This window comes from Mandrillus leucophaeus, unplaced genomic scaffold (genome assembly GCF_000951045.1).
Source record: "Mandrillus leucophaeus isolate KB7577 unplaced genomic scaffold, Mleu.le_1.0 Scaffold818, whole genome shotgun sequence".
Taxonomy (NCBI): Eukaryota; Metazoa; Chordata; class Mammalia; order Primates; family Cercopithecidae; genus Mandrillus; species Mandrillus leucophaeus.
Window position 1 is genome coordinate 1307048 of NW_012108897.1, and position 72089 is coordinate 1379136.

The following is a 72089-nucleotide window of genomic DNA, read 5'->3' on the forward strand; positions in this document are numbered from 1 at the left end:
GTGACTAAAGAAACATTTTACATTAAAAATATTTTGTAGTCCTTGCTTCCAAATGAATCTGTTAGGTGAGTGGGAAAGTAATTGCTGTTTTTACGTTGTTGGAATTTGCCGTTTGATATTGGAATACATTGTTAAATAAATGTGATTATCTTATACATAATTTTAATGGGCATTTCTCAGTTTTTGTTTGTTTTGCTGATTACTGATTATTTGCTGTTTATTTTAGACTATGGAAATGATGTTAGACAAAAAGCAAATTCGAGAAATTTTCTTATTTGAGTTCAAAATGGGTCATAAAGTAGCAGAGACATCTTGCAACATCAACAATGCATTTGGCCCAGAAACTGCTAATGAACTTACAGTACAATGGTGGTTCAAGAAGTTTCGCAAAGGAGACAAGGGTCTTGAAAATGAGGAGCACAGTGGCCGGCCATTGGAAGTTGACAATGACCCATTGAAAGCAATCATGGAAGCTGATCCTCTTACAACTACGCCAGAAGTTGCCAAAGAACTTAACATCAGCCACTGTATGGTCATGTGCCTTTTGAAGTGAATTGGAAAGGTGAAAAAGCTCAAAGAGTGGGGTGCTTCATGAGCTGAGTGAAAATCCAAAGAATCATCGTTTTGAAGTGTCTTCTTCTCTTATTCTATGCAACAAGGATGAATCATTTCTTGACCTGATTGTGACGTGCAGTGATTTTAATGGATTTTATACAACAACCAGCAATGACCAGCTCAGTGGCTGAACTGAAAAGAAGCTCTAAAGCACTTCCCAAAGCCAAACTTGCACCCCCAAAAAGCCATGGTTACTGTTTGGTGGTCTGCTGCCAGTCTGATCCACTGCAGCTTTCTGAATCCTGGTGAAACCATTACATCTGAGATGTATGCTCAGCAAATCAATGAGCTTCACCAACAACTGCAACACCTGCAGCTGGCATTGGTCAACAAAAAGGGCCCAGTTCTTCTTAATGACAACACCCAACCACAAGTCACACAACCAACCCTTCAAAAGTGGAAGGAATTGAGCTATGAGGTTTTGACATACATGCCCAACCTCTCACCAACCGACTACCACTTCTCAAACACCTAGACAACTTTTTGCAGGGAAAATGCTTCCACAACCAGCAGGGTACAGAAAATGCTTTCCAAGAGTTTGTCGAATCCCAAAGCATGGATTTTTATGCTACAGGAATAAACAAACTTATTTCTCATTGGCAAAAATCTGTTGATTGTAATGGTTCCTATTTTGATTAATAAATATGTGTTTGAGCCTAGTTATAATAATGATTTCAGATTCACAGCCCGAAAACACAATTACTTTTGCACTAACCTAATATGTGAAATATGAAGTAGGGTAGACTTTCATAATTAGAAACACAAGGGTGGAATGGAAGAGTGTGGAAGTATTTGCATCACTACAAGAAATAATGGATTACAGTGTTAATATAAAATTGAATTGTTCAACTTAAAACCAAATAATTCCCAGGTACCAAGTAATGGCGACACCAGCAATTGGCAATTTGGATTTCTTCATAGTACTCTTAAGATATCAGTGGATCACATATCAGTGGATCAGGTGTCAGATGTAGTGATAAAAATTATGAAAAACTTGTGGTGAAAACTGTATGTCATTTGTTTTTCTGGTCCCTGTTCCAGAGCAAAACCTCAAACTTGAATTCTTAAGACCTTCAAGACCTGTGAGTCCATATATGTTCCTCATCAAAATAGAAAACTGAAATAGAAAAAGAATAACATTTTTACTGTAATATTTTCATTTTTTCAAAATAGTGTTTAATGGACCTATCTTATCTAACTTTGCAAATTCTCTGAAAGGCTCAAAGTTTTCACTTTTTCTAATTAGTCAGCCATCTTGGGACACACTACATTAGATTGCAGTCATTTTCATAGATCTACTGGTCTTGGGATTTGGGAGTATTCACATTGTGCCTGTCATGAACTCAAGTAGGAGACTTAGCCCTCAATTTGATGAAGACCTTCACTCTGAATGCTGGCAGATATTTTTGCCTAGAACCATGCCAATGAAATCTACAAGGATTTTAGTATTTTAAAGTTTTATCAGTAGTACAAATTTGGAATAAGATAGAATCATGACAGATTTTTGATAAATTATTTTGAACATCTATTCAATCAAAATAATCTCTATGGTAAGTGATATGTATACTATAAATAGTATCACCAGCCATCATTTTGTCACCTATTATTGTCTCACTGATTGATTTGACAAACCTAGTAGGAAAAAGTAGGTCAGGTACAGCTCCATTTAAAACTCTACTCCTATTAATATTGGCTTTGTTTTTGTATCTATAATAAATCTATCAAAGTAAGACATTATCATTTAACTGGTGGTATATTTGTAAGTGATCTAAAAGAAGAAAGTGACACATTATATAAATATTTCTTTCCTCTTTTTAAAACATAACTCCAAGTGAAATTTGAGACAGCAAATTAACAATGCTTTACAAAGTCTTCATGTCTAAAGAATTCTCTATGCACCTTTGTAGGTTTCCAGAAAGTAAATTAAAGAAAACAAGCTGAATTTAGCATAGTGTCATCATTCTGAAGACCTATTATTCTAAAGCATGTACTGTAAAGGTGAAAACTTGTTTTGCCTTTTTAAAAAAGTCTCCATATCAATTAGCTGTGTTATGGTAACATTGAGGATGGAATAAAAACAACTGTATTTCGTTTGTTTAATTCACTGCTAGCACTGTGTATTAACAGTACTAAAATGCAAGTTGCACTTTAAACATTTTTTTCCTGCAAGAGTTTACAACTGCCATAGGAAATAACGATGTGAAAATCTCAAAATATTGTTAGCTCAAGAATGGCTTATATAGACAGCTCAAAGTCAGCAAACGTTTTCCAGAAACCTCTCTCAGAGTTCTGCTTATAGTTTATTGGGCAAAACTTTGTCCTATGGCCATGGTTAGCAACTAGGGGGCTGAAAATGTAACTATTTTATTTCTGCAGGCCTTATGGAAGATATTCTCCAGAGAGATTGACAAGTTATTGGATTGGTCACACAACAGTATGTATACTTAAATTATATGCACTATGATGAGCTAGTCTTAATTTCTTCCTTCTTAGATATAAAACAGATTACTTGATTGTTTATTATAATGATAATAACATAAAGTATTAAGTGTTTCTGTGTACTAGGTTACATTTCAAGCACTTTCTAAATATTAATTCTCCATCAATTTTATGAGGCAGATATCATTATGTCCGTTTTACAAATGAGGAAACTGAGGCACAAAGAAGCAAAGTTACTTATTCCAAAATTACTTAACTCAAACATAATCTTGAGTGGTAAAACAGGGATACACTGAACCCTAAGCCTTGATAGTTTATATTATCCCTTAATTGCAAGTTAACGATTATGCCATTTTACTTCTTAAATGTCATTCTTTTTCCTTTAATATTACATCAATTGTATTTTAAATAAAATAAATTATTTCTGTTTTGCATTAAAACATCTTGAGCCACTCATTCTATGCTGCAAGTGTGGATCTGATGATTTTCTGAAGCTTAATTTACTGAAGCTTAATTTAGACACACAAAATGGCCATATTGTCTATCAAAGGTACAAGTTGCCCAAGAATGCCTCATTTTCCTTATTTGTACTATTCCACGTGTCCTCTAGCAGCCCTTTCACACCTAACACCATGCAATCTTTGAATTAAAAAAAAAAACTAGATTTTTGAGGATTTAGCAGAATATGTATATATAATAATTTCATTCCATTATTTTGTGATGAACAAAATTTTCAGGGATTGATTGAGGGAGTCTTCACTAATACTTTTGTATAAAAATCACAAGGAAATTGCTTTCAGCGGAAGGCCAAGTGACAAGAAGCTGGAATGCATCAGCAATAAAAGAGTAAGGAATATTCCTTTGCATGAGAGTGAAAAAATGCAGAGTTGCTAGCTGGAAGTATATTTGATTTATAGGTGTATTTGGCTGATGTCAAAATAATTGTAATAAATTACTCTGAGAATAATCTAAAACTTCAAGAAAGCATACATTTTCCTATTGGTACAGGATCCTTCATTAGTAAAGAGTGAAATAATGCAGCCTCTGACAGTTCTTCCTCCCATATTGGAAAACAGACCCTGCACACAGTGTTGATGACTTGAAAGAATGCAAACTTGGACCATATTTGTAATGTCACTAGCACTCAAATACAGGTAGATGTGAAACAATCCCAGAGCTCTGATTTGACCCAACCAGGCCTTGGGTTACATAAAAATAATCCACAATGATAGGTGAGAATATTTGAGTTTTTGTGTTTAATGGGAATTCTCTACTAAATATTTGAACAATGATAACAGTGATTACATAGAAATAGCATAAGATTGATACAGCAGTTCAAGCTGAGAAATAGAAACTGTACCCTGCTTGCATTCCTTGGCTCTGGCCTCTTCTTCTACCCTCATAGCCAGCAATATATCATTTTGCATGTCTTCACTTCTCTCTTCCATTCTCTCTCACTTTTTTACTCTGACTCTCCTACTTCTCTCTCATAGGGCCCATCCAGATAATCCAGCGTCATCTTTCTATCTCAAGATCCTTAACTCAATCACATCTGCAATGTCCCTTTTGCCACTTAACAGGTTCAAGAGTTTAGGAAATGGACATATTTGGGGTGAGAGTGGAGACTGTTATTCTTCCAATCAGAGAAACGTACTAAACAGATGAACTCTCAGAGGCAGGTTTCACACCTTCTTCATCTTCCTAACACCAGGACCTAGCACAGTTATTGCCTGGCACCTAAAAGGCACTCAGGAAATGTGTAATAATTGCTTTAGTCAAAGAAGATTTACTTGGTATCTACTATGTGACAGATACTTTTCTGGGTTCCGAGGGATATGGCGGTGAACAAAATAAAGTTATTCCTCTCACAGACCTTTCATTCTAGTGTGGGGAGGCAGAAAGTGCACCCCAAAACGTTAGGTGCTGATAAGGGTTAGGAAGAAAAATAAGCCAGGGTAAGGACGATAAACAGTGCCGGGAGACTCTGGGAGAAGTCCTCTCAGACAAGCGGCCACTTGATTGGAGACCACAAAGAACTAGGGAATCAAGACTTACGTGTATTTAGGGGAATATTTCAGAAAGAAGAAACGAGAAATGCAAAGATTCTGAGACAGGAAAATGCTTGGATTTTGAGATTTGTAAGAACTAACAAGGATGCAAATGAGGCTTCACAATGAGAGAGGAGGGGAGTTGTACTAGATGAGGTCAGGCAGAAGGATGGCAGATTGCACGGGGTTTTGTAGTCCACAATAAAGATTTGGACTAGACTCTGAAGAGGATAGAAATTCATTACAGGGTTGAATAGGGGCTGGTAAAATCTGACTTGTGTCTTAGAAGATTACTCTGCTGTGCTGAACACTGACGGTAGGAAGGTGGGGATGGGAGGAAGGAAACAAGGCTATTGCAGTAGTTTCAGGGAGAAGCGATGGTGCTTGAATTAGAGTGATAGCAGTGGTGATGATGATGAGAATCTGTAGCATTCTGGATATATTTCTAACATGTAACTCATACGATATGGATGTTGTATAACGGAAAGAGAATAGTTAAGAATGACCTCAAGGTTTTGAACTGAGCAATTGATGAGTGGAAGCACCATTTACTACACTGGGAAGGATTTCAAAATGAGCAAAATTTCCATTTTGGATATGTTCGGATTGAGATGCTTATCAGACACCAAATAGAGATGCTGCAGGGGTAGATGGACATGGGAGACTGGAGTGTAGAGGAGAGATTGGGGCTGGACACATACATTTAGAAATCTCAGCACATATATGACATTCAAAACTACGAAACTGAATAGATTCTCCAGGGGAGCAATTTTGGAAGAGAATTGAGCCCAAGTACACTCTTGCCTTTGGAGGTCAGAAAAAATGAAGAGAAACCAGCAGTGGAGTCTGCAAACATGCAGGCGTTGGGGGATGGGGGAAAGTCTTGTCCTGGAAGAAAATGAAGACATTCTTTCAAAAAGGAGTGATCAAATATGTCAACTATTGTGAGATCAGTAAGATGAGGAGCTTGAAATAACCATTTATTTTGTTTTCTTTTATTTGATCTATATTTATTTTTATTAGAAATAGGGTCTTGCTTTGTTGCTCAGGGTGGACTCAGACTCCTGGGCTCAAGCAGTCCTTCTATCTCAGCTTCCTGAGTAGCTGAGACAACAGGCATGTGCCACTATGCTAGGCTTAATAATCATTTGTTGGTTGGGCAGGATGGCTCATGCCTGTAATCCCAGCAGTTTGGGAGGCAGAGGTGGAAGGATCACTTGAGTCCAAGAGTTTGAGACCAGCCTCAGCAATGTAGTGAAACTCCATCTTTACAAAAAATGAAAAATTAGCCAGATATGCTGGTGCATACTTGTGGTCCCAGCTACTCTAGAGGCTAACTTGGGAGGATTGCTTGAATCCGGGAGTTGGAGGCTGTAGTGAGCCATGATGGTGCCACTGTATTCTTCCTGGGTCACACAGTGATACCTTGTCTCAACAAAACAAAATTTAAAAAAAAGTTTATTTTGTCCTCGTGGAGGTGATTGTGTTTTTATGAAGTTGGGGGAACAAATGCCTGAATGCAATTATATGTGGGGCTCCAAGTACCTTTATAGTCCACCCACAGTAAATAATATTTTTTGCATTTCCAAACATTGATGAATACTTAAAACTTTATACTATGTACTTTGGGGCTGACTGGTAGTATAAACATTGTTTCCTTGAAATTTAGTTAAGACTCCTAGGGGTCTTCCAGAGTTCCTTTATTTGCAAAACTCCAAAAATGTACTAGTTTTAGCTTGTCTAAATTCCTTACATCTAATTATTTTCCATCTATTAAAAGACTAACAAGTCCATAAAAATTGAGAGATTAATGTAACTGAGGAAAATTCCATCTTCTCTGGGAAAACACAACTCAGTGTAGGCAGAATAGTTTGAAAGATACTACAACTTTTTACTCCTTTTCCTTCTGGTGCTGACAGAGGTCAAATATCAAATGGTCCAGGTCAGAGATTAGTTACGGGGATTATTCAGTTAAAAGTGAGGCACTCCTGTGTACTCACTCTCTTGAGACCAATGAATATGTTAATAGTTAGTGTTGCTTAATTGTTTATTGCCTTCCTTTTGGTAGAATCAATTATTGAAAAATTGTTGGCTTCCATGTGGTTCCATGTAAGCCAGTTCAGAGATTAGTTATGGTGATTCTTCAGTTAAAAATGAAGCACTCCTATGCGCTCACTCTCTTGAGACCAATGAATATGTTAATAGTGTTGCTTAATTGTTTATTGACTTCCTTTTAGTAAAATCAATTATTAAAAAACTTGTTGGCTTACATGTGATTCCATATTTTTAAATGGTGGAATCTATATTTGCTGTCTTGCAAAAAATATTGGAATTAATATAAAGCATATAAAATATTGAAACTTATAAAACCAAAAACGTTCTCAAGTGTTCTGCCAATGTTCATTATAGGTTTCTTAAAATACAATATATAAATGAAACCTATTCCAGACACTTCTTCCACATTATGCTCTTGTGCTTTTTGCATTTCCTTTCTCCAGAGGGAAAATTTATAGAGGGCATAGGGTGGACATATAGCAGGGGAAGCGGGTTGCATGAGAAGAGTGTAACAGAAATTTACCAGATTGTATTCACGATCTGAGAACAGAAATAGCCTTTCATGTGCATGGCTTGTTCAAGGCAAAAGGTGGGTTTTAAAGAAGTTAGAATTTACCCTTGATGGCTCATACTCTTGCTGCCTGCCACTTCTCTGTAGTTGAGGATATTCTCCTTGCAAGGCTATAGACATATGGTTACATATTTCATTATCTTCTGTTTGAAATTGGTTGGTTACATTTTTAATTTTTGTTATAGACTTACATTTGCTTTCTCATTCCGATTTTGTTATTTAACATCAATAATTACCAAAGAGGTTATTGAGTTTTACTGTTAGGAATAAGACAGATGCAAGTTAAATCCTAGCTTTGACACTTACCGGGAGACTTGTCTCAGTAGCCTGCCTTCTATTTGCCTCGATTTCCTCAAACATAGGATGGTAACAGTCCTCACATTATGAGACTGTTGTGATGAGGATTATATCAAGCAATTTATGGGAAAAGATCAGTGCAAAATATAAGCCCTGATATATGTTAATTGAAATTGAATAATATATGCCTTGGAAACAAACAATAAATTTGACATGTGTAGTAAGCATATAATAATAAAGGAAATTTGGGTGAAATATTTTTCGGGTATGGACATTTCTCACTTATAAGAAGGAAGACTTTTTGATTTGTATTGTAGAGAGTTTAGTCCAGAAACATTTATCATTACAAAGAACAGCATGAAATCTTAGATTCCTTCACTAGGAGTTATCAAGATAAAAGAAATGCAGAGGATTAATAACATTATATCAAAACTAAATGTCCACTCTCTATGTGAGTTACAATATTCTATTTCAGAAAACTAAGAGATTATTTATACTAGGATGAACAAATATCATACTGGACTTCTTAAATGAATAACAATTCTGCTTCCCTACTATTGGGATATTTATCTGTCTTTCTATCCATCTGCTTGTATGCATCTAAGTATTTGTACATCCTATCAGAATTGCAAAATGCATACAAGTAAGTGCCAACAAAATCTCAAAATACAATTAAATTTAGGACATTTTTGCCTTGAATGGGCTCCATACTTAATCTCAATTATTCTTTGACATTTGGAAGAATAATATGTATTATAACACAAATAAACATATGATTTGAGTTAGAATCACTGATGACAAAATGTTAATCGAAAGTACCAACACAAGGGTGAGTTGGTTGAACAGACTGTGTATAGTTGGGGACTTCCAAATGATTGTCATGTGGGCGTGTGTGACTAACAGTATTGTTGATTATACACTAGAATGTTGTGGCCTAGAAATAATGCTTAATTTTGTTCCAAGCATTTTGTTCAACCTGATATGCAAACAGTAATATATCTCGATGTCTCCTGGAAGATGAAACCTTAAATCATTTAAGAACACAAGCAACAAAATTAACTGTTATCAGACTTCAGTTTATTGTAAAATTTAGCAAAGTTTTTCTTGTAATCCCTGACCCGTTGCTCTGAAAACAAAAGCAAAAACATAATTATTGCTTATACTTTTCCCCCTACTTTGTTTGTGCTACTGTAAAAGAAGGGAGAAAATCATTGTAATAAATAAAAAATAGAGATATAACAGAGGAAAATAAATCAGTTCAGATGAGAAGTATTAGGAGCAACAGAAATACCATTAAGCAGTTTCAAAATCAGCTTCTTTTAAAAAGGTCATCTTATTAAAATAAAAATCACACCAAAAATATAGCAGCGGAGAAGAAGGATAAATACAAGTTAATTGCACACCAGTCCCATGCAAAAAACTGTGTCACTAGCCAAAGCAGTAGTAGTCTGAATCCAATTTAGGACGCTTGTGTAGTGCCTGTGGGTCCTCTATTAGGGAGCTGTCACTGAATTGGTCCAAGTCTGAAGGGGTCTGATGGCCTGGGACATCATCTGCCAATGTGTCCAGATAACTTCCCACGGAAATGCCATCCAGCCCATCACTGCCATCGTGTAGGCTGTTGTAGCTGCCACGTAAGGAGGTGCTCTGACTCTCCAACAAACTGCACAGGCTACCACTGAGGCTGCTGCCTCTGCTGGTAATGGTGGCTTTCTCTTCAATCATCCACTTGATGGACTCGATGCTCTCATTGATTACAAGCAACTGGCGCATGAGCCTGACGTCTGTGGCTCTGAGGTTAATCTATGGAGAAGGAGAGAAAAAAGACATTCCAGTTATTTTACATTCTTGAAAGACTTCAAATTCATTTGGGGACTTTCTGCTGCATTTCAGAATTTTAAATTCACAGAAAAAAATGTAAGTGGACTGGATCTCAGGAACTTTTGAAAATTGCTGACTGATGGTAGGAGTTGTAATAAAAAAAACTCACTTCCTGCCAGATTCATCAGGCTCCAAAAGGTACAACAAAACCCCTGCTGCATCCCTGACCCTAACCAAGTGACCTGAACATATCATATTGAATGGCAAGTTCTCTACTACAAAATTTATTTTCTCTTTGGCCAGATTAAGTTCATTAATGTTTACATTGTAGTATATATGTGAGTCCTGAGGGGTGGGGAGAAAATGAAGGTGAAGAAATTAAGGAGTCATCCTCAGCTCATGGAAGACTCTAAAAGCCTCTGATTATAGAGTGATAATGTGCCAAGTGTCATCATAAAAGTACAGCATTAATTAGCAAAATATAATAACACTATATGACAGGTATTATTATTTTTGTCTTCATTTTACAGATGAAGAAGATAAATCTATAGAAAAGAGTTAAGAGTACAAGAAAAAGGCCTGTATTCTTAATGACTATATTAACATAGACAGTGCTGAATAATGCTTTTGCTTTTAAGAAACAAATTGTTCTAATATTCCCTGAATCCAAAGGATGGTGATACACTAGGCTGATCCAATTTATGAGATGAAGCGAACAAATATTTCTGTAGATCTGACTATTTGTTTCAGATATATCAAGGGCACCGCAATCAAAAGTGGGATATCAGATGTTGGGAAGGTCTGAGATCTCCCTTATGTGCCTTCTAGGTGTGTGGTTCTTCTGATAGATCTAAGTTACTTCCGGGATATCTATCTCCAAAGCCACAAAGCAGAGTCTCTTCGCAGGTCCCACAGTTTACTGTAAACATTTGGTAATATCAAGAGGTGGTGTTTGGGGAGGTGGTGCTGTAAGAACTCCCATGATTGTTCTGTTGAAACAGAAGAGATAGGGCTCTTGAGTCCAGAGCCTGGCAGGGCCATGTTTGGCCACTAGAGGTCCTAGTCACATTCTCTATGGTTGGTTGGTTTGTTTTTTTGAGACAGAGTCTGGCTCTATTGCCCAAGCTGGAGTGCAGTGGCGCAATCTTGGCTCACTGCAACCTCCGCCTCCTGGGTTCAAATGATTCTTCTGCCTCAGCCTCGCAAGTAGCTGGGAATACAGGCACACACCACCATGCCCAGCTAATTTTTAGTATTTTTAGTGGAGACAGGGTTTCACCATGCTGGCCTGGCTGGTCTCAAACTCCTGACCTCGTGATCTGCCCGCCTCAGCCTTCCAAAGTGCTGGGACTACAAGTGTGAGCCACCATACCTGGCCTTCTCTATGGTTTAAAAATTGATTTCTGTCCCTCCAGTTGGGTTATTGACCCAAAAGTCTCAGTCATACTAATTCTTTCGTAGGATCCAGAGCTAATTCAGATTTATATCAGTTTCTGGAATTATCTGAATTAACATTCATTCTTGGATGACTCAAACTGTAAGGAAGAAAAGAGCGAATTGTCCTCAAAAGTATTCATTTGTATTGTAAAAATATTTCCGTGTGAGGAGTTAATCCATAACTGAAGGATTGAGGGAACATGATGAACAAACATTAGGAGAGGTGGAAGTTGCATTAATAACTCCAAGAGATGCAAGATTGTGCAGGTTTCAAAAGAGTAAAAATATATCTATGAATACAAAAAGCATAAAGTACAATTTAAAATCCCTTAATTTTACTGGAATATTGAAGTGACTTGAGTGACTTCTTCATCTTCTCTGAACAAAGCACTAAAAATAAATTGCACAGGGAGTAACAAAGAAAATTACTTTTCACTGAGACGTTCATGAACAGAAGGATGTGAACTTAGCCTTGAGATGCCCCTCTATTTGTTGGGGTGTCTCAATAACCTTGCAATGACTTTATGTTGAGGAAGGAGGCTTTCTGACAGTCTTTATGTTTAAATTCATCCGCACACCCTATGAGCCAGGAAGACGATGGTCAAGTTACAAGTAATACAACAAATATTTATAAATCAACAACAATTTGCCTAGGTCCACTGAGCAGCCCAGAAAAATCAATATGAGTCAAACTTTTGCAAAATTATTCAGCAGTCATCTGTAGCAGATAAAACATGCTGGCCCCTTGGCACAATATCAATCTGACCATTTCCCAACAACTCCCCAAATGAATCACAGTTGCATTTATTCACATCTCCACCCTCTCCCATGAAAATGTTCCAGCCCATTCCCAGCTCTGGGCATGCTCCTCTGTCATTCCCCATTCTTGAAAAACTTTACTCTCTTCCTCTCCAAATACTCTCCATTCTCCAAGTCATACTTCTCTCATCAAGCACTACTTGAGGGCTCCAGCCTCCTCTGCTGGCCTGCTTCACCACTACAGTCCTATTAGCTTATCTCCCAACATAGCTTAACTTTGTACTGTCATATACTGCCATTGATTGTCTTTCAGCATTTTCAACTAGGCTGTGAGCTCCTAAAAGAAAGAAGCCATGTCTCACATTTCTTCTATATCTTAAGGTCTGTCCTAAGCATTGGTTGATTTTTGGGAATAGTCATAATTAGTTGATTTTTGGAAATAGCCATAATTTTAGGAACTGTGAAAGTTTAGCTCTTAAGACAGTAGTAATACATGTTCATAACAACTATGCCACCAGGGGTTAAAACATACTTAGAATACATTTTTTTTGTCAGCAATTTTTTTCTGACTTACACAGTGGCTACATCAAGTACAAGTTTTTCAGTTTTATTAAGCAATAAGAAGAAAAGAGGAGTGGACTATGAAGTAACAAAAGCTTCCTTTGACCATGAAATGCCTTATTTAAGTAGGAAAATCTTTTTTTTTTTTTTTTTTTTTTTTTAACTGAAAGGAAAACATTCACAGGCCATTGAACCACTGTTGGGAAAAAAAACGACGAAAGCAAGTCGGTTAGAACGTGTTGATCTGGTTGATAATGATTATAGATTTAACTGTGTCTAACCCTGTGTCCTCCCAGGAGAGAGTAAACAGCTTCCCACCGTGGGAGCGCTGGGCATGCAGGTTCACACGCTGGCAGGTCCATCACCAGGAGCTCCAGGCACAGAGAGCCCTGGGCCGGCCCAGCTGCTGCACTCTGCTTTCTCTAAGCACCAAGGTGCGGTTATGCTACCAATGACCCTTGAAAGTATGAGCAATGCACCAAAGAACTAAATCACAATGACTCTTCTGTCTCTGGTAACTGCTCCGCCTTTCCTCACTGTTATTCATTTCAGTCTTTATGAAGTCTAGCCATCAATTAAAAACAGAGTAGCCTTGCGCTGGCAGCATGAAACTGTGTGTTTCCTTCTGTTGGAGTCTTACAAGGTCCCGCAACTTGACTTTGAGGATACTGAGAGTTGAGATCTCCTAAGGGTCTGAGTTTAAATGTCACCTCCTAGGAGAACCTGATTCCTGATCAATCATAATATGCAATACCCATGCCTAGATTAATATTACATTTTCATGTCTGTTTCCTTCATAATATTTATGACTAGTTGAAATCATAATCTTTATCATGGATTTACCTATTATTTTCTGTTTCCCCCATGAGCATGGAAGCACCACAGAGTGCTTGGGTCTTGATCTGTCCTGGTCACCACTCTATGCCAAGACCTAGAAGAGTATCTTACACAAAGTAGGTGCTAAATTAGTACCTGTCCAACACCTGAATAACAAACATTGCTTCAGATTGGATTATCTGTTGGAATCTGAGGTTTTGCTGTGGGTCAGTAATATGTGACTTGAGAGGGGAAACAAAGTAGCCTCAGGAAAGAACATTTCAATATTGAGGCATTCCCAGCAGATAATCCCTTCTATTCCTTCTCCAGATTCAAACACTGAGTAACTGGTGTGAGGTTATTCCTAGCTTAAATTTACAGAGTATGAGATAGTATCTCTAAAAGGAAGTGGACTTCAAGGTGTGAGTCACACTCCAAACATTATTCTATTTGTTCAGGGGTGATAACCGGTACTAGCACAGTGTGGGTGTTCTGTAAACACTTGGCGAAATGAATTGAACAAAGGGAACAAACAACCAGGACATGTACCAAAAAACAACACAACAACAAAAAAATAAGGTTTGGACTGATTGATCCAAAGGTCCAAAGATATGTGGATGTCCTTTCTTCTTTTCCTCTTCATTTCCCCTCCTCCACACTTGTCCATACAGTTTATGTCATATGGTTCACCTTCCTACTTAGTCTCTCAGGCTTCAGGATTGTGATGTCACAGGTCTCTGTATTTTAGGGAGAATGCGGAGATTTCATGTCATTTTTTTTTTACAGGTGATGAACTGAGTCTATGGTAGAACTTGAAATGAGGAATCTTGAAGGAGAAAATATTCTTAACAGTAAACTTTCCCAGACACCTTTTTTTCTTCTAGGCTGCCATTTTAATACTGAAAGAATACAAATGTTATACATTGGCGCAATGGAATCTAAGAATGCAGTCGGATTTTTGGTTGCTAATCAAGTTGACTTCTTTGTGATGTTGTATGAGAACCATGGTACTGACTCCAATCTGCCACTGCCACTCTCTTCTTATTTGACCTCTGGAGAAGGCGGCTTGGCATACAGAACCTCAGTTTCCTTATACATGAAGAAAAATTAGGAGATTTCATTCTGAGCTGCAGTGAACCATGGGACTCAGTGAAGGTGGTAAAGTAGTTCTGTGAACAAAGACTAATCTTACCCAATAAGAAGACTGAATTCAACTGAGGCATCCACCTAACATACCTGGTTTTCATACTGAGATTTCCTTTCAGATGTTTAATAACGTCTTATAACATTTCAGGCATTTAATGTTTAATTTAGTAAGAAGATTCTACAGATCAGATAATCTCAGGATTTCCTTCCATTTTGACATATTCTCTGATATTTTGCATTCCTGTGATCATTTCATTACAAAATTGTCTCTACTATGGAGAAAATTATGCAGGCTATAGAGGAGACAGAACAGTCAATTCTGCTGCTCAGTAACTCCAGCACAAGATGTAGCTGGTAAAAACTCATGGCTAAGGCCAGAAGTTTGGGCTTGATGTTAATTTTAGTTAATTTTAGGTACTTTATCCAAAATTTTGTCATAATAATACTTTTTGCTCTCACTATTTGGGTTTGAATAAAAGTTATTTTTTGTATTCCACTCCAAGACAAACATGCATATCATCTTTAATATGTCTATACATTAACTGAAGTGTGCACATGAGCTGCTGAATGTATCTTCCAAATAGGGACATTTTTTGCCTTTCTCGCCATACTGGAGACTTGGATACCATCATATACTTATGTTTCTCATAAAGCACTCCTCCATTATTGTTACCCTTTTATTTATGAATGTCAACTAATCAGATAAAAGCAGGTCACCTGCTAGTTAGGCATTTCTACTGCAAAATCCACAATATTCAAGATGTAAATCCCAACCATTCTGCAAGCTGTAATATGAATTAGAAGGAAGAAGAACTTCTTTGCCAGTCCATAGTCACATACATTGAAGGAAGAAAGATTAGACTTGCTTTTTAATGTGATGTTCTAATCCTAGTTTCTCATTAGGAAAAACTAATCATCATTCTCTCTGACTTGTAGTTGGTGGAAGAGAGTTTAGTTCTGTCAAGGCCTCTTTTCTACCCACATTTATTTTAGAATATATTTTTAAAAGTCTATATGAACTGAAGAGCTGTTGTAAAAGCACTTGGAATGTTGTTTTTCCAGAAATTTATTCCAGTTTGTTTGCTTGTTCCTTTTGCATAACCTTCTTGTGTCCAAATTTATCCTCTCTCCAAACTCAGCACATCCTCAATTTGATGATCACAGAAGATTTTCTGCCTACCCATCTTTAAAATTTCCAGCAGTTTTTTCAATATCTATACTTATAAAGCACTCCTCTGGTTTCTCAGAAGATCCATAAAATATTATCATCTTTTTGCAGTCTGAGAAGACACTGTACAACATTTCCACTCACTGTTTTTGGTTTGGAATGGTTCAGGTGAAAAGCCTACAATTACACAAAAATCAGTGCTGTTCCTTCCGCCAAAGCTTTCCTTCACTTTCTCAGTCAGTTCAAAATTTACAACAAAATTTGTTTCTAATTGGGCAACAGAGAATTCCATTTTTATATCAGTCAGCTTTGTCTTCCTCCATTTTTGTTGTTTATATGTGGAACTGAACAATAACTAAAACAGTTCACTCTTTTCCCAGAACCTTATAGAAGAGTAATTTCCCCAAAGATTAAATTACATACATAAAAATACTGTCATCAGCACAGCGGACTGATTGATGTTGTTTTGATAAAGTAGAAAGCTGTATGTGGCGTATTTGAAAGGGGCATATGTGACTCCCGTGAATCATAAGCATAAATTCCGGCCACCAGGCCTGCTCGTGAGATCTGTACAGTTTCTTCTGGTGAGTCATCTGATTGCCAAAGCAAGACATGCAGCTTTTCAGTATGATTTCATCAGATTCTAGGTCCAATTGATACTTAGATGCTTGCGATGTCAATTCCTTTTCCATATTCTAATACAGTGAAAACTGTTCCCCTGAATATTTTCAACATGAATGTGCAAAGTGTAATTTAGGCTGATGCAATAGGCTATAAATCACCTGAGCCAAGATTCATTTAGAATGATCTAACAAAAACATGGACTCCCCATATTCACAGCAGAGAAGCTTATTCACATTGAACACAGACCAGAGAAGTGTTTCCACTGATTTATAGTAAGTATTGTGCATGCATGTCTTTTCAATTTTAGAACTTAAAATATTCTTCTTTTCACATGGAAGACCAGGGCATGTTAACGTGCTCCTCTGTGATCTGTAGTGGCCACAATTACATTGTAAGGGAAGGACACAGGGTAGTGTGCCAGTAAATGTTTAACAAGCAGCTTCCTGGGAAAAATAAACGTGCACACACACACACGCATGTGTATATACATACAATACAAATGTGCTGATATAGAAGATGTATAACACATTTTACAGATAATAATAAAATATACAGAACTTTCTATTGTCAATTCCATATGACCAACTGATTTCAGAGAATGCTTTTTTTAATTCTTGCTGGACTCTTGTATGTATAGCAAACTATGGATGCAGTTCAAACAAAATTTCACAAATACAGTTAATTGGTAATTAATTCCTCAATAATTGTTATCGTTACACCTGATATGTGATCCACTGTTAAATTCTTTGTCACTTAGTGAAAAATACATTAATTAAACTGAAACCTGTTTCAGCCTCAGCACTGGTTATGTTGGAATTTTACTGGGTCATCAATGATGTGAGCAACTTCTTCACTGAATTGAATAACAGTTTTCAAATACATGGAGAATATTTCCCTTTTTTGACACTATTGGACATGTAATAACTAGGGACATGCCACATTTTTCAAGTTGAATCTGCAGTATTAACATTTTCTCTATCGCTTTCTTAAGTCTAGACAATCAATAAAATAAAAATCAAGTTCTGCTTTATCGTGTTTTTAAATTTATGTAGCATAAATACTCCTATATAGCCAATTTTAAGCTATCAATAGGATGTCCTTAAACATAAACATGGGATTGATAAGAGATACTCAGTACTGCAGCATATATGGTATTTTCACCCTATAAATACAATAGATGTTTTAAATGACCTCAAAAAATAATGAAAGTAAAATAAGTAGGAGGTGATGAATTTTGAGTCTTTATTACATTTGTTTTAAGTTGCAGGTTTATATAAATACTTGTAAGTTTATATAAATACTTTAAATTTTAATAATGTCTGTAATTAGCAACTAGTTCACAAAACTCCTGAAAATTTAACAAAGAGCTCACACATATCAGAGGTATTGGCTTCAGTATACCATTGAGAAGGTGCAGAATGAAGGCTTTACTTAATTGATTGCATTTTGTGATAAGCAGATTAGAGACTTGCATTTTACCCCTTGGGGCTTTTATTTTTCTAGACATAATTAAAATCTGAATGTAATCTTATCTTTTACATTTAATAAAATTTGAGGTAGATGTAAAATATTTATACCAGAGTTTTTAGTGCCTTTTATGGAAAGATTTCAAATACTGAATATAAATGACTCGACATTGTTGAGACATGAAATATACTGAAAAAGGGAATAAGCCAGGTATCTGAACTCAGTTGAACATTTATGTTTTTGTATTATAATTTTTGATGGTTTTATTTCTAAAATAAGAGGCCACTGTTATAAACAGTAGGCTCTATAATGCACAGTTGTTCAGCAATGCATTTAAAGATTGTTGAGGAGATAGGACTATAATCCCTATTTTTACATGATTCCTGACATCTTTTCTATCCAAATGCTTTATCTTCTCTTTTAGTAATTTCTTGATACTATAATTTAATCTGTTTGCCATGTATCTTACGCCTCATATTTCTTCTTCATTCTCCCAATTCTATTTCCTATCTGCTATGTGCAGCCCAGAAGTGCTTTAGTGAACTTACTTTGTAAAGTTCTTTGTAGGAGAGAACTGAGTTGCAAACAAAAGTGATCTCTGTATTTCTTTATAAAGCAACAGACAGTGAGTAAAATTAAGTGAGGAAGCAATCTCTGCAACAGAATAAAATAGATGGGCCCTGCTCCTAGAGCAGACATCTGCAACCTTGAATGGACCTATGGATCAAATCTTGTTAAAATTTAAATTTTGCTCACTAGTTTTATGATTCTGTACTTCTAACAAGTTCCTAGTTGTTACCAATTGTGGTAGGCAGTCTCAAAGATATCTCCCAATAACCACCTCTTCTGGTATCTACATCCTCATGTAGTTTCCTGTCCTGGTGTTGGATGGGCCTCTTGACTTATTTCTAAATAATAGACTATGGCAAAAGTGATGGGATGTCATTTCTGAGAAAAGGTTACAAAAAGATTGTGGCTTCTGCCTTGTGCACACTCTCTCAAATGCTTGCTCTGAATGAAGCAATCTACCATGCTGTGAACGGCCCCTTGTGAGATGCATAAGGTAAGGAACTGAGATCTCTGGATAACAGCTAGCAAGGACATAGACCTGTCGACTGCTACTGGTCATGTGATTGAGCTGGGAAGTGGATCCTCCCTGGATCGAGCCTTGAGATGACTGCAGCCTCATCAAGGCACCTTGATGGCAGATTTGTGAGAGACACCGATCCAGGGGCCTTCACTTAATATGTGCCCAGACTCCTGAATATAGAACTGTGAGATAATACATGTTTGTTGTTTTAAGTTGTTAAGTTTTGGGATATTTGTTATGCAGCATGAATAACTAATACACCAATGCTGTTGGTATACAGATCACACTTTTTAGCAAGGTCCTAGAGATCTTTCCATTTGTGGATAATTTTGTTGATAGATGCTGAATCACCGTCTATGGAAGGCTACTTTATCAATATATTGCTTTGTAGTTTGAAAAAAAAGGAACAAATAGAGTAAGCAGTTAAATATTTGTTAACAAAAACAAGAAATGTTCAAGGAAACTGAAGGTCATTATTGGAAGAGCCATTCGCATCTACCGGAGGACAGCTTTTCTTTCCCCTAAGAGAAATTGATTTCTTACCCTGAAGGAGAAATGACAGATGATTTATGTTTGATAATTAATGACAAAAATGATGCTTTCAATATATTTCATTTATAAATTATATCCCCTATAATCTGAGGGTCATGAAAGTAGGGCATACATTGATAAGATAATAGACTAAACTTAGTAACATTCAGATATAATTTAAAGAGTTTAAAATACAGTGAGATTAACTAAACTGAAATTACTGAATTTTCAATATTGACAACTTTATTAAGTTGCAGTCTTGCTTTTCAGAATTCCTCATTTATTTGAAAATGTGCTTTGACTTGGCCCCAGTAGGAGAAAAAGAGGAGGTGATTAGGATGATAATAAAAGTTACTTATGTTTATTGAGTTTCCTTCTAGGAGTTAATTCTTTTTCATAGATTAACATTTTTTTTTGGAAAGACCTGTACAATGGCCCTTTGCATAGGAAATATAATGAAGGCTCAGATATTTTACTGCAAATATTTATTTTCACCTGCCATTGATAACTTGGTAATATTTGGAATACTTTATGATGCTTAAGATCAGTTTTGTTTTGTTTTTCATGTGGTGTCTAAACACTGACTAAATATTTTCATTTGGAAACTTTTGGGTGGGACTGTCCAGATGGGAGAGTTTCACTAGCTGTAAGTGGTGATCTGAAGAGCATCCAATAAGAGACACCTGACATATTCCAACATTCACTGATAATACATTAACTTTCCAGTCTAGTGATTTATTTATTTTCAGCTTTTTAACATGGCTTTGGGAATATTGATAATAGTATCTGCCATTTATCAAATGCTTCCTATGAACCGTGTACTTAGCTAGATGCCTTAAATATTAATTTATCTAATAAATGTAGTGCCATTCTTACAACAAATTGGTGAAGAAGCTGATTATTATTCTCATTATGGTTCCAGTCTGATATGTAACGGGCTCAAAAGTCATCACTCCCATCTTCATAACAAGAAAAAAAGCTGAACAACCTGGAAATCAACAACTATTCTTAGGTTCATCAGAAAATTGAAGTCATTGGGTAAATTGCAGCCCCAGAAGACAGATAGATGGATACAGAGAATCATAGCTTAACAGGAACAGAAAACTGGAAGCAGAAGGCAGAAAGCCTTAGCTTTCTGTAGGAACACTAAGTGTAATTGATGAATTGCTGGAAGGTTAGTGTGGACTAGCTTGTGAGTTAAAAAACCCAAGGGGTCCCAGTCTCAGGGGCACCCCACACTTTCATGAGTTTTACCTCCAGGAACACTACCAGGTTCTCAATATCCCCTGTGTTTCTGGCAGGGAGAGGAAAGTGCTGAAATATATCCAGACCTCTCTGATCTCCTTAAAAAAGCTTGTCCCTAAGGGAACCTATTTTACTAGAACCTAACAGACTGGAGTTTTACCAAAGCTGAATCAACAAAATATCCAACTCAGTCTCGCTAAAGGACTGAGACCTAATTATGGACAGTAGAACACTTCGTCTTCTCCCATACCTTGCCACATCAATAAGGCTACTGTATAACAACAGGGGATTACAGCAAAAAGAACTGCAGGCCTCTGACCGTATTTAAAGAGTGTCAAAGGAAACCCAAAGACAATAGAGTAGATGGAAGCAAGGATACTACAGGAAATTTTAGTCTCTAACACTGTAGCTACAGCAAATAGTAAGAAGAATCTAACTCCTAGTCACATAAATATAAAACCTTGCACTAAAGGCTGATCTATCACAGTTCCTTTTATATCATATCCAGCCTTCAACAAAGAATTACGAGCCACTCTAAAAGGCAAAAACAAAGTCTGAAGAGACAAAGCATCAGAACCAGACTCAGGTGAGGCACAGATTTGGGAACTATCAGACAAGGAATTTAAAACAACTATGATTAATATGCTAATGGTTCTAATGGAAAAAGTGGGCACATGCAAGAACAAGTGAGTAATAAAAGCAGAGAGATGAAAATGCAAAGAAAGAAAAGAAAATGCAAGGAATCAAAAACACTGTAACATAAATAATGCCTTTGATGGACACATAAGTGGATTGGACATAGCTGAGGAAGGAATCAGTGAGCTTGAAGATGTGTCCATAGAAACTCCCCAAACTGAAGTGAAAAAAGAAAAAAGAAATAAAAAGAACAGAATATCTAAGATTTGTGAGCTATTAGAAAAGTTACATGATACAGTTTAGATGTTCTGCCACCTCCAAATTTCATGTTGAAATATGATCCCCAATGCTAGAGGTAGGGCCTGGTGGGAGGTGTTTGGGTCACAGGGGCAGATCCATCAGGAATGGCTTAGTGCCCTACTCACGACAATGAATGAGTTATTATTCTACATTAATGTGAGATCTGGTTGTTTAAAAGAATGTTGCATCTTGTCACTTTCCCTCTCTCAGCATGTGACCTGCTAGCTTCATTTCCTTCTGCCATGATTGTAAGCTTCCTGAGGACCTAACCAGAAGCGGATGGTGGCACCACGCTTCCTGTACAGCCTGCAGGACCATGGGCCAAAATGAATCTGTTTTCTTTATACATTACCCAGCTCGCTCTTTTAGCGAGCCTGAGTCCTTTACAGCAATGCAAATGGGCTGACACAGAATAACACATGTATAATGGGAATACTGGATGGAGGAGAGAAAAAGGAACAGAAGCAACATTTAAAGCAACAATGACTAAGAATGTCCCCAAAATGAATGACAGACACAAAGCCACAGATCTGCAAAACTCAGAGAACATCTAGGAGGATAAATACCAAAAAACCTGTATCTAGGCATATTATATTCAAATTATAGAAAATCTTCTTTAAAAGCTAGAGGAAAAAGAACACCTTACCAACAGCGGCACAAGTATAAGATTTACATCAAACTTCTACTCAGAAACCATATAAGCAAGAAGATTGTGAAGTAAAATATTTAAAGTCTTAAAAAAAAAAAAAAAAGCCTACTAACCTAAAATTCTGTGTCCAACAAATTATCCTTCAGGTATGAAGGAGAAGTTTGGGAAAATAAAAAACTTCTGGAGATGAACGGTGGTGATAGTTGTACAACAATGTGAATGAACTTATATGCCCTTGAACTATACACTTAAAAGTGGTTAAAATAGTATATTTCGTGTTATATATATTTTGCCACAATTTTTTTTAAGTGAAGTAGTAAATACTAAAAACTTTCTGAGACCAACAAAAATGGAGGAAATTTGTCACCAGTAGACTTGCCTTGCAAGAAATGTTTTAAAAGTTCTTTAGAGAGAAGGAAAATATATAGGCAGAAACTCCAGATCTATATAAAAAAAAGAGCATTAGGAAAGAAAAAACTGAAGAGAAAATGAAGATGTTTCTTATTATTTATTGATCTAACAGAGAACAGTTTGTTCAAAATAACAATGACAATGTATTCAGTGATTATAGCTTATTTGTGAATAAAATGAATGATAGCCATTTTATAAGAGACAGAGAGAAGAATTGGGAATACTGTTTTATATAGTACTTGTACTATCATGATGTGGCATAATATTACTTTAAAGTGCACTTGGATTGGTTGTAAACATATTCTAAAAACTCTAGGGCAACCACTAAAAATCGTGTTTAAAAAAGAAGTATAATTAATATGCCAAGAGAAGAAAAAGTAGAATCATAAATTGCCTAATTAAAATCAGAGAAGTGGAAAACAAAAAAGGAAAGAAAAGAGAGAAAGAAAAAAGTAAGAATGAATGAGTAAACACAGGAAAGAAATAGAAAATATTTACAAATATGATCGCTATTAGTCCAACTATATCAATCACTTTAAATGTGAATAGTCTAACTACATCAATTAAAAGACAGAGTGTCAAAGTGGATAAACAAATAAGACGCAATTATATCTTGTCTGTCTATTAGAAACCCACCTTAAATATAAAGTCACAGATAGATTAATTCCATTATGCAGGTGAAGGAAAATGCGACTCAGAGAAGTAAGGCATCCTGTTCTTGCAGATTTTAAGTGGCAGAGCCAGAATCAGACTGAAGTTTACTTAACTACATAGTCTGTAGTCTCTCCTTCAAACTGTGCTGCCTGGAAAGGGTTTTTATATTCCATGCTATGAGAAACAGATGATATCTTCCAAAGCTTACTCATAATACATCAGATTACCCTAGCCAATTCTCTTTTTCAGTCTCATTTCATTTATTTATTTATTTATTTATTTATTTATTTTTTGAAATGGAGTCTCACTTCTGTCGCCCAGGCTGGAGTGCAGTGGCTCGACCTCAGCTCACTGCAAGCTCCACCTCCCAAGTTCACAACATTGTCCTGCTTCAGCCTCCTGGGTAGCTGGGATTACAGGCGCCCGCCACCAGGCCCGGCTAATATTTTTTTGTGTTTTTAGTAGAGACGGGATTTCACTGTGTTAGCCAAGATGGTTTAGTCTCATTTTTAAAAGACTTTAGTTGTTCAGAAGAGTAGAGTGATATAGTTGAATAGTGGCAAAAGAACTAATTGAGGGGCAAAAAGAGGCTATTAACACTTATGGAGAGACTGTATGTACATGACATTCTCCTAGACCCTGGTAGAGCATAGAGACAACACTGTCACCTCAACTGAAGAACACTAGAAATCTCAACACCTTATTTTTTTTCTAGACCTACTAGAAAAAATAGAAAAGTAAGTTAGTATAATCCACTTTTACCAAAAATTTTCAAAATTTTCAAAATTCCTTGAGAATATCTATAGACTTCTAAAAGGATAACATAAAATTGTTTTAGAAAATTATCCAACATTTGAAAATAAAGCAAAGTTTGAATGTCTCTTCTATGATAAAATGGAGCATAGCCCAAGAGGCGCATCAAAGCATTATTTAATTATCTATGTGGTTATAGTTTTGTGTGATCTACTATTTACTACTGAATTGGCCCAGCATTATGAAGCTGTAAATTGACTTGTAGATTCGTGTCTTGAAGAAATGCAAATTACTTCTATCCAGAAAAAAAAAGATAATCTCAAAGGTTATAGTTTTATTTTCCTACTGGATGTTTGATAATTTAATATGCATACTAGAAAACGAATTCATATGATTTTCCTGAGAAAATATACAACCTATTCCTCTAGTACTCTTGAACCAGCTGTACCATCTTGCTGGTTCTCTCATTAAATTAGCTAAATCAATCTTTGACAAATGTTCCCTCTATATTTGTGTGAGAGTCATGTTTTTCAACTTTTTAAAAAAATTGTATTTTGACAGATTTGAAGGTCACCCTAAGGATGCATAGTGTGCTCGCATGCTAGAGCTATTACGCAAACTTGCCTAAGAAACTCCTGGAGTGAATCACAAATAGCAATAGAACTTTCCCTTTTGGACTGTCAGATGTGTCTTCTGATTCTGTTTTTCTTTTCTTTTCTTTTTTACTGGTTTGTTTCATTGTTGCTCCTGATCTTGGCCAGGAAGTTTCACATTTGTTTAACTTATTGTCTAGGATTATGTCCATTTTCACAACTGATACTGGACCACAAGGTTGGGCTTAATTATGTAATCAAGAGAACCCTCATGTATAAAAGATGTGTATACAACAGCCAGTTCCAGAGACTAGTAGGTACTGAATAACTAGGTGAGTAGAGGTCACATAATCTATAAATTCTTCTCCCTTTGAGATGGCAATAATTAGCAATCTGGTTTTATGACGAGATCACTTGGTAACCTATATTAGGATGATGAGAATATATTTTTTGTTGAGTGGTAGAAGAAAGAATATGGTTAGTTGTTGTATATTTTTGTGTGTCTATTTGTCTGCTTAAATCCATAAAGAAAACATTCATTTTCCACTGAAAAGGAGAATAACCATTGACACTGTGTGTCTTTTGCTTGAGGTTGTGGAACTGAATTTCAAGTCCTGTAGGTGGTTGTGTATTTAACTGAGAAAAACCTTTTACCACTATTTAGCATATTTACTATTTATATGTGCATATAACTATTTATCATAATAAGAATATGAAGTATTTTCTTCTAGGATATACCAATAAATTAAATTACAATGTATCTTCAGTAAAAAGAGCTTTTTCTAATTTAAGAGGCTATTAAACACTTGTACAAATTTAATAGTCCCAGAATTCTCAGAAAATAAAGAAACTGAACTCTAATATACTGAATGTTCTAGTCTTTTAAGGAAAAATAAATTTCCTCATAAAAATGCTACCTCAGAAGCATCATTAGTATGTAAGAATCAAGATGAATCTTTAGGCATATATTGGTTTGCTAATTTTAGTTAATAAAATTTTCCTTGCTTGGTCATTATGAAAAACATCATTTAAATTAATTTTTATAGTTTATATTTATTTTCTAATGAAGACACTAGTTAATCTTAAATTTGGGCACAATTTTTGGCTTATATGGGTGGTCATGGTAAATGAATGAGCATGTTTGTGTTCCAATAAAAGTATTTACAAAAACAGGTGGGCTGGATTTAGGCAGTGAGTTGCCAGGGTCCCAACCTGACAAGTATTAAAAAAGAAAAAAAAGCACTTCCTGGTTAATTTAACTCGGAATACCTTTCCTAATGAATTATTTGACTTCTGTTTCTTCCTTTAACCATCTTTCCATCTTGATGATTTCCCTCATTGAGCCAAATAAATGTTAAGCATATGCTCATTTTATATTTGTATGTTTTTACTATTTAAAAAAAAAAAATTTGATAGAATCAAATTAGCAGAGGACCAGGCATGGTGGCTCACGCCTGTAATTCTAATGCTTGTGGAGGCTGAGGCAAGCGGATCACCTCAGGTCAGGAATTCGAGACCAGCCTGGCGAACATGGTGAAACCCCATTTCTACTAAAAATACAAAAATTAGCCAGGCGTGGTGGTGCATACCTGTAAACCCACCTACTCGGAAGGCTTAGGTAAGAGAATCACAAACCTGGGAGGCAGAGGTTGCAGTGAGCCGAGACCATGCCACTGCACTCCAGCCTGGGTGACAGAGCAAGTCTTTGTCTCAATAATAATAATAATAATAATAATAATAATAATAATAACAACAACCAGATAACAAAATAACAGAGCCACAGACAAAAATCTTATTAGAACTGATGCAAATGTAGATGGGGCCAATACGGTATAGACTATGCAGACAATACAAAAGAATTTAAAACTATGATTCTGCTGTGACAAAAGTTCCTATCAAATATCTGTCCCCAAACCTTCAACTCCTTTTTAGTCATTATTTAGCCACTTCTTGTCATTGATTTATTAGAATAAAAGACACCCTGTCGCACAGGAAAAATTCATACCCTGAACTTATTAAATACGTAATTTAATACAACTATGACTAAATATGCCTTGTCTTTTCAGTGTGAATCACAATGAATTCTATGAGGAAATAATAGATTTGCTCTTTATTTCTAATAGGTTTCTGTCTCAGATGACATGCGATTCAGCATATACCAAGTATTGAATATTGCGATGATGCAGTGCTAATAATTTCATGTAGCTGTTTACATGTTATTTTCCATAAATACCTTAATGATATCTCTGGCACCACAGGATATCAATGACTAAATTTTTATGCTTTATCTCTAGTCTTTAGAAATTCAAGTGTTTAAGTTGTCCTTTGGCATGCTACCGTTTTGAACAATTAAAGTATTTGAGTTAGTTTAAATGATGTTACATTTATTGAAAGAAACTTGCCTAAAATATCAATTTCCTTTTTTAATTTAGTATTCTCCTAGAATTTTAGTCTAATTAATGTAAACAATTTTACCTGGACATGTGAGAGTTTGCTCTCCTTTGAAGGTGATATAATTTATCATGTTTATATGTATACTGATCCATTTCCAGCAGAAATAACTTACAACGAAATTTAAAACAGAGATAACAGGTGTTTTGTATTTATTTACACCTATGATGCCCTATGACTCAACTACCCATTGGCAGTATCATTTAGTGGCAATAGCAAAGAAAGCTAAAACATTGGTTTTAGTCTTGGTTCCACCAGTAACTTAACCTGTAATATAACAAGTATCCAATCTTCCCATGTCTCCATTCTCCTGTCTGTTACATAAGAATATTGGGGATCATCTTCAAAATTCCTTTCAGCCTGAAAATGTCTTGCTTCTCTGATATAGCATGTTAGAAGTGATAGGAAATTTTTCAAGATATAGGAAAAACAAACACATTGGTGACAATGAAATATAAAGACAAGTGACAAAGAGGTGGTAAGCATGAACACTTCCAGTGCAGTGGTTGTATCCTACCCAATAAGCCCAGTTTCTAAAGTGGCACATGGAAAAGCGATAAACACGCTGAATGAAGAAATGGATGACAGAGGAAGAACAGGTACAGACAGCAGAGAGTAAGCATGGATTCATTTTTGTTAGGAAAAGAAGACATCTGTCAGTCATATGGGTGTGGGTGATCCATGCCAAGAAGGACATTTCAATTTGAATCTGGAATGAGAGAAATAAGCAAAGGCTCAGAGATGAAAATGTTCATTTTGTGCTAATAAAGTGACAAGACAACCAGGGGAACAGGTGGTGGTAGAGGAAAAGTGGAAAGGTAATTTGGAGGCATTTATGGAGGATCTGGAATATTGAGCAACGATAACCCTGAGAGATGCTGTGACAGTTCATTCCACAGAAAAGCTCAACACATTATCCCAAACAGAGGCACTTGACAGGAGTTTTAAGCCACTTCTGTGCTGCTGGTTACTGACTGCATTAATCTGCTCTCATGTTGCTATAAAGAAATACTGGGGACTGGGTAATTTGTAAAGAAAAGTAGTTTAATTGGATCATGGTTCTGAAAGCTGCACAGGAAGCTGATGCTGGCATCTGCTCAGCTTCTGGAGAGGCCTCAGGAAAGTTTCTGTCATGGAGGAAGGCAAAAGGAGAGCTAGCATTTCACATGGCCAGAGCAGAAGGAAGAGGGTTGGGGATGTGCCACATACTTTTAAATGACCAGATCTCAGGACAACTCACTAATCCAATGACAGCATCAAGGAGAATGATGTTAAACCATGAGGAACCACCCCCATGATTCTATCACCTCCCACCAGGCCCAACCTCCACCACTGGCGATTAATACAGAACATGAGACTTGGTTGGGGACACAGATCCAAACAATACCACTGACTTTGAGCTGCCCTCAAAATAGCTTAGAGGCTTTATTAGCATCTCAGGCCTATTCTTTAGTTTTGGTAAAATGTACTAATAACAACAAAGGAAGTTAAAGAAAAAATAATTTGGCTGTGTAGGGAAATTATATAAAACTACCACTTAGACTGACACCAGGACAATTTTATCATGTGTATCTCTTTCTGGAATGGAGGCTAACTCTTCCAGTACTCAAACTACTTCATTCTCCTGAATCCAGAGTGACAGATTCACTCTCAGAAGGAAATGGGCTGGGAATTCACAAAGAGTTAATTTGTATATGTGAATCATGGATGCTTTCCATGTTTCAATCAGAGGCAATGAAGCGCTTTTCAAATATATGACCCAGAAAAATTCAGAGGGCTTGATCTCCTATTTCCTCCCTATAAATCCAGTATTACAGTTATTAAAATTCCCATGACAAATATGTTCTTCCTCTTTTGTTTTGACTTATTCTCCCTTTTTGGAACATTCTTAAATTTCCCTGAAGTCTGTGTTTATCCCCTTTAAAAAGAATGAACATAAAAGAAGTTTGTCACATGACTTTCAAATGCAATAAAACTCATTCTCAAGTTTAATTTCTCAATATACTGTTTTAAATTTATCCATTTGTCCATTTAAAAAAGTTCATAAAGCAATATTTCCTTTTTAAATTGTAGTCTTACAGCAGTGTAATGAAATTGATCTAATAAAAACTTATTAAAGTAATAGGTGGTTTGAGAAATCATGTTTCCCTTTAGAAAATACACACATACATGCATACATATACATGCTACATATATACATAGCCTGGAGCTCCATAATAAGGAACTGGGGTATGGATTCCTAAGATGTATTTCTCTAATTCCTCATTCACAACTTCACCATGAGCAAGTTTCTTAACAGCTTTAGCCATCTTTAATATACTTAGCCACATTTAATATAATATCCTAATGCTAGACTTCTTTGGAGAGATACAGCTAAGCTCCATTAGTTATAGCTTGCGGAGTAGTTGGATGTTCTTGGATGAATGGTGCCATGGGAAATAGCAATATAATTGCTACAATTAAGAGGCCACATTCTCTGCTTATACAATTCACTGGGAAATTGTTTTTGCACCAAAGGTAATAATTTTGATTTTTATCATTATGTAAAAGCCCTAAATATTTTCAGTTGCTTTTACACCTAGGTATCATAATTAACATTATGCCTAGTCAAAATTAGATAGGTCTTTCAGTTAAGCAAATATAACCCTGAGAGATGCTGTGACCGTTCATTCCATAAAAAACTTGCCACATTATCCTAAACAGAAGCACTTGACAGGAGCTTTAGCTCACTGCTGTGCTGCAGGTTACTAAGTATATTAGTCGGTTCTCACATTGGTATAAAGAAATACCTGAGACGGGGTAATTTATTAAAAAAAAAAAAAAAGAGTTTTGTTCAGCTTATGGTTCCGAAGGCTATATAGGAAGCATGATGCTGGCATCTGCTCAGCTTGTGGGGAGGCCTCAGGAAACTTACAATCATGGCAGAAGGTGATGATTTGAGCTCATTAAGAGATACTGTCATACAGTCATTATTTCTTTTCTATTGTGGAAATTACTAGATTATCAAATACTCAGATACTCGAATGATTCTTGCTCAGAAATATAAATTCAACAAACGAGTAATAGATTTTTTTCTTTCTGATTCAATATGTTTTTTGTTTTGCTAAACTCCTATGAAGTTCCCAATGTAATGAAGACAGTTTAGTAAATGGTATTCCAGTCAGTTGGACACGCTATAAAAAGTACTGGATCTTAGATGACTGGGGTTGATATGTTATTCTTATATTAATTAGCTCTTGGATTTTTGTCAGTTGGTTATGTTACTTAACATTTTCTCTATACCAATTTTCTAATCCAAAAAGTGGTATATATTATGTACATGACAAGGCAATGCAGTTGGGAAAACTGCATAAGATAACATATGCATGTAGCATAAAGCCTCACTAGACAGTGCTTAATAAAATTTAGTTATCTCCTCTACTTTTAAATTGACATAATATAGGTCAAAGGGTACAAAGTTACAGCTCTGTTGGATGAATAGGTCTAGGAATCTAATGCACAGCAACAGGACTATAGTTAATAATACTGTATTGCATTCTGAAAATTTACTGAGAGTAGGTTTTAGGCGCTACTACCCCAAAAAGAGAATGTAAAAGTTAACTATATGAGATAATAGACAGGTTAATTCATTCGACGGTAGTAACCAGTAACCATTTCCCTATGTATACCAAAAGATTATGCTGTATAAATAAATACATAGAGTATATACCATAAAATAAAATGGGATTTTTTTTTTTTTTTTTTTTTTTTTTTGAGACAGAGTCTCACTCTGTCACTCAGGCTGGAGTGCAGTGGCGTGATCGTGATCTCAGCTCAATGCAAGCTCCACCTCCCAGGTTCACACCATTCTCCTGGCTCAGCCTCCCAAATAGCTGGAGCTACAGATGCCCGCCACCACGCCTGGCTAATTTTTTGTATTTTTAGTAGAGATGGGGTTTCACTGTGTTAGCCAGGATGGTCTCAATCTCCTGACCTCGTGATCTGCCCACCTCGGCCTCCCAAAGTGCTGGGATTACAGGCGTGAGCCACTGCATCCAGCCTAATTTTTTAAAATGTCTTCTACATTCAAGGATGTAGAAATATAATGTAATCAAGTAGGTTAATTAAGCTGACAATTTGTTTTCAGTAATGATCTGGTTGTTCTCTTTTTCAAAATGATTATTTATATATGGTTTTAGAGTACAAAACCTGCCCAATACACATTAATTTAATTTTTATTTTTAAAAAAGTCATTTAAATCTAAATATCACTGATATTACATGTATTGTTCTGAAAAATTACATGTGTGCATTGAAAAACTGGGCTGAAAAATGCGTAAGTTATGATTTCCATGCCACAATGAAAATATACCCTAAAGACAGACAGAGGAGTTGCAGATTTCTAGTGCTAAAAGAAACCATAGTTAATTTTGGAGTCAGAGTACCGCATTCTATGATACGTAAGTGGACACAAGCTCGATGACTTGGCCAAAATTGTATCACCACTTAGTGCTAGAAATGGGACAAATATCTTGATCTTCTGATTCTAATTCCGTTTTTTCCACAATACTAAAGAATAGAAAAATATTTTTATTATGGTCTGTTCAGTGTAGTATTGGCCTTTCATATTCTGTGAACATTTTCTAATGACAGTTTAGGACTGGATTTAAAAAAAGAATAATCTTTTTCAAGAAAGAAGCAATTCTGCAACTGAAGTTAAACAGGCACTGACCTGCATGAGCATTCATGAATGATTCTATCCTATTATATTTGATATCATAGTCACTTGGATGTAAAATCAACAAATATTTGCAAGCAAGGGTCACATGCACATTTTGCTGATACAGAAATACAACCATGGAGGTGCTACAATTACCTAAAAGTCATGTACTAATTCACAAAAGGATTTATGATTTCTATTCTTATTCTCCTGTATTCCTTATATCTGATAATGACTATGGCCAGATTAAATAGTTTACAAAAAGCTGTTCTCTCCTACCACAAATTAGCATAAATTTGATGTTAATTCATCACTTCTAGCTTTGAAGGACCACAAATGAGGGTGATAAAAGCAGATGCCTAGCATATGGCAACAGATGGGTCACCACATTTAAGAAAAGCTACTGGGAATAGCTTGGTTTACTTTTCTCAGTTCTTACTACAAAAGGTGAAAAGAATGGAGAAGAAAACAATCTAGGCAATGCAGACTTAATTGACTCCTAATTGTCCTTCAGTTTTAAAATGTCCTGTTAAAATACATAACTTGTAGTTTGCTAGTATGTTTCATGTCATAGTGTTGTCCATAGCCAGGTAGAAATATTCATAAAAAAGGATTCGACCAACTATAGGTAGGATTGTACAATACTCAGTGGCAAAATATTGTCTGCTGGTGGCCAGAATTATTGAAGCAGATGAGATGATGAATTCATCGTGACATGTCCAGACGGCCAGCTTTATAATATCAAGTTTTATTATTCTTGCTCAGATGCTGCCCTATCTTAATATTACACTTAAAATTTTACCTATTTTTATATTAAATTATACATGCCTTTATTGTAAACTAGAAATAAAAATGATGCTTATGTTAAAACTTTGATTCAATACCCATAAAACACTGCAGAGATATCTTAAGATCAAATGCTTGCCCCATGAACTAGCATCTAAATTACTGTTCATTTTTAGGGAATATTTCATTATCTATTTGAAGTTGGTTCCATAAATATAATTCATAAACTCAGAAGATAAAAAAGAAAACAAAAAGAATTTATATTCAAATACACGTGAAACTAAGTAATAGCTGGATTTTATTGGATATAACTGTGTGCCCTATAATTAGCAAAGATAATGTCAAATTATATGTTTCCCCTTGGATATGAATTTGTTAAAAAAAAAAAAGCTCTGTTGGGTTTATTTGATATTTCTCTATTAAAGCAAATATGTAATTCTTACATAAAATCCTTACAGAACTTTCTGAAGTTAAAATAAAATCCAAAAGCTTTTCCTAGGTTTTAATACAGATAAAAAAACAAAGTTACAATAATAAAAGCTCAAACTTTTGCTCAAACTATTACTAGAATTTGAGATACTTTTCTACTAATAATGAAAATCCTGGTGGATGCAGGTTAAAAAATACAGTCCATATTTTATAATACCTATCCCACACCCAAAGTTGTAAAAAGGTGTTTTTTTTCTTCTCCAGTGTCTGTCATCTGATTCAGAAATATAATTTTTTAGCTAGATAAAACTTGGCATTGGTACCTCCTAACGTTTTGTATGTGCTGCTTTTATAAAGTAATCGCAGTGTGATTCCTATTGTCACTCTTCAACCATAGCAGTAGTGTCTTTCTAGGCTGGTTTTGTAGTTATCAGAGTTCCCAGCTCAGGAAGTAGGATAAGGAGCAGTGGGTGGTGATGTATTGCATTCTAGGAAATAAGTATAGTTTCCATAAGTAAAGCTCTTGGTGGATCACATAAATAGGAAGAGTCCTGGTAGCAATGCATTTCAGAGGCAGTGAGGGTTTTGGCTGTTGATAATATGTATGTTGTTTATCTTATTGCTTTTGTTTGATAATCCCATGCAGAAATTTTTAACCCATGTTGACTTTCACAGTGACAATAAAGAACCCCAATGATAATAATAATAGCATAAACAATAACTTCTAGCCTTTAATAAAGCACAAGTGCCAGGTACAATGACAGATACTTTAAATACTTCCACCCACCCCACCTAATCTTACTCAAACCTTAAATGGTAGAAATGATTATCTTCAAACTGCAATTTGAAGATAACTTACTCAAGCAAGTTACTCAAGTAACTTACTAAAGTCATACAACTAGAAAGTGAAGGGGCTGGGATTCAGGCCTAGATTTACTTGGCTCTGAAGTTCACATGCTTAACCTGCTTCCTCACCCCTATGTGAGAGCTCAGTAAATACAGCATTATGCACTCTTTTTAAAAAACTACTAGACTATTCAGTTGACAAAAGAAAAATAAATCAAGAATTGCAAAATTATATCGTAAAAGGAACGAGGTATATTCCCCCAGCTTATAAATTATTACAGAAATAACCTGAAATATGGAAAAGCACATCACAACAAAAGCATAAAAAACAAGTTAAATATCCAGTATTAGAGAAATGCACATAAAATAGAATATTTTCCAGGAAATACAAATGAAGTTTAGAAAAATAACACAGGAAAGGGTTTATAACACAATGTCAAGCAAAGAAGGAGGCACTAAAAAAGATACAAGTTATAAATTATAATTTCAACAATGCAGAAAATTACAGAAGATAAACACTTCAATAAAATTTTTAAAATGGCAACAAAAATGGCCTCTAGATAACTCAATGGTGTTTTTGTCACTCTTCTTTATGTTTTATGTACTAAAATATTTATCAGGAGTGTACATTACATTTCAGTAGAAAAGATCTTTAATTATAAAATGAAACCATCATGAACATACAGAATTATATAAATGGGAAATCATAGATAAATGTTTTTTGGATGATTAAAACATTTAAATATTTGTTTAGAAAACTTCAACATAGTTACAAAGGTCACAAGCATCCATGATTAATTTATTGAGAGAACACTATGAAATCATAAAAATCTGTGTAATTGTTGAACTGTATCTGATAGGAAGAAAACAAACTTTTAAAAATATTTATTTATCTTATACTAGTATAATCTTTTCACTTTCTTTCTATTCTTGTTCCAAAAATATTTTTGTCATTTTTAATTTTACTGCATATTTTCATTCCTCAGTAATCAACAGTGTGCTTTCTTGTTTGTGACTATTCCAAAAGCACAGCATCCCTTAATGATCCCATAATACAAAAAACACATGGAGACTATTTGGATCTCAAGAAGAGAATTGTAAGAAAAAAATAGAGTAAGTGTGCAAAAATACAAGACAACTTTCATTGTATCACTTCCCTAACATAACAACTACAGGTGGTCATGTTGCCTTTCAAACCATATTCAAACTTCTTAGCTTGGCATTCAGTACTCTTTATTAATTAAGCTTATTTTACCTTTTCAATCTTGTTTTTATTAACTCCAACATAACCATCACAACTGTCTCAATCTCACTGTGGTTTCCAAGACAATCCATGCTTATCACTACCTTATTACCACCACCTACAGCTATCCTATTTCTCTAATCACTTCCTTGAAGGAAGATTTTTCTAGAAGGAATTTCTCAAAGAAATTTCTAGATCATTAATTAATTTATTATTAATACATTATTAATTTGTTCCTCCAATACTGACCTCTTACACTCAGCTAAACTTTAAAGATGGAATGAACTGGACTTGGTTCTAGCCATGAAAGAACTGATAGTCTAGTAAGATATATACAGTAATCAGTGGTGTGACCTGAAGGATAACAAGTTAAAGTTAACTACAAGAAGTATAGGAAATAGGAGTGGGACAGGAAGAAGGACCCAGGCAAAAGCAACATCATCTACAAATGTTAAGGGGCAAAAGTGCATAGGGCAAGTCTGAGAAACTGAGATGGGGCTTAGGTTGTAAATTGAGAAGCAATTAACTAGCTTCCCCAGCATAGCATTAAATGACTAGGTTATAATTTATTTCATATCAGAATCATTTGTTTTTACAGACCATGGGACCTCTGAGATTAAACAAGAGTTTTCCATGCCATGGAGGTTAAATTCCTTTAGTAGCAACCTCATACTTTACTTAACTGATTGATAAGTAAGTAACCTGAAATACATATCTTCCACATCATCTGTATTATTGCTGGGGCTTATCACAAGAATGGAATATAGCTGATGTCTAAAAATATATCTTTAGTTACTTCATGCCTATCACACAAACACTTCTGGAAGCAGAGATGGGGAGTAATATCCAAAGTGTGGACATTTACGTAGCTAAATGGTGTGCAGCTGAGTTTCCATCTGTCTCAATTGCTCAACAAGGAGTGAGGATTTGGAAATGTGTATATTTGCTATAGATTTGCATCATCAGTGTTTAATTGTAGCAAACAAGATTTTTGGCTGAGGCAAAAGTAATTTCATGTGTAAGGTCACAGAGATGGCAAATGATTCTTGTTAGATTCATTTCCAAGTGTATGAACCGATCTGACATTCTCAGCATATATTTAACTTATTTTATTTGTTCTCAGAAGAGTTAATACACTTGAGTAGTTCCAAGTTTTGTTTACAAAAGGACATTGGGGAATTTACATGTAGAGGGTACGTTTTTCAAGTTATTTGATCTTGTTGACACAAAATAAACTTGATGTTAAAAAAAAAAAGTAACAGAATTGGGTGAAATCCAAATAGAATCCATTTGTCTTAAGACCGAAAGCAAACAAAAGTGACCCAACATTTAATGTTATGAAATTACTGAGCATTCTCAGTAATGATGTTTGGACTTTTGGAATTAAAGTATACATGGAAATACATTTTCTCTATTTATATTGGCTGCTGCATGGCACCCAGAACAACCAGTTTAGGAAGTGGGAAAGCTGCCTTTGTTTTTGTCCACTGTGAATCACTCAGTCTCTGTATCTCCATTTTAAACTCAACAATGTGGACATTTGATATTGCTCCTAGGAGGCTTAATTAATGGTTAATGGTTTTGACTCTAACAATAATCATTTCAACAGACTTGTTTATTAATGCCAATAACAAGTTTGTGCTATAATTATTTAAAAGCCTCTAACACAGAAAGCGGCATCCATTTTTTGAATTAAGCCTTGTTATTTATTTATTGACTACTAATGACCATATTTTGAGCTCATTTTATTTATTAATTAAATCAAAATGTTTGAGCAGTTCCATTTTGTGCAGGCACCACTCTTCAAAGCATGGTGGTTTTCTATCTTTGGTACTAAGTAAAGCTACCATTCACTAAAGAGATTTTGTACTATGACTAGATGGGATACCGTTTGAAGCAGCTTTTCACTGTCTTTAGCGTAATGCACAATGTTCATTAAGATCTTCTCAAAGTTTTTGAACATATCATGTATGAATCCCCATTAAGATTTCAACTTCGAGTGGAAATAGTCAATTGCTTCACTGAATATGTTTTCCACCTTTTACAAAATTAGTCTCTTATAATCCCACTTGTATATGTAAAATGTGACATTGTTGGAAAGGAGGGCAATAAAAAAAAATAACACGGCTGTTGAGTGACCAAACAAGTCCAAAAAATGCCTAGCATTTTTTGCTAGGAAAGACAGGACATGCATCAGTCTAATTCTATAAGGTTAAGTCATGGACAACAAATAGAAGTACAGTGATAAGTATCAACTTCATTAAGTGATAACCAAAATCATATCAAAACAGACAGTTATCTAAGGAAATAGTTGTTTTATATTAAACATATTGGTATAGAAAAATCTAGATTTCATTTCCCTGTGGTGTAAGATTACCCTGAAGCAGAATGCATATTGGTAAGATGGAATGGTAACTTTATTTTATAATGTCTCAGGCTACTGAAGGATGATAATTGGAGGGAGGGGGATGAGACAGAGTAGGGGAAATTTCAAGATCTACTTCTAAATCCTTATAAGTTTGACCCCTACTAAGGTAACATGCAATATGGGTTAATCAGCATGAGCCCAGTGACTACCAAAATAGTCCTTGTCATATTCTAGTTCATTTTTCCCCATGGACAAAAACACATATATAGAGAAGACCAAAAATCTCTTAGTTATTCTAAGTTTCTTCTCGCATAATTATAATGGCATCTTCAAACTAATTTTTAGAAACTTCCAAATAAGGAATAATTGGAACTAGTACTACATTACAAAGCAAACACAAAAGCAAATTTAAAAAGAAGCACAAATATAAATGGTAAAATTCTGTTTCATTTCTCAGGGTTGTCAGGGTCAGGATTCCTGAAAAACACGAATCATAGCCAGATTCAAGAAATAACAAGTGGATATTTTTCAACAGTCAATTTAATGTGTGGATTTCACTACTAAATATAATCCCCAAAAAGAGTTTGTATGAGTTTTAAAAAATTAAATCCAATGTAGTTTATGGTAATAGTGATAGCATAGTTTGATTCTTTACTTCCTTGACCAAGCAACTGTAACATCAGGGAGAAGGCCATTATTAATAGACACATTTATTGGACAAATACTCTATCCTAGCAAATATATGCTGCAAATGTTGTATTTAAATGTATGCTGCAAATGTTACATTCATTATTTAATCATTGTACCCTCATAACTTCAGGACTGAGGAAAGAAGATGGCACACATCAAAGTGCTTTGTACACTATGCAAAATATGTGCAATGCAAAATAAAGTCTCACAGGAGAAATCTTTTTTTTTAGACAAAAGTGCTAAGAAATTATTTCTTTTTCCTGTGTCTTTCATTCTCATTTTCCTCTTCTAACAAAACTGGTTCTCAAAATTCTTGCTTCCATACAGCTCTTGCAAGGCAATTGTTCTGTTACTTCATCTAACACCAAAATATACCCACTAAACACGATGTATGGTCCCAAACCTCCCAGCTACTATTTTATATTTTCATATGAATCAGAAGTTCTGGCTGAAAAGATGACTTTGTGAGAACTGAATTTCTGGCATTAAGCCAATAATAGAAAGGTGAGAAATTAAGGGCATGTTCTTCTAATCAACCCTCCTATGCTTCAGGCAGACCCACTTGTATTATCTAAGTGAATGCTGGCCTCAGGTATGTTTCTGATTTCACCACTTGCAGAGCTCTGTTGAAAAATATTCCTAGGACGGGTCTGAAGTCGGCAGAAAAAAAGTGACATAAGTCATTAATTGTTTCGTTAATTGTGTGACAACAGTGTACACAGGATGGAGGAAGGACATTTATACCCCACAACTGTTCTTTTGGAGAAGGAGAATGCTCACTGAAGTATTTTGAGGAAGAGTGATATCATGTGCAAAACTCTTAAGAAAGTTGAAAAATGTTTAAGAAAACGTGTGTGTGTGTGTGTGTGTGTGTGTGTGTGCATAAAAAGAAGGGAGGAGGGCAGGAGAGACAGAGAGGAGAGAGGAGGGAGGGGGAGAATGAGAAGGGGAAATGTAAAGTGTTTACATTTGGGGGAATCTGGGTAAGGGATACATCGTGATTTTTGGTACTCTTTTGCAGTTTTTACATAAAATCTGGAATTATTTCAAAACAAGAAATGTAAAATGCCTGCCACTTAGTAGGAAATCCTCCTCTGGATGATATAAATAAAAAATACTGAGATTAAACCAGCAATATTGTATGTACTGTAGCTTCTTGCAAGGTGGTAAAACGGATGCCTTTGGGAAAATGGGTATTTGAAAAGTTCATGTAGAGACAAAAAATTCTAGGGGGAAACCCACACAGCTGCTGGTTTGGTTGCAACATTAGAATATGTGGTAGCCATTTTTCGTATTTTGGATCTGTTTTCAAATCACAAAGAGAAAAACAGGTTGATTCCTTAAAATTCATTCTAATTCTAGAATCCTATAATGAACACTCAAGAAACCTAATCTTCCTCATTCCATTCATCCATCTTACCTATGTGAACACTACTGATGTGGTGCTCACTATAAGCTTGCTAACAACTGCTTCAAACACCGCAGGTACAATGTGCCCAAGTCACATTTCAATCAAAAGTTGCCAAGTCTATACTGAGGGCTGTGCCAAGGATAGTCAGGGAATTAATGCCCTAGTGATTAATGCTACTTAGGTAATAAATCAGGCTACCAAATTAAATGTGTATTTATTTTCAGTTAAAACCACACAGACTTTACTGTTTGTCAATATGTGTAATATACAATGCTACAAATAATGTTTTGTTGTTGCTGTTGTAAGTTCTTCTGATCCTAAAACTTCAAAACCTCATTTAGAATAGTAAAAGAAGATGCCAAAAACTAACATGTGCATATTCTTTGTGGACATAGGGATGAAAAAAAAGTACTACCTTTCATTTCTATATTCTGCTAGCAGCTCTGAGAACAACGGTTCCTGAGAGTGACAATATCTGAGGAAAGAGCAGGTCCTGCAACCAATGAGAAATTCTCCTGCAGCGTTTCAAAGCAGGCAGTAAATTCTTTTCTTTTCTTTTCTCTCTTCTTTTTTCTTTTCTTTTCTTTCTTTACTGTCTTTTTTCTTTTTAGTGAATTGTTACAGTAATAGACAGGGGAAAGATATTTTAGTCTTTCTGTAACCAGGAACGTAAGTTCCAGATGACTGAGTTTAGCTGGTGAGATGCAGAGGAGGCACTGAATTTCTATGATCCACTACAGAAAAAGCAAATGTTGCTCGTGTAGTCCAAACACAAAAATTAGAAGCAGAATTAAGGAATACTTTAATTCAGAAATTAAATAAATGTGTAGTCCCTAAATAACTGGCCAGGCATTAAGGACATACAAGCATTGATTAGTCACAGTTCTGCCCTAAGGTGATTATGGTGCAGGAGAAAAAGATAGTGAGCAATATTATTAACCAAGATAAGAGAGAAAGCCTAAAATTTGGCACAATAGGAAAATGATAGATGAAGTCATGTATAGAGAATTTTGTCCACAGACTTTCACTCTTTGGAAATCTTTAGCCCCAGAGACTTATAAATATTTTTTAAAAATAACATGACTTAACCACAGAAAGATTTTTGTCAGTGCATAAAATTTACTTTATCATATGTCATTAAGTTTTACAATGTGACTAAAATCACAAATCTAAGTGATAAAATTAAGCCACTTGGTGGCTTCTCATGTATTATTATTTATTTGCAATACAATTTTATCACCCATTAAAAAATTGTATAAGACTAAAGTATGGTCTCAGATTCTTGTCCATGGTTCCTGCATAATCCTAAAAAGGGCTTTATCTGTAGTCCTAATTTATTTGTAATCTTTTCCGCTGTCTGGGAAAGGACTACTGTTTTTTTCTAAAAATCTATATGAACATCTATCTGAGTCCTATTTTATTCACCTATTTCTGGTAAGAAGTGTCAGGCTCCTATATGCCCTATGAAGAAACTGTAGAATGGTTTGTAAATATTTCTTAAAGTAGTTGTCAACTCCCTTGCCTTCCGATAGACCTGTCCATATAGCATTAGCCAATATGACTAAAATCATAAAGAGCCAGTTAGTTATTAATTCACCTGATTCTATAGAGAGAGGACACTCCAAACCTTAAATGGCCAATTCTTACTTGGGCACTAATCACTCCAGGTGCTGCATCTGTGCAGGGGCACTCAGTACCAAATTTAGGGACTCCGATGTAGCATGTTCAGGAAAACAAGTTATTTGTATATTGTCATTCACCCTTCTATGAAATAAGATAAAAGGAAGAAAGAGAAAGGGTAGAAAAAATCTAGTCTCATCTTTTCCTGAGCCAAAGAGATAAACCACTAATCAAATGGGAAGAGCAAAAACACTAATGCTTAATAAGTAGTTACTATTTAGCAGACAGAATCTCAGCTACTTTACATATATCATCTCATTATTTAAATTAAGTGCTTAAAATCACATTGCTAGAACAACACAGAGCTGGCCGGGCGCCTGTAGTCCCAGCTACTCGGGAGGCTGAGGCAGGAGAATGGCGTAAACCCGGGAGGTGGAGCTTGCAGTGAGCTGAGATCCGGCCACTGCACTCCAGCCTGGGCAACAGAGCAGAGCGAGACTCCGTCTCAAAAAAAAAAAAAAAAAAGAAAAGAAAAATACAGAGCTGTGATTCCTTGAATTATACTCTACCTTATTCCACAGCCCCACTTTTTAATTTTTATTTTATCTATTTATCTATCAATAATTTTTCTTTTCTTTTTTTGCGGGGGAGTGGATGGGGAAGGCAGGATCTCACCCTCACTCTGCTGTCATCCAGCCTGGAATGCAATGGTGCAGTCATGGCTCACTGTGATCTTGGCTCCCTGGCTCCAGAGATCCTCCTGCCTCTGCCTCCTGAGAAGCTGGGAGTAAGGCAAATGCCACTGCACCCAGCTAATTTAAAAAAAAATTATAGATATAGGGTCTCACTTGGTTGCCCAGGCTGGTCTTGAACTGACCTCAAAATAGTTTTTCTTACCTAAGCATAATATGTACTTAGTGTAGAGAAGCTGGACAAAATAAAGGAGCTTAAGAAAAAGAAAGTAACCTATAACCCTAACCTTATCATTCTATGATATCACTGTTAACATTACAGGGTATTTCATTTGAGCTTTTTGTTCTATGCTTTATACATCCATAACCATTCTCTCTGTTCCATAAATAATTTTTACAACATAATTTTAATAGCTACAAAAATTTCTATCATATTCACATAAATAACATATTTGCCATTATTGGCCATTTAGGTCATTCCAGTTTTCTTAATTATACATTATACCAAATGTATACACTAACTACATTTTTGTACCAATTCATTATCATTTCTATAGGATAAATTTCTACATTGTTACTGGCACCAGAATTGCCAAATTAAGGAGTATATTTTTTATTTTTATTTTTTAAAAATATTGTGTCAGTTTACCTTTAAAGGTGCTTTTCAACGTATACTTCTAGCAGTAGTGCAGAAGAGTGCTTGTTTTTCTCCATCCTTGCCAATGCAAGGTATCGTCATTCTTTTCTCATTTTGCAACAAACACATGAAAGTCTTTTATTTTAGTCATATACATACAAACCTATAAGAAACACATTGAGCTTTTCTTTCTTTCTCTTTCCTTCCTTCCTTCCTTCCCTCCTTCCTTCCTCCTCCCTTCCTTCCCTCCTTCCCTCCTTCCTCCCTCCTTCCTCCTCCCACCCTCCCTCCCTCTCTCCCTCTCTCCCTCTCTTTCTTTCTCTCTTTCTCTCTCTCTCTCTCTCTCTTTCTCTCTCTCTCTCTTTCTTTCTTTTCTTAGTTTTGCTCTGTCACCAAAGCTGGAAAGCATTGGCACCATGTTGGGTCACTGCAGCCTCTGCCTCCTGGGTTCATGTGATTCTCCTGCTTCAGCCGCCTGAGTAGCTTGGATTACAGTCGCCCGCCACCACACCCAGCTAATTTTTGTATTTTTAGTAGAGATGGGGTTTCACCATGTTGGCCAGGCTGGTCTCGAATTCCTCACTTCTAGTGACCTACCTGCCTCAACCCCCAGAGTGCTGGGATTACAGGCGTGAGCCACTACGCCTGGCTGAGCTTTCTATGTTTTTAATACCCAACAAAGTTTCCATCGTGAATTATGAACCTATGACTTTGAGGCACACATGCTGAAGCATTTTTTGTCCCATGGTGAATGATTATGGAATTGTCTGTTGAGGAACAACTGGAATGCCAGTTAACAAATATACTGAATAGAAGTATCTGAAAATGAAATGGTGTGCCTTGGGAGCCAGAGAAGTGCTCATTGCTGAAGAAGTTCAACCAAAAGTTGATGATCAACTGGCTAGGATGACAGTGGAGAATTTGTCTGGATAACCTCTAAAGTTTCTTTCCATGCTATGGTCCTGTGATGCTTTTGTCTGTTTCTAGAGATTACTGATTCTGTCTCTTTGCCTCATCAGCTGCAATTTTTTATACTAATAGACTAACTCTCTCTGAATTGTGTCTTTTGCAAACAATATATTCAAAGTCACAGCATTTTAAGTTGTGCTTTGAAGCTGTGTGTGTGTGTGTGTGTGTGTGTGTGTGTGCATAAAATCAATAGCAGAGTATTTGCTGAACCTAGAAAAATGGCTGCATCATGAACTTCTCAGAATCTCAATTTTAAAAATTAAACATACACAATTATATGTCTACAATTACAGCTAAGTTATAGATAAAACTAGATATGGTTGTATGCATTTAGAACATTTCCAGGAAGGTACACAAGACATCATAGAGTCATCTCTAGGGAATGGGAATTGGAAAGAGGAATGTGAAGAACTTTTATCTTCTACTTTAAATATTTTTGTACTCTTTGCCTGTTTTAGTAATAGTATGTATCATTTTAATAATAAGCTGTAATAGTTCACTGTTACAGATGCTTGTGTTAAAACCTTTTTATGAAATTACTAAGGTGGGCATAAACATAGCAATTTTATTCTGCTCACCAAAAATAGAGAAAAATCTGAACCTGCCAAATGAAATGATGGGTCTAATTGTAACAGTAGACAAGTAAATTCTTACCTCATTCTTGCCCTGATTCTATGCTTTCCCAGTCGTTTAACTTTCCATGGTGTGGGTCAGCAAAGAGAGGTGACATTAGTTAGTTATATATTATAGTTCTAGTTTACACATCACTCTCTCATAAGAGCCTATTTGAGAGATGTTATGTCTTTAGTTGAGGAATCAAATATTCTGATGATGTCTGATCTCTAAGAACAGAATCTGTTTTGTTATCATGAGCATCCCAGATGAGCAAATCTAAGAAGATTTTTATCATGAGTAAATCTAAGATGATTTTGAGCCATAAAGACTTAAGGCTCAAGGTTTTACACACACACACACACACACACACATATATATCATATATATACATGTTAGCCATTTAGTCCAGTTTTTAGAGGGTTCATTAATATTATTACCAGAAAAAGAATCACTGAATTAGATTAAAAAATGATATATAATTTAAGTACAGTCCAGTTTGAAGGCTTTTAATTTTTTTTATATTGAAGAATGCAGTGTTCTGATTAAGTCAGATCTCTGTAAACAGAATCTGCTTTAGAAAACAACTATGAAATGTTTGAATAATCACTTATAAAAAATGAAGTAATTACCTTTTCTATATAATTAGTAACTAGTTTGGGTTTGTATAGGAGAAGCGACAGAATAATATAAAATCTGACTAGATAAGAATTTCTTAAGCTCTGTCAGTAATTTGTTTACATTATCTAACACTCCATAGTGTCTACCTCATAAGTGGGTGAGGCATGAGAATGAAATGACCTAATACTTGAAAAGTGTTTGAAATACTATGTGTCATATTATAATCATCTAATAAACATCAGGTAATATAAAAAATATTATGTAAAATAAGAAAAATGATATCCAAATATACCAACATTAAGTCTGTATATAAAATGCAAATATATGCAGGCAAAGACAGGAAAAAAGATCTGAGACAGGTGGAGCAAGATGGCTGAATGGAACCCTCCAGCAATTGTCACCCCCAGAGAAACATCAGATTGAACAACTATCTAAACAATAAAGTACCTTCATAGGAACCAAGTATCACGTGAACGATCAGAGATCACAGTACCCAGTTTTAACATCATATCAAGGAAGAAGGCACTGAAGAGAGTAGAAAAGACTCTTATATTGCTTACACAGCCTCTCCTCCATCTCCTAGCAGTGCAGCACTGCAGAGAGAGAATATCTGTGTGCTTGAGGGAGGAAGAATACAGTGATTATGGGACTTTGCATTGGAACTCAGTGCTAACTGTCACAGTGCAAAGTCATACAGGGCAGAATTTAGCTAGCTCCCACACTAGAAGCATTCAGACTGGACGTAGCTAGAGGGGAATTTTCTATGCCAGCAGTCAGAATTTGAGTTCCGGCTAGCATCAACACTGCAGGCCAAAGTGCTCTGGGGTCATAAATAAACTTGAAAGGTAACCTAGGCCTTTCAAGAAGTAAAGTTCCCAGGCAAGTTCTGGTGCTGTGCTGGGCTCAGAGCCAGTAGACTTAGGGTGTACAGGACCTAGTGAGACATCAGCTGGGGCAGCCAAGGGAGTGCTTGTGTCACCCCCTCCCCCAGCCCCAGACAGTGCAGCTCGCAGTTTTGGCAGAGACACCTTCTGTTTGAAAAGAGGATACAGTAAAGAGGACTTTGTCTTGTAACTTAAATACTAGCTCAGCCATAGTAAAATAAAACACGAAGCAGAGTACTTAAGCCCCCATGCCAGGCCCTAGCTCCCGGACAACAGACGTTTCTAGACACACCCTGGGCCAGAAGGGAACCCACTGCCCTTAAGGGAGATAACCAGGCCTGGCCAGATTTGCCATAAGCTGAATAAGAGCCTTTGGGCCTTGAGTAAACGTGAGTGGTAGCCAGGCAGTACTTGCCATGGGCCTAGGGCAGTGCTGGCCATGAGGAGAAACTCTTGCTTGAGGAAGTAAGAGAGGAGAGTAAAAAAGACTTTGTCTCAGAATTTGGTTATCAGCTCAGCCACAGTAAAATAAAGTACCAAGTAGATTCTAGATTCCTAAAGTTCCCGACTCCAGACCCTTGCTCCTGGACAGCATTTCTACACCCTCCCTGGGCCAGAAGGGAACTCACCACCTTGAAGGGAAAAACACACGTTTAGAATGATTCACCACCTGCTGACTAAAGAGCCCTTGGGCCTTAAATAAACATCAGTGGTGACCAGGCAATAGTTATCACAGGCCTTGGGTGAGACCAAGTACTGTGGTGGCTTCAGGTCTGACTCAGCACAGTCGCAGTAGTGGTGGCCACAGAGGTACTTGTGTCACCCCTCCCCCAACTCTAGGAAGCTCAACACAGAGAGAAACTTCTTCATTTGGGGTAAAGTAAGAGAACAAGAGCCTCTACTTGGTAATCCAGGGAATTATCTCATCTAGTATCCCAAACCACCAAAGTGCTACCTCTGTTAGTCTGCAAGAGTCATATTATTAGTGGGCTTGGGTTCCCCCTAATGCAGATATGGCTGCAATAGGCAAATACTTAGATCTGAACACTCAATTTTCTTTATGTACTTCTTTAAAGCCTTCCCAAGAAGGACAGGTACAAGCAAGCCCAGACTATGAAGACTACAATAAATACCTCACTTGTCAATGCCTAGACATTGATGAACACTCACAAGCATCAAGATCCATTTAGGAAAACACGACCTCATCAGATGAACTAAATAAGGGCACCAGTAACCAATCCCAGAGTGACAGAGATCTGTGACCTTTCAGACAGATAACTCAATATAGCTGGTTTTGAAAACTAAACAAATCAAGATAACAGAGAGAAAGATGAGTTTGTATCGTTTGTAGGGACATGGATGCAGCTGGAAACCATCATTCTCAGCAAACTATCACAAGAACAGAAAACCAAACACCACATGTTCTCACTCATAGGTGGGAAATGAAAAATGAGATCACTTGGACTCGGGAAGGGGAACATCACACACCGGGGCCTATCATGGGGAGGGGGGAGCGGGGAGGGATTGCATTGGGAGTTATACCTGATGTAAATGACGAGTTGATGGGTGCTGACGAGTTGATAGGTGCAGCACACCAACATGGCACAAATATACATATGTAACAAACCTGCACGTTGTGCACATGTACCCTAGAACTTAAAGTATAATAAAAAAAAAAAGATAAAAATATAACCACAAAAAAAAAGAATTCAGAATCCTATCCAATAAATAGGATAATGAAAATGTAAAATGAAGTGTAAGTGAGATTGAAATAATTTTTAAAAATCAAGTTGAAATTCTGGAGCTAAACAATTGAATTGACATACTGAAAAATGCATCTGAGTCTCTTAACAGCAGAATTGATCAAGCAGAATAAAGAATTAGTGAGCCTGAAGACATGCTAATTGAAAATATACAGTGAGGGGAGACAAAATAAAATAACAAAAAAGAATGAAGCATGCAAAATTATTTTTTTAAAAAAGCCCAGGACCTCATGGCTTCACTGCTGAATTTTACCAAACATTTTAAAAAGAATAATCCTACTCAAACTATTCCAAAAAACAGAGGAGGGAATACTTCTAAACTCATTCTATGAGGCCAGTATTACCCTGATATCAAAATCAAACAAAGACATATCAAAAAAAAAAGAAAGTATAGGTCAATATCACTGAAAAACATTGATGCAAAAATCCACAACAAAATAGTAGTGAACCTAATTCAGCAACACATTAAGATAATCATTCATCATGGCTAAGTGGAATTTATCCCAGGGATGCAAAGACTGTTCAACATATGCAAATTCACCCAATATGATACATCATATCAACAGAATGAAGGAATAAACCATATGATAATTTCAGTTGATACTGGAAAAACGTTTGACAAAATTTGGTATCTCTTTATGATAAAAACCCTCAAAAAACTGGGTATAGAAAGAATGTACCACTACACAATAAAAGACATATAAGACAGACCTACAGCTAGTATCATACTGAATGAGGAAAAACTGAAAACCTTTCCTCTAAAGTCTGGAAATAATGAGGATGCCCACTTTCATCACTGTTTATCAGCATAGTACTGGAAGTCCTAGACAGAGCAATCAGACAAGAAAAAGAAATAAAGGGAAACCAGATTGGAAAGAAAAAAGTCAAATTATTCTTACTTTCAAATAATATAATCTTATATATGGAAAAACCTAAAGACTCCACTAAGAAATTACTAGAACTGATAAGTTGAGTAAGGTTGTAGAATAAAAAATTAACATAAAAATCAGTAGCATTTCTATATGCCAACAGCAAACAATCTGAAAAAGCAATCAAGAAAGTAATCCCATTTAAAATAACTGCAAATAAAATTAAATGCCTAGGATTTAACTAAAGACGTGAAAGATCTCTACAACAAATACTATAAAATATTGATGCAAGAAATTGAATAAGACACAAAAAGATGAAAAGATATTCCATGTTCATGGATTGGAAGATAGACATTTTTTACATGTTCATACTACTCAAAACAGTCTCCATATTCAATGCAATCCTTATCAAAATACCAATAACATTCTTCACAGAAATAGAAAAAAATCCTAAAATTTATAATCAAAAAAGAACCTGAATAGCCAAAGTCATCCCAAGCAAAAAGAACAAAACTGGAGAAATACCTGACTTCAAATTATACTACAGAGTTATAGTAACCAAAACAGCATGATACTGGCATAAAAACAGACACATTGGCAATGGAACGAAATGGAGAACTGATAAACAAATTCACATACCTACAGTGAACTCATTTTTCACAAAGACGCCAAGCACATACATTGGAGAAAAGATAGTCTCTTCAATAAATGGTACTGGCAAAACTACATATCCATATGCAGAAGAATGAAACTAGACCCTTATCTCTTGCCATATACAAAATCTAATCAAAGACTTATATCAAAAACATAAAAGCACTGAGAGAAGACATTAGGGAAACTCCCTATAACATTGCTCTGGACAAGGACTTCTTGAGGAATATCCCATAAGCATAGGCAACCAAAGCAAAAATGGAAAAACTGGGTCACATCAAGTTAAAAACTTCTGCACAGCAAAGGAAACAATCAACAGTGTGGAGAGACAATCCACAAAATGGGAGAAAATATCTGCAAACTACCCATCTGACAGGGAATTAATTGCCAGAATATATAAGGAGCTCAAACAACTCAGTAGGAAAAATGTCTAATAATCTTATTAATAAATGGACAAAAGATCTGAATAGACATTTCTCAAAAGACATCCAAATGACAAACAGGTATATTCAAAAGTGCTCAACATCACTGATCACCGGAGAAATGCAAATCAAAACTACAATGAGATACTATATCACCCCAGTTAAAATGACTTTTATCCAAACCACAAACAATAATTAATGACGGTGAAGATATGAACAAAAGGGAACCCTTGTACACTGTTGGTGGGAATGTAAATTAGCATAGCCACTGTGGAGAAGAGTTTGGAGATTCCTCAAAAAAATAAAAACAGAACTAATACTTAATCCAGCAATCCCACTACTAGGTATATATTCAAGAGAAAGGAAATCGATATATCAAATAGATATATTCACTCCTATGTCCATTGCAGCACTATTCACAAGAGCTAAGATTTACAAGCAACCTGTGTCCATCAACAGACAAATGGATAAAGAAAATGTTGTATGTACACACAATAGAGCACTAATCAGTCACAAAAAAAGAATGAGAACCTGTCATTTAATCAACATGAATGGAACTGGATTTCATGTCAAGTGAAATAAGTCAGGCACAGAAAGACAGACTTGGCATGTTCTCACTTATTTGTGGGAGCTAAAAATGAAAACATTTGAACTCAAGGAGCTAGGGAGTAGAATGATGGTTACTAGAGGCTGGGAAGGAGTAGTGAGCTGGGGGAAGTGGAATGGTTAATGGATATATTAATATAATTAGATACAATGAATAAGATCTAATGTTTGATAGTACAACAGGGCGACTACACTCAACAATAATTTATTGTACATTTAAAAATAACTAAAAGGGGCCTGGCACGGTGGCTCGTGCCTGTAATCCCAGCACTTTGGGAGGTCGAGGGGGGCGGATCACCTGAGGTCAGGAGTTCCAGAACAGCCTGACCAACATGGAGAAAACCCGTCTCTACTAAAAATACAAAATTAGTCGGGCATGGTGGCATATGCCTTTAATCCCAGCTACTCGGGAGGCTGAGGCAGGAGAATCACTTCAACCCAGGAGGCAGCAGTTGCAGTGAGCTGAGATCGTACCATTGCACTCCAGCCTGGGCAACAAGAGGGAAACTCCATCTCAAATGATAATAATAATAATAACTAAAAGAGTATAATTGAAATGTTTGTAACACAAAGAAATGATAAATGGCTGAGCTCATGGATTAAACAAACAAACAAAATGTCAGCAGCATTTCCTCTGGAGGACAGAGTAAAATGGGGAGGAGTAAGATTAAGTGAACTTTTCTTTTTATTTATACAATTTATTACTGTATTACTGGAAATTTTACGAGAAACATTTATTTTTTTAAGAAAGAAACAATATTGTTAAGGGAATGCCAAAAGATCCATTGGTAGATATGTGATGAAATTACTATAAGAATGTTCATTCACAGTAAATGGGCACATTTCATAGTGCATTGATACAGTACAATTTAGGATCACTTTGGATCAAGCAGATAGCCAGGCTAACAGTGGATCTTGTTTGAATGACGGGCTGGGAATCATAGTTAATTAATCTCTGTAAGCTATAGTTACTGTATCTGTAAAATGAAATAATACTATCCTAGTTATATCTCAACATCCACCACAGTGTTTAGCCCCTTTGTAAGAAAATGAATAATTCAGGTTTAATTTAGAGGTCTAACATCGAGACCTTTGAAATATACGCTTGAAAATATAACCTTGATTTTTTTCCTTGTGAATTCTATGAGTACAGTTTACATGAGCACAATTCAGATGGATGTGTTTTCAACCGCACACCTGGGAAGTCACCACACAGTTCTGTGCAATTGATATCATTTGAGAAGAAGAGGATAACTGAGTTCCTGTTGGAAGAACAGCAGTTTGAAAGTACTGCTTAAATGAACACAAGATGGTGTCAGGATTCCAAGTTTCTAGTTCTTTCCAGTGAGTTACCTAAGGTCTAAGTTTTATCATGAACAGAATCTCTTGCGGAACTAAAATACTACCAATGAAAAGCTCTTGACACTCCTACATCATGAATATTACAGAGCTCTAAAACTTGAACTGGTCATGTCAGAAGAACCTGGAACTGCTCATGGCAGTTCTTCTGGACTGAGAAGAAGTGCTACCGGAGATCTTGGTGATAGTGGCCAAAAGGAAAGGGTATGATTGTGATTGCTGGGAAGCAGAGGGCTTTTGAATATGTTCATCCAAATCCTAAGCCAGAGACTGATTAGTGCTTGTTCCTCCTGGGAAGGCTAATGGTAAACAAAAATACAGTTTAACATGTTTAATGTTTTGAAATTCTGGAAGAAGAACAGAAATATTCATTTATTCCTGGGTGTCCACTTGAGCATGGAGGTATTCTAAAGTGTAAGAAGTGACAGCATAGGCATGGTTAAAATCTCAGGTTCTGACCTCATTCTGGCTCCTCCCCTTACTATCTTGAGCATTAGCTCAATAAACCTCAATGCTTTATAAAATTGTGGTGACAATTACATTTAGTTAAAAGATTATAGGTTCCAACGGGAAAATACATATAAAATGTTAAACTATCACAGTGGCTTACCCATAGAAAAGTCTCACCAAAGTAACCAAATACAGTAGTACACCCTAATCTATGGCTTTGCTTTAATGGTTTTAGTTACCTAAAGTCAACTGCAGTCTGAAAATATTATAGTATTTTGAGAGAGAGAAAGAGAGAGAGAGAGAAATTCACATAACAATATACTGTTTTGTTCTATTTTATTCGTAGTTGTTATTAATCTCTTACTGTGACTGATTTATAAATTAAATTGTGTAATAGGTATGTCTTTATAGGACTAAACAGTCTTTATATAGGTTTTGGTACTATCCACAGTTTGAAGCATCCTTTGGAGGTCTTGGAACATATCTCCCATCGATAAGGTGGGCTACTGTACTAGTTTAAGTTCCTCAGATTTCCTGGGCTATCTGACATTAGGCTCCACAATTCTTGAATACATGCTACTTCAATCAGCAGCATGCTTAGCACATAGCATGTGTTTAATAAATATTAAATCTAAAATAAAAATCAAGATTTCCAGTTGAATTGAAGCTAGGGAAGCCTACACATATTTTCTTTGTTAGTTTGGAAACATCGTCTCTACAGAGAGTATCTAATGACATGGGAGACGCCATGATAGAGTCAGTCTGGTGGAGAAAATATCTAGCCCTTCATCAGTCCCAAAGCCACATTGAACATCTAGGGCTGCTTTTGTAAGATCAACAGAACCCATGTCGTTGACGTAATGCTTATTACTGCCAGCATCCTTACTGTTTTTGAATGCCTATGTAATCGTTGTTTTTCTTACATTATTTCACTGAATTCTTAAAATGCTTTAATGGAGATGCTTTCATTCCTATGTTAACAAGAAAGCTGAGTCTCAGAGTGGTTATATAACTTGTTCAATGCCACACACTAGTGAGTGAAAAAGCCATGACTAGAATGAGGACCACAGAGAGTGGGCCCAGCCTTTTTGCCAGGGAAGATAAATACATAGACTGGCAGCCCTGACATCCTATTAGGTCTTATTGATATCCTGACTTGCTTTAGACTTGCCTGAAACCCTGGCTTATCTGACTCCAAAGCCTATGAAGCTTCCACTAAACCAGAGAACCATCATTTGAGTAGTGACGAAATATTCTCCAAAAAACAACAACAAACGTGACAAATTATCAGGGACCTTAGAGACTCTCATCATGAATCCCAGTTTCAGAAATTGTGTCTCATAAAGTCTTAATAAATATTAGGTTAGTGCAAAAGTAGCTGTGGTTGCCATTAAAACCAATGGCAAAACAGCAATTACTTTTCCACCAACCTATAAAAAAGACTAATTGTGATTCATCACATAGAAGGTAAAATGTATACTCTTATGTTATCATGGAAATAAATGTCATCAGTTTAAAAATTCTCACAAAACTTGTAATTTCTCTACAGGACAGCATGATTGTGCATCCTAAGTGGAACATAATTATTTTTGTCAGAAAATGATCTTCACATACATACCAATCATTCCTTGGGACAGGGTGGGGTTCATCGGTTTTTGGAAATGTTACTGTCTTCAAGTTATACATAAATACTCTAAATTGTGTCTGAGTGTCCAGCAAAATGACAGTATTGTCTTTGATGTGCTATCAGTGAGCTACTGAGTAAGAAAATATGTTTCAACAAGATTTATTTATTAGATTAAGTGAATATATTAACATTCCATGGGCAAAATTACAGAAGACATGGTTAGGAATAAAATGTCCTCGTCTCCTTGACATCTTCATCCCTTATATTAAGTCCTTAATTTGCAGAGTCAGCAACATTCTTAATTCCTTGTACAAGGAATTTTCCTGTGGAAAATAGTTTTACCTGTTTGTCTCCACACGTATGTCTGATCTTTGTGATATGGTATCAGGCATCCCCTGACCTGTTGGTTTGTCTTCTTTCCCATTTTATCTTTTCATCTATTTTGCAAACTCATCAAGATGCCTTCCACTTTCCAGCTTCTCCATTATGTACCTAAGGGTTTTCCTTAAATTTTTGTCCAACCTAAAAACTAATAATCACTAAATGACAGAACTCTATAATAACTAAATGACAGAATGATAGAAATCATTTCCAGCATCCTGTCAGCGTGACAGAAATCTCCTAGCCTACTTTGAAGCAAATCAAAACAACTGTGAAGTTAATTTAATGAAATTATCCTCTCTTTTTGAGGCCCACTGTTGCAACTTTCCTCATCTCCAAGCTGCTAGAAAATGCTTTTGCTTTGTGGTCAGATTCTGCAAAGGACTTAGGGAGGGATCATTTTCTCTAACCAGCTCATCAAATTCACGGAGGTCTACAGAAGTGAAGTGACGTGCCCAAGAGCTCATGACAAGTAAATAGTGTCTTAGTCTAAATACATCCAGAATGAGTATTCTTAGACCTTGTACTTGTTTCATTGTCCTATGCTCAGGCAAACGTTTGCAAACAGCAGGGAAAACAACTGCAGATTGAGACTTGAGGGAGAAGGGTGGGAGATGGTCTTTAGCAGATCCCTGGACCTGGGGATCACCTGCTCGCAGAGATCAAAACAGTGAAAAAAGCTATTCATAAGTACATCAAGGACGAGTGGGCCATTGCTTTTCAGAACCAGCTGTGGAGAATCTGCTCAACAGTAGCCTTGGAACAGCTGCGGCTGCTGCACCAAGAAGGGAGGGCAGGAGGGCGGAGCGGTACTGTGGAAGGGTGAGCTAGGAGGGAGGGCTGCAAGGACCCTGCCACGCCACCTCCCGGCAAACCAGGAAGTATTTTTGCAGTAAGTGCATTGGGCTGAGCCACCTTTTGAACCTACCCAAAGAGTTAACAGCACACAGCAGGCCTTAGAAGGGTGCAGTAACTGCAAACTCTCAACGGGCTGGTGCCTAAGAGGCTACGGGCTGGCAGCTACATAGAGCCCGGCGCAGTGAGTCGGCGCTGTCCGAAAGTACACACATTGGAGCCAGCCGACTGTGCTGTCTTTGCAAGCCATGACCGAGCAAAGTCCGTGATAAACAAGTCTCGCAGCAGCTGCCTTCGGATGAGCGCCCCCTGCGCGTTCCTCCACCCAGCATTTCCCACGCGCCCAGCGCTCCGCTCTGCAGCTCCTGCCCTCCTATCTCCCAGCCCCATTCTCAGATCCCCCCATCTTTTGGCCCAGCCCAGGTCCCAGCCCCCGCGGCTGGCGCACCACACTCACCATCTCTTGCCTGAGGAGGTGAAGCTTGGTTTCTAGCCTCTCCAGGGCGCTAGAGTGGCTACCTCGTGGGGAGCCAGAGGTTGGGGAGGACGAAGAGGAGGACGACAAGGAGGGAGGGAAGCTGCAGCAGCTGCTGCTGCTACTGCAGCCGCCGCCGCCGCCGCCACCACCGCTCCCCCCGCAGGGGTCCCTGTCCCTTTCCCTGGGAACCGGCTCCTCCCCACGGAGCGAGCGCACTAGGCTCTCGGGTACTTTGCGCCCCAGCTTCAGCTCGATGTCTCTGAGGTCTGGCAGCGGGTTGTCTTCCATGACTTTTCGGGAACGGCGATAATGGTAATAAAACGCAGCAGACGAGAGGCAGCCTCGGCCTCGAAGGCTGCTGCGAGATCAGCAGACCTCTCCGGGCCCCAGGGTCTCTATCCTCCGCGGCTCCGGTGTACCATCCTTTCCATAACCGCCCTCGCGGTGTCAGCCCTGAAATCCGCACAGGACGCGGGGGGTCGCAGCTGCAGTTCCTTGGTCGCTGCGACTCCTCCGACACTAAGATGACCAAGATCGCCTCATTCTCTTTCTTTTTGGCCACCTCACTGCAAAGTTGAGTTCACTGATATTGCAGAGAGAGGGGGAATAAAGCAAGTAGTGAAAGAAAAGAGAGGGAAATGAAACCTGTTTTAGCTTTACCAAGGGAAAATTTTCACATTATAAAACCGTCCGTTCACATCCCTGCGCCGCTCACTGACTGCCCATCTGGTACTACGCGACACAAAATAATGATGCAGCCAGAAACGATGTCCTGGGTCGTTTCATTTTCCAGCCATATGTCTCCAAGCTTTCGGGATATCCTGGATTGTCAGAAATAATCTCTGGTCAGTGAAAGAGGAGTTCAGTCTTGTGCATGGACGCATAAAAAAGAGCTAGTTAGCTTAGCAGGAGTTTAACGGCTTCCTTGATGCAGGAAAAATGTCCTTCTTCCCATTTAGGCTGTTTGATCCAAGTCATTGTGTTCCTCTTAGCCTCGGAAACTTTAAACTCCGCTGGCAGGTGGACCAAACCAGGGCCAACCCTTGTACCGTATATCACAGATAAGAAGAGCAAGGAAATTTTCCCAACCCTGTCGCTGGTAGAAGAGTTTTAACGTCCTGCTTTAGTTAGGAGTAACAGTTGATTTTTCAGTTTTCCTGACTAAATCGCCTGGTGGCTACAACCTTTAAAACAGGTTTTAAAATGAGAGATAGAGGAATGACTTCATATTTGGTGTCGTTCGTTTCCCATCTCTCTACAAACCAAAAACTTCTCTTCAGAAGACTTTCCTAGCAATTTTATACTAATAAAAAGAGTGAAACAATTTCGTCAAAAGTTCAGTGAAAATGTACAATCAAACTTAATTATCCTACCAACTGTTACCGCATGCAAACAAAAGCGAAGAATTAATTAGCCAGGATAACTTATATGACTCCTGAGATAGCAGCAGTTTTAAGAGGGAACAGTTGCTGAGCTACTTACTTTTACTTTAATTATGAAAGAAAAAATATCGGGAATGACTTTAAAATGTTGTCTTCTTTAATAATTTGGCTATAAATTAATTTATAGATTTTTTTCAACTATACAAATTGTACAATTAATTGTATAGTTGAAAAATTGTATAATTTTTTCATTTGTACAATTGTACAATTCATTAATTGTGATACTTCTACCAAGTAAGTTATTATGAGCTACATGGATTACAGATTTGAATCAGCATTGAGTTTGTGTCAAAAATGTATTAGTAGAGGATACTAATTTCAGTCCAGTAAACTACAATTTTTGATTTCCATTGAAATATTTCAAAGTATGTGCCCCTCTATTTCTGCGACAAATAAGTATTTGTGTTCCTGGTCACTCTGAGGCTCCATTTCCAGAGACATCATTCAAGTTTTACACTTGTAAGAACATAGATATATACATCTCAGAGTTTGTTTCTATCATATCTGACTCTAGGACAGCTTATACGGAGAGGAAACATAGGCATTCTAAAGGAAATATTTTGTGTCAGATAAAAAAATGCTGAACTTTCTTATCAACATGCCAGAAATTTGCATGTTATTTCTCCCTTTTGAAAAGAAATGAAGAAAATAGTTATAAGTTAGGTGACCCATTTCAAAGTTAGAACTACCACTTATAGAATCACGAGAAAACAAGACCAAATCTCAGCTCACTGATAAAACTACATGCTTGGTCCTAAATTTGGAGAAACACAAGCTCATTGCATAAGAATTGCACTATGACATGTAATTATGAAAGGCTTGTGTTTCAGTCAAGAACAGTTTATTATTACAAAACCCTTACAAAGTTCACCATAGGGCTGGCTAAGTGCAGTTTATAGATGCAATATCTAGCTTGAAATTGATCAGTTAAAAAAAAAGTCAAATTATTGTGTGTCAACATAGAAAAATGGGACACCTCCTTTGCTATGAATCACAGACTGTAAAATCAGTATTTGAGGCTGAGGATGCACACACACACACACACACACACATACAGTTTTTTAAAGAAGTCTGCAGAAGAAACTCCTCTGAAAGTAAAAGTGTGATGTATATGCAAAGTAACCTTTAGTTCCAGTGAAATTTTAAAAAATGCAAACTTTTGAACAAAAGCTTAGTATGTCAAGCCTTTCAATTTTTTTCAGTTAAATACCTATTGACATTTTAGTTTAAAATGGAGACATTTTGAATGACGCTTTAGCTAGTTTTCAGAATATATTAAAATCATTGAATGTTTATGGATCTATAATAGAGTGTTGTTAGTGCTACCATAACTGCTTTATGTGGTTTTATCTGAGGACATTTCTTACTCTATTTGAAAATATATATATTTTTTTACTTTGGTTCTTGAGCATGATTTTGTTTGTTTATTTCAAGATTCTCAAGAAACTGAGTCATCCTGGGCAATATAGCGAGACCCCACCTCTTCAAAAAGTTTAAAAATTAGCCAGGCATGCACTTGTAGTCGTAACTAAGGGGTTAGGGGTGGGGAACTGAGATCAGAAGACTGCTTGAGTCCAGGGGTTCAGGGTTGCAGTGAGCTATGATCGAGCCACTGTCCGTTAGTCTTTGAGACAGAGTGAGAAACTGCCTCAAAAAACAAAAACAAAACAATAAACAGACAAAAATGCCCACAAACAAGAAGGACAAAAATGTGTGAGATGTTTCACCAATTGCTCTTAGCCTGAGAAGTTAATTACATCTTGATTTGGGGAATCAGTTGAGAAGACTTTGCAGTAATGAGTCCAGGATGGGGGCTTGGGGTAGGAGTGAATTCAGCAACAAGTAGGAGAGGGAACATAGGGAGGACTGAGAAAGACAGGGGGAAAAATTCTTGAGTCATATCACTCTTAGTAGCGCTCCCTCGCTGCTCATACTTTTCTTGTCCATCTCCAACTACCTGTCTTTCTTTGATTAGTAGTATTTGCCATGTCAACAAACACCTAAACTCACAGTGTTTCTCTAGGCCTAATAATATACTGCAGAGTAAAACTGTCAAAATGGTTATTGTATTGTTTTTATTTGTGATATAATTTTTTATACTTTATTATGTGCTTCCTTTTAAGACCACCATATGTATAAGCTGGATTTGCCTCTTTTTTTTCTATTCAAAATGCATAAGGAGTCTAAGAATGAGTGTTAAACTATGGAGGACTTTAAGAGTCTGAGTTTCTTCCCTAGTTATGTTGTGTTCATGGAGAAGGAAAGGGAGCCTCTTATTTATCATTAAAAAGAAAGAAAAACTAGTGGCTAACAGGAACATTGTTGGACTCAGATGACAGGTTTTGAAAGAATGCCTCAGTCACAACAGACTGATGTGATGTGTGCTTCACTCATTCCACACTTAGAACACTTCCTGGTTTGAGACACAATACTCCCAGCAAGAGTAGACTCAACAACGCTTCACGTAGTGTGGGTAACACCACTCCTTAGTCTGCTGCTGGCATTGTGGTTAAAAGAAGAAAAGCCTTCCACCTCCTTTCTGGCACTGATTGCAAGTTTGCAGCATTCCCAACTCTTGTTGGCATAGAGTTCAAGGGCTAGGGCAGGGTCTCTTACCTGAGACTCCACTCCCCACAGTGCAGAATAATATCAAGCAGCCAACAGCCTCAAATTACGCCTAAGAATTTTAGGAAGTCACTATTTAATAAGTATCAGGTTCTTTCACTGTTTGTTTTTAAATGTGTAGAGCTGCTGCTTCTACAAATATTTTTGTTTGGTTTATATGCGTAACAAGGAAGATGTTATAGCAAAGCTAAAGAATGTTGACCCTATCCATATACAGTTGAATTATATATCTGCTAAAGTTACTAAGGTTTTATCCTGCTTATTTATAGAGTCATTTAATTTACCTATGATTTTGTAGCTGGCTTGGGTCTGTTTTACTATGTGAAATCATCTACTTATTACCAACTTGAACCACTTGTACATGAGAATGCTATATATATTACTATATCTCTATATCTATTTAACAATTAATCTGTCTGAAATATCTCTCTCTAAGGTGTACAGACCCTTTAAATAGTCTCTGATTGAAATCTAGTTAATATTTATAATCAGAGCTAAACACTTCCCTGAGGATTTAGTAGACAATACTAAAAGTAGGTCACCAGCATATAAGTCTTCCTTATCCCCTTTTCACAATCCCTGTCAAATCTCTCTGCCTTCATTATTTGTAATAGCATACTTTATTTGCTTTTTCTTGCTATCCTGAGCTCTAAATTCCTGCTGAAAGGTACAATGCAGGGCCAAGAAAAGAGATCTCTACAGCTAACTTTGGTCTGTTCCTCTACAGCCATCCCAATTTGGCCTATAGAATGGACTTTATAGGTTATTTCAATGCTGTGCTGGTTTATGTTTACAACCAACTCTCTGAAAATATAAAAATAATTGATTTGTAGCTTTTAGCAACATTCATGGTATAAATACTGTCATCATGGCTGATATCAAGCTACCAATGTGAGATGTGAGTTGGGAGAGGATGGGAAGCAGTTCAGCATTACATAGTGTTTCCACTATACAGGTAAAACACATGTAAATAATCTCAAAAGCAGCAAGAATAGTAAGCACAGGGAGTAGTAAAATGTATTCAAATAATTAGGAAGTCATGAGTTTTGATTATTTGTTACCTTTGTTTTTATTTCCCTATATTAAAGCTTACACAGTGTAATTTTTAAAATAATGACTGTGTTTAGCAACCAGCTTGCAAAATTTCCAAATTTTAACAATTGTCTCCTGCAAACTGGGATTGGTTGGCACCAGGACACCTGTGTTTCATAAAATCATTGAACGGCAATCACTAATTATGGTTAAGAAAGAAAATAAAAACTCAAAGCCAGAAAACATAGTGCAGTTTTAAGTGTAAGGGTTAGGCAAAGAAATAATTGGGAATATGAGTCCCAAGGTCAGAAAGCAGGAAGATTAGTGAACTTGTGAAACTGTGTATGTTAGTTTCCTAGGGTTGCCATAACAAAGTATCATGCAACAGCAATTTAGTGTCCTATAGTTCTGTAGGTTAGAAGTCCAAAATCAAGATATGGTTAGGTCCATGCTCCCTCTAAAGCCTCTAGGAAAGGATGCCTCCTTGCCTCTTCCAGCTTCTGGGAGGCCCAGCATTCCTTGGCTTGTGCTTGCATATCTCCCATCACTGCCTCTGTCTTTACACGGCTGTTTTGCCTCTGGGCCTATGACTAAATTTCTGTCTTCTTATACGCACACCTGCCATATTGGATTAATTTAGCAAATTATAACTGCAACAACCCCATTCCCCACATAAGGTTACATTCTGAGGTACCATAGGGTCAGGATTTCACGATATCTTTTGTGGGGGACAGACTTCAAATCATAACCCTGTAGAGGGGTCTTGGAAGTGTAGTTGAGACATGAGGCTGTGAATAATATGAGATAACTGGAATCTTCTTTTTGTTTCATACTTTTATTTTTATTTGGCAGAAGTATAAAGGCAGTCAAGGGCCGGGCACGGTGACTCATACCTGTAATCCCAGCACTTCAAGAGGCCGAGTTGGGCCGATCATGAGGTCAAGAAATCGAGATCATCCTGGCCAACATGGTGAAATCCTGTCTCTACTAAAAATACAAAAATTAGCTGGGCGAGGTGGCACACATCTGTAGTCCCAGCTACTCAGGAGACTGAGGCACGATAATTGCTTGAACCTGGGAGGTGGAGGTTGCAGTGAGCTGAGATCCTGCCACTGCACTCCAGCCTGGTGACCTGGTGACTAAGCAAGACTCCATCAAACAAACAAACAAAGAACAGCCAAGAACACTTAAAGTCACTGCAAAGAATAGATAACAAACTTTTACTTAATCACAAAAAAAGTATTAAAAATGACAGGCTACCTTACATCACTACATACAATTACTTATAAATTAGGTAATAACTGCTGTTAGCCTTTTTTGAAAAGTGTGCTTTTATGAGCTAGAAAACTAATCACAGAGACATCCGTATTTTGCCATCCAGTGGCACAGTCATAGACAATTCACACAACCCACCTTTGATATCTTTCACCGAATACATTGATGATGTTTAAAATTGTATTTGAGATGGCCCTCACAATTATAGTATAATCATTAAAACAAAGATAAAAAGGCCTAAAGAAACACTCCATTTCTATCTCCTAGCTTAGAAGCAATCCTCTGAACTTTGATTTTAAAAGGATTTGACAGATTTTTTTGAAGTATTGTTATCATAAATGTAACACAGAGGCTATGCAATTGAAACTGTAACCCTATTGAGGGTAGAAAAAAAGCAAAGCAATGGTGACTACTCACACAGAGGGTGGTGTCTAAGAGATTTAGAGGGAGCTATGCTATTCCACTATGGTTTTGACCTCAGGATGCAGCACATGCTATAAAATTCCCTCTCGAATGTCATGATTTTGTGATTACTATGCTTTTCTGGCAGTGTCTTATGAATATATCATTTCTTTTCTATATTTTAGGCTCCCAGCTTCTCCTTATCCTTGGTTCTATAGGCTTGGAAGGATGGGTAGAACTTCTTTTCAGAAGCCCTGGAAGAATGAGAACAAGGAACAAAAATCTTTATGCATTTTTCCATTTTAAAAAGAGCACAAAATTTCTATGCAAAGACATACATGAATTAGCTGACATTATTTGGGAGTTAAAACTCAAGAACCCTCCATATTAGAATTGCAGATCCTAGTCTTACGGCTTAAGAGCATTACTCTACATTTGAAAATTAGCCTTCTTAAGCTATTAACTAGCCTCATTCTCTGCGTGTGTGTATGTATGTGATTTTCTTTCAGAAGTATGCATGATTCAATGAGAATACTTTGTGATCATGAGTCATATTGAGTATATGCATCTTATATAAAAGATAAATACTGTAATTAGGTCCTGAAAATATTAAGAAAGATAGTTACTGGTCATATTCATTTGGTAAATCAACAGGGACCTTTTTAAAATCAGAAAAGACTTTCACATCAAAGTAGCATAAATCACTATGATAAAATAATGTGGGAGAAACTGAAAACGTACTGGCTACAAGGGAAGCTGCTATGTATTGAGCACCATTTTATGAAAGGTTGTATTGAGCACTATTTTGTACTGCTTAATTCTCATAACAAACCAGGAAAACGAACGTGATTAACTCTCCTCTAATAAGATGCATTTGAAGTTCCAAGAGGTGAAATCACTCATACAATGTTCCACTGGCATCAAGTGAGAAAGCTGAGATTTGTTCTAAATTATATTTTATTTTCTGCCGGGCATGGCAGCTCACACCTGTAATGCCAGCATTTTGGGAGGCTTCGGCCGAAGAATCTTTTGAGCCCACGAGTTTGAGACCAGCCTAGGCAACATAGTGAGAACCCTCGTCTCTAAAAAATAAAATAAATATATTTTATTGGCAAACCCATGTTTTTCCCATTACCCACAAACGGGCATTAGTCCTCTTTGAAAACTATTAAGAGTTCTACTTCTGAACATAGATAGTCACATGTCGCTTAATGACAGGAATATACTCTGACAAATGCATCATCAGGTGATTTAGTTGCTGTGCAAACATCATAGAGTATACTTACACATATATAGATTGGACAGCCTACTGCACACTTAGGGTATATGAGATGGCCTATTGCTCCTAGGCTACAAACCTGTACAGCATGTTCCTATACTGAGTACTGTCAGCAATTGTAAAACAATGGTAAGTATTTTTGTATCTAAACATATCTAAATATAGAAAAAGTAATGCATTGTGCCACCTCATTGGGATAGCTACAATGTCACTAGGTTATAGGAATTTTTCACCTTCCTTTTTTTTTTTTGAGATGGAGTTGCCCAGGCTGGAGTGCAATGGTGCATTCTCGGCTCACCACAACCTCTGTCTCCCAGGCTCAAAGATTCTCCTGCCTCAGCCTCCCGAGTAGCTGGGATTACAGGCATGCACCACCATGCCTGGCTAATTTTGTATTTTTACTAGAGATGGGGCCTTTCCATGTTGATCAGGCTAGTCTCAAACTCCCGACCTCGGGTGATTCGCCTGCCTCGGCCTCCTAAAGTGCTGGGATTACAGGCATAAGCCACCGTGCCTGGCCATTTCATTATAATTTTATGGGCCCACCATATTATATGTGGTTTGTTCTTGAATGAAATGTTATATAGCACATGACTGCATAGTTGAGAAGCCACAGTCGTTACTACCAATGATGGTTTTGGATAATTCATATTCCAAGTGAGGTAGAGGTCAAAGACAGATGAACAAAAGGAAAAAAAGAAAAAAGGAGATACATGTTTTATTGGAAGATTCATTTATAATTACTCATTAGAGTGTTCTAGAAGACTGTTCCTATTCTCTGCCTTTGATTTTGTATGAACTATCACACCTTCCTCTAACACAGGACCTATATTTGAGACTGATTCTGCCATTTGGTGGAGCCCAGATCTGAATAGATGTGGGAATTCATTCCTTGGTTCACAAGGTCATGGCTCTAAAAGAAAGGTGAAGATGGGAAGGCAACACATGCATGAAAGGGTGCTGTATGAAAGTTTATGCAAGAAGCAGCTGGAAAGAGGGGTTTATGACCTTTTGATCACAGAGACTGCTCCTTGTCAGTCTTATGTGGCAAATGCCACGGGCAAGGCAAATTCACAGGGGAAGGCTGGAGTCCCAGACACCCTGCCATTCCAGAAGACAAAAGGCAGCTGAAAGTGCAATTGCTCAACTCCTTCTGTCTTTGGTGATTTCCCTATAGTCAACCATGTGCTGTAGCTGATTTTGCAGTGGCTGACCCTCAATTCTATAATAAACTTTGGCTTTGGTTATTCAAACACTTCAAAGCTTGTTTTAAGAAAAGGGGAGGGAGTGGGGAAGAGATGGAGGGGAGAGAGAGGTAGAGAGAGAGAGACCCTCTGATAGAGGTAAACATCTAACAGTTTTACGCGTACAGAAATGGTCACTCTGTTACAACAGTAACCCATCTCATTTGACAGCTGTGTATAAATTGGAGCAGAAACACATCTGTCTCTCTCTCTCTCTCTAAGTTTTGGTTTTGTGCTAGAGATGATTTAGGAGAATAATAGAATGCTGAAAAGACAAATTTGTATTATTTGTAAATAGACTTATAACTCCTTTGCAATAAAGGAAAGTCTTTATTGTTTAATGCTTATACGTGACATTTAACAGCTGTTTTTTTTTCTAACCCTGAAGAAAGAAATTAGTAGTATATTTTTCAAGGGGAATCCTGAGTGTTTAACAAGTAAAAATATCATTACTGGACAACTCTGTATCATGATTATAAAGAGTTTTCTAAATAACCTTGGTTAATATTAAATGTATACTAAATATAAAATGCCTAGCTCTATAAAGTGCCAATAATATGGTCATTCTCTGGGTACTTCAAAACAAATTTGCTTTATATCTCTCCCATAGTTAATTGAGCTACCTGTTCTGGCACATTATTTGATTTTGGAATAACCTAAGTAGAGAACAAAGGGTAACTCTATGAATTGTGCAAGATGATTGCCAAATGCATAATATAACTACGTGGACTAAAATAATCAAAAGTAGAGTACATGTTATTTTATTAAATAATGAAAACTCTGTATTTTTAATAAATGATCTAGTAATATTGTCTCACCCACAGTATTACCGTTGCACTTTGTTTTTGTTAACTTTCCCCTTCAATTGCAAATATAATAACTAGAAAGAAATTCAATTCATGAATATTCAGGAACTCTTTGCCTGGTGTGTGTCATGCCATCATAGTTAGCAAATCACTGGCTGGAGGGAGAATGAGATAGAAGATAGTATCATGGGAAGGGCCAAAACCAAAACTATAGAGTAGGGACTTGATTGGGAGCCCTGTGTAGAAGGAGATAGATGAGTTCATGTGTATATATGTCTGGGTATATGAGTAAGAGAGGGGCTTGAGAGGTAATGAGTCATGAAATACAACTGCAAGTACTATACAATTTTGTCTCTGGCCAACCTTAAATGTACACATCTTACATACTGAAAGTTTGCAAAGGCAGGTGTCTGCCTATAGTCCAAGCTACTGGGGAGGCTGAGGTAGGAGGATTGTTTGAGTTCAGGAGTTCTGAGCTGTAGTGTACTATGCTGATCTGGTGTCTGTACTAAGTTTGGCATCAATAATGTGACCTTCTGGGAGCAGAAGACCACCAGGTTGCCTAAAGGGGGGTACACTGGACCAGGTGGGAAAGGAGCAGGTCAAAACTCCTGTGCTGATCAGTAGTGGGATCACGCCTGTGAATAGCAGGACACTTCAGCATAGGCAACATAGAGAGCCCTTGTCTCTGAAAAAAATGCTCTTGTCTCTGAAAAAACAAACAAACAAACAAACAAACCCAGAAGTCTCTTGGTTACTAAATATGTAAATCTCAGACTATATGAAGGATATCTCAATTCATAAGAAAACTGCATTAAGTACCAACTCAATGAGCTTGCATCGTTTACTAGTATTCATTTTCTAAGCATAATGTGAGCATCTTATATTGAGTTATTTTTGGTTCTTGTATGAGAACTGTGGTAATCTATAGTAGACTGAGCACAGAGTTTATTCATTTCTTCAGCATGCTATCAACTCCAGACAGATTCCACAGGCATTTGGGTCAGAGATTCCTTAAAAGAATAGTTTAGTTGATATATAACCTGGTATTACATCACTCTGAATTGTGTATGAATAGGGATCGAAAAAAAGATTTGTTAGTTTGCTAAAATATAACCTCTGTTTTATAGAACTGAAGTTTCCTGGTGTAATATAATACCTTTGCTTTGTATTATAGCACCATTCCTAATTATGTAAGTGTACTTTGTTTAAAGTAGTGCATAAAGGCCAAGGCATATTTGACTAAGAAGGCTTGCATTGTACATTATTTAAGAAATAGTTTTAAATAGTGATAGAGATATGAAAAAAGACCTTGAAAAGAACTACATGAAGTTATATTTTACACTTTCAATCAATTCCCATAGGTCCAACACCAAGGCTCTTTTCTCCCCTTTCCTTCTGCTTCCCATGAATTTTCCCGTAAAATTTGTATCCAGTTTCATTCCCAGTTATATTTTATTTTGTCCTGCTTCTATTATAATGGCCAAGGAAAAATATATAGAAATCTGAAGCTATAAGTATTAATTTAAATCATTATTTCCCTGGTTTCTTTTACCATTGCTCTTTTCAAATTTTCCCATTATTTGCCTCTTCATTCTTTCCATTTTTATCCCATTTCCCCTTCTTTATTTACCCATCCTAGCTGCTTGCTCTCTCTTTTCCTTTCTTTCTTTCTTGCCATTTTCTCTTTTCTCCCTTTCTTTGTTCTTATATTTAACAACTTCAAGTAGAAAAGAGTGATGTCCTCATCATGCTGGTCAATGCAGATTTAATTCTATTTCCTTATAATAATGTCAACTAGTGGATATTGAGTACTTACTCTGTATCTCATTTCTTCACAACAACATCAGGAGGTAGGTTTTCTTATGTGTCCATATTATAATTAGTGGCTTAGCTCACCAGTAAATATCCCATTGCTACACACCTAGAAGCTGTGGTTTAGCTGAGGATAAACACCCTCTGTCTGAATCCAGAGTTCATGTGCTTAATAATTATTAAATGCTTTCTCCCCTTTCTTAGTCAAAATCCCCAGTGATCAGGTCTCTAGGTGGATCTAGCTCTTTGTAGATCAGTGCTTTCAGAGGGCCATCTAGCCTTGTCACCAGCACCACTGCCTCTCTCTTCTACCTACTCAGGGTCTCTGTTTTTGTACCTGTTCAGGTCCCTTTGCTGAAGCCTGTAAAACAGTTTCGATAAATGTGTAGGGGTGTCTTGTTTTTATTTTATAATTAAGAAAATAAAAGTGTTTGCTTGACAGAAGAAAACTCAACCAATCCTAGGATTTGTTTTTTCAGAAAATAAATTCTTTGTTTTCCATAGTTTTGCTATCTTCTATTGCTTTGAAAGTAGATGTGGGAGAGTAATATTCCTCTGTAAGATCTTAGGAAAAGCAGATAATCCACCTCTATATAGATCATACCTCTGCTTCTGATCTCTAATTTTGACTTACATAAGATTTGACAATTTCCAAGAATTCCAATAATCGCCATTTTATTTTATCCTCATAATGTGATAATTGTAGCAGAAATTAATGTGCCCTTTTAATATTTTAAGAAACATAAATACTCAGAGATGTTAAGTGACTTAAAGAAAATAATAATTCAAACCCTAAATACCTTCTCCGTTGCTCTGAACAGAACTTGTGGGTTTGCTAATTTCATCTCTAATATGACATCCTTTCTACTACCTCATGCAAATCCCAATTCCCTGGCTTTTCATTCTATCTATCCCTTTATTTTTAAAATTCACAGTATATCCCTTTGAATTATGCACCACTCTATAAAATCACCACATCTAAAATTAAATTTATAACTTTCCTCAAACCAACTATTTTTCGTACTTCCTTATTTTAATGTATGGGCACCGCAATTTGTGAGTTCCACCTCTCCCACCATCTAGAGGTTTGGTAATATTTAGGGTGTCTGTATCTCTTTTACTATTACATTCAGTTAATCATGAAACCCCACTGATTTTCTTTCAGTAATTTTTTTTCTATTTTGGAAATCCTGCTGTAGTTCTAGTTTATCATTCCATGATCACATTTTGATCTAAATGTATTTTTCTCCTTCAATGTTTGCCTTCTCATCTAACTTGGAAGATGCTCTAAGTAATTTAAAACAAATACTTTTCATCATCTTAAGAATCTATAATGGCTTTATTGCCTCTAGCTCCAATTTTAAATTATTTATTCTAATTTTTATAGTATGACTTCCACAGCATAAAGCATATCTCACCTGTTCAACATAATGTCCATAATAAAATAAATTTTTGTTCCAGTTGGAATGACCTCCACATAACATCACACACATACACATACTCACACACTGTCAATTTCAACCACCTGTCCTTTGTTGATAATATTCCTCTTGCCTAGAATTCACACCTTGTCTTATATTCCAGTCCATTTGTTAATACCCAGATTTATTTCTCCCTTCCTTCGATTCTCTCTCCCTTTCTACTCTTCTTCCTTTGTCAAAAATTGACATATCTAATATGTGTCAGGCATCATGTTAGGACAAAAACAAGAGATAAAACATGAAAATGACATAATTATCACGCTGCTGGAACTCACAGTAAAGTGAATTCAGTGGTACCTGCTGTTGTCTTTGTGATTGCTTTGTTCTGTGAATTTATACTTCATTAACAATTGTGATCATTTTTCTGATAATCTGGAAAAAATGAGTAGTACTTTCATTGTGCAAAACAAAGCATCTGGCTTTGAAGATATAAGAAGGAATAATATATGGACCTTGAGCAAGAGACTTATAATCTAATCGGAGGAGTAGATCGTATATTTTTTTAAAAATTAAAAAGGCAAAGATATATGCTAATTGATAAAGATGTGATTTAATTAGAAAGTGCCCAAGAGAGGACTCTATAAGCTAGAAAATTCAAAAAGTCTTCACAGGGTAAACTTTAGTTGTTTTGGGGGGAAAAATGTGGATAACAACAGTGGTTAGATAGGGCAAGATGTTTCATAAAATTTGACTCTATATTATCTTCTAATGCATTTTAATTCTTTATGTCTGTAAATTTTGTCTCGCCAACTTCCTGTAGGCTCCTCCAGGATGACCTGTGTCATATGTTTGTTTTGATCTCTTACCACATCTAGAACTGATGTGGGCAATAAAGGATTGTCAGTTGATTGTGTATTCACATGAAATTTACAGGCAATAATATTGTGAACTTAAGTGTATCATCATGGAGTTACTCATTCTTTTTACCACTCACCCAAGTTGTACAATTTTGATTTTGTATTAGGAAAGCTAATACATAGATCTATCAAGGATTTTTCAGTATGGTTACAAGAATCCTCAATGTGAGCTGAGATCATAACATTCACACCTTCTCATTTATCATTAAGCACCTTTGGAGGTGTTTGTGACAGATGATTATTATTCGCTTTTTAAATACAACTATCATCCTTCAAAAGTGTTCACTGATTTTTTTACCTTCTTATACTATACACATAGACTTAGTGGAAGTTGCCAACAATAACACTATTCTTAGTTGTACTGTTTGCCCTCATTAAATATTTCTTAGGCAAAGGTGTTTCCTAAACATTTTCTGAACCATGCTCATGAATGCAGTAAAAGGCATACAAAGGCGTAAATTGGGAAGAATTAAGTTGGATTTCAGATTACCTGTGCTACTGAAAGGTGGCAATGTACTAGCAGCCCTCACTCTCGGGGCCTCCTTGACCTCAGAGTCCACTCTGGCGGCGCTTGAGGAACCCTTAGGCTCGCCACTGCACTGTGGGAGCCCCTCTCTAGACTGGCCGAGGCTAGAGCCCGCTCGCTCTGTTTGCAGCGAGGTGTGGAGGGAGAAAAACCGGCCGGAACCCGGGCTGCGCGGGAGCGCTCACAGGCCAGCGCCAGCGCCAGTTCCGGTGGGTGCGGGCTGGGCGGGCCTGCACTTGGAGCTGCTGGCAGGCCGGCGCCGCTGGCCTAGGGAAGTGAAGATCCTAGCACCCGGGCCAGCAGCTGGGGAGGTTGCGCCAGGTCCCCCAGCACTGGCGGCCCCATGCACCACGCTCAAATTCTCTCTGGGCATCAGCTGCCTCCCCTTAGGGGACGGCTGGGGACCTGCAGCCCACCATGTCTGAACCCCACCTCCACAGTGGGCTCCCGCACAGCTCGAGCCTCCCCAAGGGGCGCTGCCCCCTGCTCCATAGTGACGGGTTCCATTGACCGTGAGTGGCTGAGGAGTGCAGGGACCACTGGGGACTGGCAGGCAGCTCTACCTCCAACCCGGGTGGGAGATCCGCTGGGTAATCCAGCTGGGCTCCTGAGTGTAGTGGGGACTTGGAGAACTTTTATGTCTAGCTAAGTGATCGTAAATGCACCAATCAGCACTCTGTGTCTAGCTAAGGGATTGTAAACACACCAATCAGCACTCTGTGTCTAGCTCAGGGTTTGTAAATACACCAATCAGTACTCTGTATCTAACTAACCTAGTGGGGACTTGGAGAACTTTTATGTCTAGCTTTCTGTGTCTAGCTAAAGGATTATAAACCCACCAGTCAGCACTCTTGTGTCTAGCTCAGTGTTTGTAAATACACCAATCAATACTCTATATCTAGCTAACCTAGTGGGGACTTGGAGAACTTTTATGTCTAGCTAGACGATTGTAAATGCACCAATCAACACTCTGTCAAAACGGACCAATCAGCTCTCTGTAAAATGGACCAATCAGCAGGATGTGGGTGGGGTCAGATAAGGTCATAAAAGCAGGCTGCCCTAGCCAGCAGTGGCAACCTGCTCTTTGTTCTTGGCAATAAATCTTGCTGCTGCTCACTCTCTGGGTCCACGCTGTCTTTATGAGCTGTGACACTGACTGCGAAGGTCTGCAGCTTCACTCCTGAAGCCAGCAAGACCACTAACCCACCAGGAAGAATGAACAACTCCAGACGGGCTGCCTTTAAGAGCTGTAACACTCACCGCGAGGGTCGGAGGCTTCATTCTTGAAGTCAGCAAGACCAAGAACCCACCAATTCCAGACACACTACAATCTAGGTTCTCCTAAGGGTTTGGTACATGTTGCTTAACCGTTGAATCAAATTTTCATTTTCTGTGTTAGAAAGCTAATACTATCTATATCGCAGGATTGTTTGGAGGGTCAAATGTTACCTAACCTTGTTTAAGAAAGATGACCTCTTCTTTCATATCAATGTTTTATCTATAAAAGACAAGATGACAGCAAATAAAACCTACCCCATACCCCTCCAAAATTAGGATTTCTGCAATAAATAATCTTAAAAAGGGTAACCAGAACAAGCTTAATATTATGGTTTTACCATACCATACAGGGCAAGTGAGAAGACCTTCTAGACTCTTTGAGTGAGGTTTGTGAAGTGACTCAGCCCTGAGCATTATTTATTTGCTCTGGCCTTATTTTCATATGGTGAGAAGAGCACAGAATGAGTGGAACTTCTTTAAATGGCTAAGGCACGCATCTTGAAGCTCACAGTCCTGCTAACATAAAGTTAGCAAAACAAGCACTTAAAATTGCGCATAGCTGCCAAAGGTTCCCAGAAACCATGGCATGGACTCTGTTGTCACAAATAATCCAGCCATTGTTTATGTTTTGTTTGATTTAAGTCACACGAAACACTATCAACTATACTATGGGTTTCCACTTGTGTGTGTGTGTTTATAAGACAGAGAGATGAGGGTGTATTAAGTATTGTATTCCTGCCATTTGTGACACATTGCCTCATAGAGATTCTGTTTCACTGCCACAACACAGGGGAGTACAACAAAAGATGACTGAACATGAAAGTTTTCTACTATTATGTTATATTCACATCTTCTTTTGTTTCAGGCTAGATGGAGAGTATTTGAGAGGTCAGACAGAGGATGAGAAGAAAAAAAGAATAACT

At 36.9% G+C, this 72089-nt stretch overlaps 1 protein-coding gene across 1 annotated transcript; it reads right to left on the reverse strand.

Moving 5' to 3' along the window:
- Positions 1-9080: 9080 nt before the first annotated feature.
- On the reverse strand, positions 9081-56107 carry LURAP1L (leucine rich adaptor protein 1-like). Its single transcript, XM_011967902.1, has 2 exons — positions 55084-56107; positions 9081-9828 (listed from the first exon to the last, which is right to left on the reverse strand). Exons 1-2 carry the CDS (start codon positions 55390-55392, stop codon positions 9454-9456), a joined length of 684 nt encoding a protein of 227 aa, XP_011823292.1. The 5' UTR covers positions 55393-56107; the 3' UTR covers positions 9081-9453.
- Positions 56108-72089: the final 15982 nt, after the last annotated feature.

What these genes read in the sequence shown, in the direction of transcription:
- LURAP1L (XM_011967902.1), bottom strand. Translation starts at nt 55,392, where the DNA reads ATGGAAGACAACCCGCTGCCAGACCTCAGAGACATCGAGCTGAAGCTG. An exon ending in ACCTCCTCAGGCAAGAGATG is followed by an intron (nt 9,829 to 55,083) that starts GTGAGTGTGGTG and finishes CCTTCTCCATAG; the next exon opens with ATTAACCTCAGAGCCACAGA.